Source organism: Primulina eburnea, chromosome 3, assembly GCF_022965805.1.
Source record: "Primulina eburnea isolate SZY01 chromosome 3, ASM2296580v1, whole genome shotgun sequence".
NCBI lineage: Eukaryota > Viridiplantae > Streptophyta > Magnoliopsida > Lamiales > Gesneriaceae > Primulina > Primulina eburnea.
In genome coordinates, this window is record NC_133103.1 from 32,691,361 (window position 1) to 32,763,449 (window position 72,089).

The following is a 72,089-nucleotide window of genomic DNA, read 5'->3' on the forward strand; positions in this document are numbered from 1 at the left end:
ATTGATGGTGTATGATATGTGATATTATGCATGAAAGATGATCAAAAGCCCAAGCCCAATTTGCTAGGTGTATGCTAGGATATTTGTGTTGTATGATTGTAATAATTATCAATTTAAAGTGGGCTTGGTTTATGGCCCGTTCCCACCCCATGAGATGTATCCCTATGTGCCATGGATATTTAATTGTAAATATTAGAATAGTGGAAGATCAAGATTGGAAGATGGTGGCCTTGGTGATTATGAAGATCGAAGACATGTAATATTGGATGCTAATGTAATAATGTAGTTGCATTTGCATCCCGTGCATTTACCCTAGGATTGGACCTAGGCCTGTGTTTAGCTCACACGGGCCATTAGTATTGGGGCAATTGATCATCCTTGTACTGTTTTCTATTTATAATATATGCATGATATGTTATAAATAATGAGTATGTGCGTTATTATTATGATAATAACAAAGTTGCATGAATCCGGCAAACATAAAATCAAACATGGCGAGCTTTTTAAAATAAATTTAATGATGAGACCTTTCAAAATTAAAAAACCCTCATTTTGAATAAGATTCAAAATTAATATCAAGTCCGAAAAGGGGAATTATAAATTTGTTTATAATTTCCTTGTCTTCCATCGACAATGGATGCATGATGAACGCTACCCGTACTCGGGGCTCGGCTCATATTATTGGGGGAGCCTTGGGTACCGGAAAGCTGTGACATCCATTGACATAGTGATGTGAACTACGTGGAACTCCCATGATTTCGGCTCATATTATTGAGGGAACTCATGGCGACCGTCCATTAAGGTTCAATATCGATGGGTTAGGCTTGACACGTGAAGATGAACGACGTCATATTATTGGGTCCTAATCAAACGTGAGACAAAAGTATACGTAGAGGGTTGCATAGCGATGCAATTGGAAACTACCTTTTAGGAATTGTGATTAGCCGATATTATTCGGGATCCCAATTCGCTAATTGGACCTTACGTACCTACTGAGGAAAGTGTTTCCCGTTTTCACTAGAGGGTAGTGAAAATGTCAAAACAGTGGGAGCGATAATTTATAAAGTAAAAGTCCAAACTTTATATCTTATTAAATATTTTAAAATAGTCATTAACATTTATCTGTTTTACTTTTCAGTACAAATCTTTGACAATGTCATCAATTCGCAACCCGTTTTCCGTTATTCTCGAAAAACACATCTTAACCGGACCAAACTATCTCACTTGGCTAAGAAATTTAAAGATTGTCCTAAACTCGGAGAAAATCGCGTATACACTGACTGAGGCGCCCCCTGCTGAGGCTCCTATTGGCTGCACTCCTGAGGAATTGCAGACCCACAAGGAATGGTGTGACCATGACTTGAAGGCCAAGTGTTATATGCAGGCTTCGATGAACGATGAACTGCAAAGGCGATTCGAGGATGCTAAGAATGCTGCTGACATTCATATGCACCTCAAGGAGCTCTTCGGTGAGCAAACTCGGCCTTTGAGGCATGCCACAGTAAAGGAGCTCATCACTTTACGCATGCGAGATGGGACTTCGGTCCATGAGCATGGCCTAAAGTTGATTGGGCTCGTGGACAAGCTTGTTGGCATGGATTTGATCTTGCCATCGGAGTTGACCACGGATGTGCTGTTGCCGTCGCTTCCTAGCTCTTTCGATCCTTTTGTCGTGAACTTCAATATGAACAAGCTCGAGCCCAGCCTTGAAGAGTTTGTGAACATGCTTGTGACCTTTGAGTCCACAATCAAAAAGGAGAAGTCGGTTCTTTATGTGGGCTCTTCATCTGGCACGAAGACCGGTCCACCTGGGAAGGGAAAGAAGCGTTCTTTCAAGCGCCCCAAGAAGAGCGAGCCCTTGAAGAGGCAGACTCCGAGTCCCATAGTGGCAGCCGCGCCAGCCAAGGCTGAGAAGACAGTTGACATCTGTCATCACTGCAAGAAGCCTGGACATTGGAGGCGTAACTGCAGGGAATATCTTGCACAGAAGGGTTCTGGCAAAGGAATGTTCTTTATTGAAGTAAATATCTCGATTAACTCTACTTCTTGGGTGTTGGATACCGGCTGTGGCTCACATCTCTGTAATGATTTGCAGGTGATGGGAAGAAGTAGAAGGCTCCGAGAGGGTGAGACCTTCTTGAGAATGGGCAATGGAGCAAGAGTTGCTGCCAAGGCCATAGGAGATGTTTGTTTAATTTTGAACAATGATTTTAAGTTTGTATTAAGAGATGTTTTGTTCGTACCAGACTTGATTAAAAACATTATTTCCATTCCTATGCTTGATATTGATGGATTTTCTTGTTTATTTGGCAAAGGTGTTTGCAATATTTACAAGAATGAATGTTTAGTTGGTACCGGTGAACTTGAAAACAATCTCTACACCTTAAAATTAAAAGATATTCCACTTAACAATGTCCAAACGATAACAACAACAAATAAGCGCAAAAAAGATACTCTTAATTCGACACAATTATGGCATGCTCGATTAGGTCATATTTCCCTAAGAAGGATGAACAAGCTAGTGGGAGTTGGCATGTTTGATATGTCTGATATTAATGTTCTCACGACTTGTGAATCCTGTCTAAAAGGAAAGATGACCAAAATTCCCTTTAAGGGCCATGCGGAGCGAGCCAAAGGATTATTGGATTCGATCCATACCGATGTGTGCGGTCCGCTTAGCATCACCACTAAGCATGGACATGCCTACTTCATCACCTTTACCGATGACTTTTCGAGGTATGGGTATGTGTATTTGATGAAATACAAGTCTGAAGCCTTTGAAAGGTTCAAAGAATTCAGAAGTGAAGTAGAGAAGCAATTGGGACGAAGCATCAAGACACTTCGATCGGATCGAGGTGGTGAGTACTTGAGTGCCGAGTTCCAAGAGTATCTTAGGGAGAATGGGATTCTCTCGCAATGGACTCCGCCCGCTACACCGCAGTTGAATGGTGTTTCGGAGCGTCGTAACCGAACTTTGATGGACATGGTTCGGTCTATGATGGGGTTCACAGAGTTGCCGCCATCGTTTTGGGGATATGCGCTTGAAACAGCGGCACTGTTGTTGAACAATGTCCATACAAAGGCAGTTGACAAGACTCCATATGAGATATGGATGGGTAAGCCTCCCAAGTATTCTTATCTTAGAATATGGGGGTGTCCTGCTTATGTGAAGCAGACAGTGGGAGATAAATTGGATAGTCGATCCATTTTATGCTACTTTGTGGGATATCCAAGGAATTCAGTTGGATATTACTTCTATCATCCCCAAGAAACAAAGGTGTTTGTTTCTAGGAACGCAACCTTTTTGGAAAAGGAATTTCTATTGGATAGAAAAGGCGAGATGATAGAACTCGAAGAGGTTCGAAAGACACCCACAGTTGTAGAACCCACACCCGAGAAGCCAAGTGAGGAGATACAAGCTCCTAGAAGATCCGAGAGGATCTCGAGACCACCTATGAGGTATGGTCTGCTTCTTGAAGAGGGCCATGATGAGCCTAATCTTGGATGTGATCCAAGGACCTTCAAGGAAGCGTTATCGGATGCCGATTCATCCAAGTGGCTTGAAGCAATGGAATCTGAGATGAGTTCCATGCATTCGAACCAAGTGTGGAATCTTGTGGATCCACCTGAGGGAACTGTTCCCATAGGGTGTAAATGGATTTACAAGAGGAAACTTGGGGCGGATGGGAAGGTATTGACCTTCAAGGCGCGATTGGTAGCAAAAGGGTATACTCAAAGGCAAGGTGTTGACTATGAGGAAACCTTTTCTCCAGTTGCGATGTTCAAGTCAATTAGGATATTGCTAGCCATAGCTGCATGGTATGACTATGAGATATGGCAGATGGATGTGAAGACAGCCTTCCTTAATGGGGATATTAAGGAAGAGATTTACATGTCTCAACCTGAGGGGTTTACATCTATTGGAAGTGAGCATATGGTATGCAAACTTCAAAGATCTATTTATGGTCTTAAGCAGGCATCGAGGAGTTGGAACCTCAGATTCGATAGTACAATCAAAGAGTTTGGTTTTACTAAGAATCCTGAGGAACCCTGTGTGTATAAAAAGGTCAGTGGGAGTGCTGTGACATTCCTTGTTCTTTATGTTGATGACATTTTACTCATTGGGAATGATGTAGGAATGTTGCAATCAACAAAGATATGGTTAGCAAGTAAGTTCTCAATGCAGGACTTGGGTGAAGCATCTTTTGTATTGGGAATACAGATCTATAGAGATAGATCAAGAAGATTGCTTGGTCTCACCCAGTCCACATACATTGATACCATCGTGAAGCGGTTCTCGATGGATGAGTCCAAGAGAGGACATCTACCAATGTGTCATGGCGTGTCCCTATCCAAGTCTATGTCTCCCAAGACTAATGCAGAGATAGCAGCGATGACACGAATTCCGTATGCTTCGGCTATTGGTAGTATCATGTACGGGATGATATCTACACGTCCTGACGTGGCATTTGCACTAAGTGTAGTGAGTAGATATCAATCCAACCCTGGTCTTCTACACTGGAAAGCTGTGAAAGACATCCTCAAGTATTTGAGAAGGACCAATAAATTGTTCTTGGTCTATGGGGGTGGAGAACTGAAATTGGAAGGCTATACCGACTCTAGCTTCCAAAGCGATGTTGATGACTCGAAGTCAACCTCCGGATTCATATTCATGCTCAATGGTGGTGCTGTCTCTTGGAAGAGTTCCAAGCAAGACAGTACTGCGGATTCCACCACTGAGGCAGAATACACTGCTGCATCGGCTGCAGCAAAGGAGGCTGTTTGGATTAGGAATTTCGTCCAAGAGTTGGGCGTCATTCCAAATGGAGTTGCTCCTATCCCGGTGATGTGCGACAACACGGAAGCCATAGCTCAGGCGAAGGAGCCAAGGTCTCATCAGAAGTCCAAACATGTATTGAGAAAGTACCACATCCTCAGAGAGATCGTGGAACGAGGAGAAGTGTCGATCGACAAAGCCGGCTCCGCAGATAATGTTGCTGATCCACTAACTAAGCCTTTACCAGGACCATCATTCGAGAAGCATCGCGAATCAATGGGTCTAAAGTATATGGGTAGTTGGCTCTAGTGCAAGTGGAAGATTGTTAGAGTAGGTGCACGTCGAGCCAAGTGTTGGCCGACTGTTCACGATGAAACTCTTTGTATAAACGATCTTTATTTTAATAATATTTGAATTTATTAATTTGGCGCATCTTTATCTTTATACCCATGCGAGTTGCATAGATAAAGTCCTTGAATATACATATAGTAGAAAGAATATGAGATGCTCATATGATGAGTATCATGAAACTCATATTTGTAATACTGTATATTCTGAACGGTTCCTAGTCGATTCAGCCGCCACTAAGAAGGATATAGGCCGCTCGAGTTAGAGACTAGTATCTGCGATGTGAGTACCATGTTTCATTGGTAGGGGACATTGTGATGTCCGAGCATGCAGATAGGTGCTCCTGGTAGAGTGCACTGAACAACCCTCTATAAAGGACTTTCCAAGTGGTTCTCACTTATCGAGTGGAAACGTCCTAGTTTATGGTTGTACACCATTAGTCCTTATGACCCGGGACAACATTGAGACTCTATGTGCTAGCGTTTCACTTTGACTTGTTTACCGACTCTTGTGGGGTCATCAGGTGGCAAGGTTGGGAGTTACGGCGAAACATATAGGAGTCGATGCATTGTAGCCGGGGATTCACCGCTTACCTACGGGTATGGATATCCTATGTGTTTATCATGTATGTGTGGGTTGAAATCTCTGATCAGAGTATGGTGGTAATTATGAAAGGGGTTTCATAGATTACACCATCGATGCAACCACAACATGACACATAGTATCGATTCATTTACATCTCTCGATAAACCAATGGTTGTCGAATCGGTCGGGATATATGAGCTGAAGGGACCGTACTGTACGCTAACCATAATTGAATGGTTCTTGCAGGCACTATCATGTGATACCTAGGGAATCACGTAAGCGATGCTGCTAGGCGTTTAACGTGATTGGTTGGGTACTATCAGACTTGAGTTCTGACGTTCTTACTATCAAGGAGTTGATAAGTAAGAATGGGGCAATTGGGGTACGCTCGTATAAGGACATGTTTAGTCCGAATCACATGGAGATGTGAACCCACGGCTAGTTGTATCAATGTACCATTGAGGGCCACACAAGTATTAGCTTTGTAAATCCCGATGACAAGTAAAATAGTTCAATGTGTTGAACGGCTTATAAATGTGTTTATAAGCGTAAAGAAAAATAGAAGTATGACTTCTAAGAGAGAAATATAAATTTTAATTTATGGAAGTGTTTCTAAGATTAAAATTTGGCCAAGTAAATAATGTAGTTGAAAATTGTGATTTTCATAAACATTATTGTGGACTAAATTAAATTAATTCAAGTGTTGAATTAATTAAACACTAGTGGACCTAGTAGAGTCTAAATAATTAAATTAATTCAAGTGTTGAATTAATTAAATAATATTGAGTCTTGTAGAGCTCAATTAAAATAATTATTTAACTAGTGGGACTTGAATAAATTCAAGTGGTATTTAATTAATCTCAAATATGTTTGAGATAATTAAAATATTAGTCCATGGTTTTTAATGTGTTAAAAACCATATTATATACATGACATGCTAGGGTTTGCATGCTTGGGAGGTGAAGAGGTGTGGATTACTTTCTATTAAAAAATTCAAAAGGCATGCAACTTTTGAGAGACAACTTTTTCAACAACCAAGGCTAGTCTCCCACACTCTACACCCCCCACACCTTGGCCGAACACACACTCACAATTCTCTCAATTTTTCTTCTCTCTTTTGTTCTTCAAGTGTTGGAGAAAAAAAATCTTCTCCTTGAAAAATCTTCTTGTTTTTCTAGTGCAAAACAAGAAGGGTTTTACCTTGCTAGTGGTGGGCTTTATTTTGGAGTTGGAGGAGCTTGTAGACTCATCAACCTAGAAGAGCTTAGTTGCTTGTCAACTAAGTTGGAGCCATACATCAACCTCAAGGGGTTGATAGGTAAACCTTCTTAAAACACCCTATGTATGTTTTATGATGTGGTTTTGTAAATATTACACTAAACCTAGGGTGGCCGAAAATTTCTTGTAGAAAATTAAAAATTTTGGCTTCCGTTGCACTTCCGGCCACCGTAACCGGTCCGCTTTCACTAGAAAGCTAGTACTTGTGTGGCCCTCAATGGTTCATTGATACAACTAGCCGTGGGTTCACATCTCCATGTGATTCGGACTAAACATGTCCTTATATAAGCATACCCCAATTGCTCCATTCTTACTTTTCAACTCCTTGATAACAAGAATGTCAGAACTCAAGTCTGATAAGACCCAACCAACCATGTTAAACGCCTAGCAACATCGCTTACATGATTCCCTAGGTATCAAATGATAGTGCCTGCAAGAACCATTCAATTATGGTTAGCGTACAGTACGGTCCCTTCAACTCATATATCCCGACCGATTCGACAACCATTGGTTTATCGAGAGTTGTCAATGAATCGATACTATGTGTCATGTCGTAGTTGCATCGATGGTGTAATCTATGAAACCCCTTTCATAATAACCACCACAATCTGATCAGAGATTTCAACCTACATACACATGAGAACACATAGGATATCCATACCCGAAGGTAAGTGGTGAATCCCCGACTACAATGCATCGACTCCTCTATGTTTCGACAGAACACCCAACCTAGCCACCTGATGACCCCATGAGATTCGGTAAACAAGTCAAAGTGTAATTCTAGCACATAGAGTCTCAATGTTGTCCCGGGTCATAAGGACTAATGGTGTACAACCATAAACCAGGACGTTTCCACTCGATAAGTGAAAACCACTTGGAAAGTCCTTTATAAAGGGTTGTTAAGTGCACTCTACCAGGAGCACTTATCTGCATGCTCGGACATCATAATGTCCCCTACCAATGAAACATGGTACTCACATCGCAGATACTAGTCTCGAGCTCTAGCGGCCTATATCCTTCTTAGTGGCGGCTGAATCGACTAGGAACTGTTTAGAATATACAGTATTCCAAATATGAGTTTCATGATACTCATCATATGAGCATCTCATATTCTTTCTACTATTTGTATATTCAAGGGCTTTATCTATGCAACTATCATGGGTATACAGATAAAGATTTTCCAAAACAATAATTTCAAATATTATTAAAATAAAGACTGCTTATACATAGAGTTTCATTGTGAACACTCGGCCAACACTTGGCTCGACGGGCACCTACTCTAACAATCTCCCACTTGCACTAGAGCCAACTACCTGTATGCTTCAAACCCATTGATTCGCGATGCATCTCGAATAATGGTCCAGGTAAAGGCTTAGCTAGTGGATCAGCAACATTATCTCCGGAGCCGATTATGTCAGAAGACACTTCTTCCTTTTTCCACAATCTCTCCGAGGATGTGGTACTCTCTCAATACATGTTTGGACTTCTGATGAGACCTAGGCTCCTTTGCTTGAGCTAGAGCTCGCATGTTGTCACACAACACCGGGAGAGGAGCAACTCCATTAGGAATGACGTCCAACTCTTAGACGAAATTCCTTATCCAAACAGCATCACTTGTTGCATCTGATGCAGCAATGTATTCGGCCTCTATGCTGGAATCCGCGGTATTGTCTTGCTTGGAACTCTTCCAAGGGACAGCAACATCATTGAGCATGAATACAAAACCAGAGGTTGACTTCGAGTCATCGATATCGCTTTGGAAGCTAGAGTCAGTATAGCCTTCCAATTTCAGTTCTGCACCCCATAGACCAAGAACAATTTATTGGTCCTTATCAACTACTTGTGGATGTCTTTCACAGCTTTCCAATGAGGAAGACCGGGGTTCGATTGATATCTACTCACTACACTTAGTGCGAAAGCCACGTCAGGATGCGTAGATATCATCCCATACATGATGCTACCAATCGTAGATGCATAAGGAATGCTTGTCATTGCCGCTATCTCTGCATCAGTCTTGGGAGACAAAGACTTGGATAGGGACACGCCATGACACATTGGTAGATGTCCTCTCTTGGACTCATCCATCGAGAACCGCTTCACGATGGTATCTGTGGGGACCCGGGCTTTAAATCGATTCGATCTGGGATTAAATGGATCTGTGAGAAAATTTGGGTCAAATTTTTCGCTTTTTAACATTAATTCTAATGTATATAAATAAGCATAAGGTCTTTACTTATTTTACAAACATACAAACATGTCTCGTTCTAATACATCAATCCAACTAGTGTTTAATACAAAATACCAAAATACACGTAGTCCAAGTCTAATAGAAGCCACTAGTCATCATCTGCGCCCGTAGTCACCACGCTATCTTGAACTCATCCTTGTCGTGACCCAGATCCTGCCCCACCTGTTGTTATGCACGCATACAGACATAACAACAGTCGGAAACTCCGGTGAGAACAAATCCCAGTATAAAACATGTATACATGCATATGCATAGTAAAATCATAAAGCACAATCTCATGCATGTTACATAAATCATAGGTTCCATAGTCTATGAAACCAATCTATATAAGCATACAATACAAATCAAATCATGTCTTGACTCAACTCGACTCTACTCTAGGGATCCCAGGGTGAATAAGACGTCACTGTCTGTTACCTACCCTCCCAATCGGGTTAACTGTACGTCTTATTCCTAGACTTCGGTCGTGTCTGTATCGAATGTCTACAATCGGAGGAAGTCTGCTCCTATGCGTCGATACACCGAACGTCTAGTTTTGACAAATCTGTCAATGACTCTCCTATCTCAATGCTTGAATATAAATCTATAGACAAAGCTTGAATTACATCAAGAGATTTGAATATAAATCTATAAACAAATCCAAATCATATTAAAGAGATAAACAATAAATCTAGTATGTGATTTTGTTGGGAAACTCCAATCAAATCTGATTCGAGTCGTATCTTCCCCACAATCACATGAATTAGACCTTTCTTGTCGTGGTCTCGTCGTAGTCGAAGTCTCGAAGACGAATCAGTCAATATCAAATCTGAAATGGAATTGTTGATACACATTCTATCAATCTCTAATCTCAATCAACACATATCCAATTCAATACTTGATCTCGGTACAATTTGACGGCGTAACGACGTACTTTCTCAATACCGTTCAATCCTAAATCTCAACATATATCAATACATCTTAATTCTCAACTCATAATCATCATCATAGGCATATGGTAATACTCAAAATCTGCCTTCTTTAACTCTAAACATGCTGGAAATAGTAGCAATAGCATACAATATCCATTCTTCGATCCGGTTGCGAATAACCGTTACTTAAAATCATAAGAACATGTATCTTCAATCATAACAAGGTTTCCCCAACATCAACAATTCAAAACATGCCGGAATTTAATGAAACTTACATTCCCTTGAAGCTAGTAGCACAAGGATTACAAATCTACGCTCGGATGGAAAATCGGTTGACCGGGTCGTTCAAAACTCACAATCTAAGCTAGGATGCAAGTTTAAAAGAACTCTGAAGCTCTTCTCGTTTTTCACTTCTGAAATGGAAGGGGAAAGAGCCACCACTATATATATCTTGCATGAAAAGGGACAAGTGTTATCATTTTTCAAGTAACATGCATGACCGCGGGTGCGGTAACTCCTTCAGCGCGGGTGCGCTCATGCTTCGGCAATCCAATCATTTTCCAAAATTCAACGACCGCAGGTGCGGTCTCATTCTTACCGCGGGTGCGGTGTTGCTTCGGTAAAATTTGCCAACTTTCTGTCCATGCACCGCGGGTGCGGTCTTGCTTCGAATAACATTTCCTACCCTACTGGACATCGACCGCGGGTGCGGTCCTTCTAGCACCGTGGGTGCGGTGTCCCCTCGGCCTCACCTTCACAAATTTACATTTAATGACCGCAGGTGCACTCCTTCTCTAGGCGCGGGTGCGGTCTAGCATGTACTCAAAACTCTAATTTCTCATGCCACTTTTGATGAATCGGCATCAGATAATGCTTCCTTGAAGGTCCTTGGATCACATCCATGGATAGGCTCATCATGGCCCTCTTCAAGAAGCAGATCATACCTCATAGGTGGTCTCGAGACTCTCTCGGATCTTCTAGGAGCTTGTATCTTCTCTCTTGGCTCTTCGGGTGTGGGTTCTATAATTGTGGGTGTCTCTCGAACCTCTTCGAGTTCTATCATCTCCCCTTTTCTATCCAATAGAAAATCCTTTTCCAAAAAGGTTGCATTCCTAGAAACAAACACCATTGTTTCTTGGGGATGATAGAAATGATATCCAACTGAATTCCTTGGATATCCCACAAAGTAACATAAAATGGATCGACTATCCAATTTATCTCTCACTACCTGCTTCACATAAGCAGGGCTTCCCATATTTTAAGATAAGAATATTTGGGAGGCTTACCCATCCATATCTCATATGGTGTCTGCCTTTGAATGGACATTTAATGGAATATCTTTCAATTTTAAGTTATAGAGATCGTTTTCAAGTTCACCAGTACCAATCAAACATTTATTCATGTAAATGTTGCAAACACCTTTGCAAAATAAACAAGAATATCCATTTTTATCTGCATAGAAATAGAAACAATGTTTTTCACAAAATTAGGTACAAACAAAACATCTCATAAAATTAATTTAAAACTATTGTTCAATAATAAGTAAACATCTTCAACAGCCTTGGCAGCAACTCTTGCTCCATTGCTCATCCTCAAGAAGGTCACACCTTCTGTAAGGCTCGAGAATTATTAGTCCTCATTGACGAATACTCGGAAGATAGGGGAATGAATGATATAAATGATAGAATTTTGCAATGTAAGGCCGAAGCCAGACCGCACCCGCGTTCAGGAGTGGACCGCACCCGCGATGCATAGACAGAAGTTGGCAAATTTTATTCGAAGCAAGACCGCACCCGCGGTACGAACATGACCGCACCCGCGGTCAAAGATTTTTTAGAAATAAAATGAGGCCGAGACATGAGCGCACCCGCGGTGCAGCATGCGAAAACGCCACCTTTGTTTCTTGTCTTGACACTTGGCAGGGTATACATATACTTTGAAATGACACCTCATTGTCATCATTCAGCAGCAAGGGAGAACCGAGAGCAAGCCTTGGTTTCCTTCAAAGCTTCTTCATATTAGAATTGAGATGTTGAAAGATTTAGCCATCCGATTTTAAATCTGACTTCGGTTTCGAACTCCTCTCATCATTTGCTATTCAAGGATGTAAGTATTGTTCACTTTTAGCATGATTTGAAATATGTGTTGGAGAAGTTATGATTTTGTTGAAGATATTGTGTTCTTGATATGTCGAGCATCGTAGAAACGTAAACGGATCGATTTTTAGACACCGTATGTTGTTGTTGCGATTTTCCAGCATGTTATTAAGTTGAGATGGGATATTTTCAGTGTGATAGTTTATTGTGATGAGATTATGAGCTGTGAATATTGACCGTGATGTTATTGAGTTATCGGTATCGAGAATTACGCCGTTATGCCGTCGAACTTATACCGAGATTGATTATTGACTTATTCAAGATTGGTTTGAGTTGCTTGAAATGTCTATTGATAGAGTGCACATTGACTATGCCATTTCAGATTTGTATTGGTTATTGTGAACTCAAGACTCCGACTACGACATCAACTATTCGACAAGAAAGGTATAATTCATGTGGTCATGGGATTGCACAACTCGGTTCAGATTTGATACGAGTTTCCCTAAATCCATACTAGATTGTTATTACATTTGATTATGTAATGTCTTGTTTATTGATTTATATTCAAGTCTTGAGATAGGAGAAATTGGCAGATCGGCCAAAACTAGACGTTTCGGTGTATCGACACATAGTAGTAGATTTTCACTATGTGTAGACCCTCGATACAGAGTTGACCGAAGTCTAGGAATAAGATGTACCGTCACCCCGAGTGGTTGGGTAGGTGACAGACCGTCTTATTCACACCGGGATACCTAGATTAGAGAATCGAGTCAAGAACTAGACGTTGAATACATATTTGTATTCCTTTGCATGTTGTAGATTTTATATCCCTGTGCATTGATATATACTATGCATTGGTGTATGATTTATTACATTGCATGCATACATGTTTTATACTGGGATTTGTTCTCACCAGAGTTATCCGGCTGCTGTCGTGTCTGTATATGTGCATGGCAACAGGTGGGGCAGGATCTGGGTCTCGAGCTAGATGAGAGATTGATGATAGCGTGGAGATCTCGGGCGTTGAAGATTTCTAGTGGTTTCTTACTAGACTTGTATTACTTATGTTGTAGTGGTATTGAAATACTAGTGTATGTTGGTACTAAACAGACTTGTATGTACATGATGTTGTTTAATTTTTATAGAGACAGATTATGTTTTAATTATACATTTGAATTAATGTTAAAAGCAAAATTTTGACCCACGTTTTCGAGCAAAGATCCAATAAATCCCAGAAGAATTGAGTTAGAGCCCGGGTCCCCACAACAGGTGGTATCAGAGCTGTAGGTTCTGTAGACTGAGATAGAATAGAATGAGCGGGGTAGATCGAATCATCTTTCTTGCCTTTGGTGTGCTAGCATGATTTATTGCTTTCCCTATTATATGTTGTATTGTATCAGAGTTGATTTACAGCATATACTTGTCAAGCCTGAATCAGAACCGATTCTCGATCAGAGGTATATGATCAGAGGAGGGCTGAGACAGATGGTATTGATTGTATACTAATCAGTTTGATAATCAGATTTATGCCGCCTAGACGTATACCACAGCCAGAGCAGGGTAGCACATCAGGTGCACAGATGGATGTCACCGCTACGCCGATGGAGACCTTACTGAAGAGGTTTCAGTCTTTCCATCCTCCTACGCTGAAGGGCACAGAGAGTGCAGTAGGGTGCGAGAGCTGGCTTGATGATATTGAGATGTTGTTTGAGTCATTGGCATATACTGATGAGCGACGTGTGAAATTGATAGGGCATCAGCTGCAAGAGGTTGCAATGAGTTCTATCAGCGCTTCTTTCCCGTCTCCTACCGAAAAGATAAAGGAGCTGAATTTGCGAATCTGAGGCAGGGACAGTGGAACATCGAGGAGTATGTTGCTAAATTTTCTGCGTTGCTTCGATTTGCACCGCATGTGGCTGGGAACGACGAGGCAGTGGCTGATCAGTTCATCAACGGGTTGAATCCAAATGTCTTTACTTTGGTGAACACGGGACGGCCTAATACTTTTTCGGAGGCACTGAACCGAGCGAAGGGAGCAGAGGCTGGCTTGATCAGGCAGCGAGGGGCTTCCTACGGTGTTAAGGGGCAGAGACCGCCACAGCCTACGGTTCAGTTTCCACCACCTCCTCCTCGATTTGATAGTGGATCTAGTAGTAGTGGCAAGAGGGAATTTTTGAAGGCTAAGGGCAAGCAATTTAAGAAATCCGGGAGTAGTTCATCGAGCTCAAGTGGATCTCGACAGAGAGGTCAGGGTTCAGATTATAGAGGCGCGTATTGCAGTTCGTGCGGAGGGCGACATGCCACGGAGCAGTGTCAAGGAGTTATGGGACGCTGCAACGTCTGTATGCAACCGGGACACTTTGCCAGAGTATGTCCCCAGAGAGGTGCACAACGATTCCAGAGTACAGGGTCATCAACACCAGTGCCACAGATGGAGAGACAGGCATCCTCTGTACACTCCTTCCAGCCACCATCTGCACAGACCCAGCAGAGACCAGGAGGTAGTCAGACCGTGAGTCAACCTCCCAGACAGCAGGCTAGGGTGTTTGCGCTGACAGAGAAGCAGGGCCAGGAAGCGCCAGATGACGTGATTGCAGGTAACGGTTTCCTTTGCGGTTATCCTGCATATGTGTTGATAGACACAGGTGCATCCCATACATTCATCTCTGAACGTTTTGCATTATTGTATTCTTTGCCTGTCGAGTCAATGTCTACTGTAGTGTCTATCACATCTCCGTTGGGAAGTGGTTTGATATCTGTGACTACTGTTAGACACTGTATGCTTCAGTTTGAGGGGCAAGAGATTGATCTAGATTGTGTAGTACTTGGTTTATCTGATTTTGATTGTATAGTTGGCATAGATATGTTAACCAAGTACAGGGCCACAGTAGATTGTTTCCACAAGATTGTCAGATTCAGACCCGAAATGACAGATGAGTGGAAATTTTATGGAAAGGGTTCCAGATCTGGGATTCCCTTAGTATCTGCTCTGACTATGAGTAGATTGCTTCAGAGAGGAGCAGAAGGCTTTCTTGTATATTCAGTAGATCTACTGAAGTCGAGCCCAACATTAGCAGATCTGCCAGTGGTTTGTGAGCTTGCAGATGTTTTTCCAGATGAGATACCGGGGTTACCTCCAGCGCGACAGGTTGATTTCAGCATAGATCTTATGCCCGGTTCTGTTCCTATCTCGAGAGCTCCGTATAGGATGGCACCGATAGAGCTGAAAGAATTGAAAGCACAGTTGGAAGATCTTCTGTCCAAGGGATATATCAGACCCAGTGTATCTCCTTGGGGTGCTCCGGTGTTCTTCGTTAGAAAGAAAGATGGTTCGATGCGACTATGTATTGATTATAGGCAGTTGAACAAGGCAACAGTGAAGAACAAGTATCCTTTGCCTCGCATCGACGATTTGTTTGATCAGTTACAGGGGTCTTTTGTTTACTCGAAGATTGATTTGAGATCAGGGTATCATCAGCTCAGAGTTAGAGACGTTGATATTCCGAAGACTGCATTCCGAACCAGGTATGGGCACTACGAGTTTATTGTTATGCCTTTCGGTTTGACGAATGCACCAGCGGTATTTATGAGTTTGATGAACCGCATCTTTCAGAGATATTTAGATGATTTTGTAATTGTGTTCATTGATGATATTTTGGTATATTCGAAGAGTCTGACTGAGCATGCAGATCATCTGAGGATTGTATTGCAGACTTTGAGAAAAGAGCAATTATACGCCAAATTGTCCAAGTGCGAATTCTGGCTGAAACAGGTTGTCTTTTTAGGGCACACTATATCTGGAGATGGTATTGCAGTAGATCCGAGTAAAGTTGAGGCTGTGATCAGTTGGCCGAGACCGACTTCTGTGCCAGAGATACGCAGTTTCATGGGTCTAGCCGGGTATTATCGTCGTTTTATCCGAGATTTCTCCAGTATAGCGAAGCCTATCACCCAGTTGACACCAAAGAACATGCCATTTGTGTGGTCCGAAGATTGTGAAGCCAGTTTTGTAGAGTTGAAGAAGAGGCTGACTAGTGCGCCTGTCTTGACGATTCCTTCAGGTACAGGTGAGTTCGTTGTATATTGTGATGCATCTCACAGAGGGTTAGGATGTGTTCTTATGCAGCGAGAGCACGTGATAGCGTATGCCTCTAGACAGCTGAAGCCGCACGAGACCCGTTACCCGATTCATGATCTTGAATTGGCGGCGATTGTCTTTGCCTTGAAGATCTGGCGTCATTATCTGTATGGCGAGAAATTTGAGATCTATTCCGATCATAAGATCCTAAAGTACCTCTTTTCTCAGTTAGAGTTGAACATGAGGCAGCGACGATGGCTTGATCTGCTGAAAGATTTTGATTGCGAGATCAAGTACTATCCAGGGAAGTCGAATGCAGCGGCAGACGCCTTGAGTCGAAAGGTATGTCCTCTTTCCTTGTCGACAGTAGGTGTATCGAATTTAGTAGAGAATTGTTGCTTGTCTGGGTTGATATTTGATATAGAGAGTAGACCGTTGCGACTTTCTGCGATTCAGATTGAGCCAGCTTTGATTTTGAGGGTCAAAGAAGCGCAGAGAACTGATCCGAGCGTTCAGAAATCGATTGATATGGTCAGAGCTGGTCATATATCAGAGTATCAGGTTAGAGATTCTGTTATGTATATGAATAACCGTCTAGTAGTGCCAGATGTTCCCGATTTGAGACGACAGATCATGGCAGAGGCACACTGTAGTTGGTTCAGCATTCATCCTGGTGGCAGGAAGATGTACAATGATCTGAAAACACAATTCTGGTGGAAGCAGATGAAGACAGACATTGCAGAATTTGTGTCTAAGTGCCTGAATTGCCAGCAGGTGAAGGCAGAAAGAAAGAAGCCCGGAGGTTTACGTCAGAGTTTGTCTATTCCTGAATGGAAATGGGATCACATTTCCATGGATTTCGTGACGAAGTTACCTCGATCTTCGCGGGGCTGTGACGCGATTTGGGTTGTGATAGACAGACTAAACAAATCAGCGTGCTTTATTCCGTATAGAATGACCTACCGACACGATCAGATGGCAGAATTGTATGTAGTGACCCGTTCCAGAATCACCTACTAATCAGAACTTAAGCATGCAAAATTAACACTTAAAACTGAATCAGGTAAACAGCGGAAAAACAATAATACAACCCAATCGAATCTGTAAGTACAAAATACTTAAACAACCAGATCGAACTAAATTCCAAGAACAAATACCAACAACTACAGGTCAACCTCTGCCAGCTCCCTGTCCACTCCCTCCTGGACCGTCTAACCTGAGACCTGCCCCATCGAATAGGGTGTCCAAAACAGAGATAAACCGAGGACGTGAGCATAAAACGCTCAGTACCGAAAGCATGAGTATACAAGACTATGACATGCATGTATGCAAAATGTACTGGATACCAGGATCTGGGTATAACGAAATACTGCTCAGACAAATGACGTCAAGGTATGTAGCACTCTGCGCCGTCGCACCAGGAGGTGGCTCCCATACCAAATGAACCTGTGGATATACCGGTGACCTGACCACCGTCGGCCAACGGGGTCCAACCATCCACAACAAATGAGGGCTGAGCACCCTCTCAACAGGCTATCTCAAAGATAATCAGGCTCAACATGATTATGCAAATGCCGCATAATAAACCATGCATCATATGACAGATAATAATGCAACATATAAACATGCAACACATAGTAAAGCATACTCAATCCTGCTATCTCGGATAGTACTTTCGTACCTCAAACCACTAGATCCTAGCAATCAGCCCTAGAATCAAGCCTACAATCCAAGTGATACCATATCACTAAACCACATCTAAAAGCCTTAACTAGACTAATAGATACTCCCAAATCTCAAAGGGAACCCAGAACTATACCTGCGTCCGTAGTCAGCCCACTGATGCCGCTAGCCCCCAACTAGAGCACAGCTCCGCTACAAAACCAGTAGCTCCCCGCTAGTGCCCGAACCTCGGGAAAAGACTAGAAACCCATCAGAAACGACTAAAACGCTCTGGAACTCTCGGAATTGGCGAGTGAAAAGTGAAGCCTCGCGCTTCTATTTATAGACAACGATCGGAAGATCCGATCCACTTCGGAAGATCCGATCCGGTGCACTTCGGAAGATCCGATCCACTTCGGAAGATCCGAACTCTGCATGTCTTCCACGTGTCCAGCCACCTGTCTCGGACGATCCGAACCCCGATCGGACGATCCGAACCCTGACATGACATGACTCGTCTGACTCCGAACAGAACGGTCCATCCGAACCCACTTCGGACGATCCGAACCAACTTCGGACGATCCGAACCCGGTTCGGTCCTTCCGATCCCACCGAAATACAATTAATCCAATAATTAACTCAAATTAGGCATCGGGATACTACATTGTATGTCAGAGAGGTCGTCAGATTGCACGGTGTGCCGAAGTCGATCGTATCAGATCGTGATCCACGATTCACTTCTCACTTCTGGCACAGTTTGCAGCAGGCTTTGGGTACGACTTTACACCTGAGCACTGCTTATCATCCTCAGACAGACGGACAGTCAGAGCGGACTATCCAGACTTTAGAGGACATGCTGAGACCTGTAGTACTAGATTTTGGTACTAGTTGGCAAGATTCATTGCCGTTGTGTGAGTTTTCATACAACAACAGCTATCAGACTAGCATTGAGATGGCACCGTTCGAAACTTTATACGGAAAGAAATGCAGATCTCCGTTGTACTGGAATGATATCTCTGAGGTACCAGAGTTGGGGCCTGATATGATTCGGGAAATGACCGAGAAAGTGAAGATCATTCAGAAACGAATGAAGACAGCACAGGATAGGCAAGCGAAATACGCCAATGTCAGACGCAGACCGTTGGTATTTGAGCAGGGAGACAGAGTATTTTTTAAAATCTCACCTTTCAGAGGCGTTGTCAGATTTGGCAAACGTGGAAAATCGTCTCCTAGATACGTCGGTCCGTAAGAGATTCTTGAGAAGATTGGCGATCGAGCTTACAGACTTGCTCTTCCTCCTTCATTGTCTGGTATACATAACGTTTTTCATGTATCGATGTTACGCAGATATATGCCAGATGTTTCTCATGTCATTTAACCTGATGAAGCCGAGCTTGACCAGACTTTGAGCTACATTGAACGACCGATACAGATTCTTGAACGGAAAGAGAAACAGCTCAGAAACAAGACCATTCCGCTTGTGAAGATTCAGTGGGGTCGTCATAGCATCGAGGAAGCAACTTGGGAGACAGAATCTGATATGAGACAGAGATATCCTCAGTTATTCACATGATGTGAGTCCCTATTTCAGTTTTAGTTATACTGCTTCTGTATATACTTGCATAATTAATTGTTTACGAGTTCGAGGACGAACTCCTCTCTAAGAGGGGGAGGAATGTAAGGCTCGCTAATTATTAGTCCTCATTGACGAATACTCGGAAGATAGGGGAATGCATGATATAAAAGATAGAATTTTGCAATGTAAGGCCGAAGCCAGACCGCACTCGCGTTCAGGAGTGGACCGCACCCGCGGTGCATAGACAGAAGTTGGCAAATTTTATTCGAAGCAAGACCGCACCCGCGGTACGAACATGACCGCACCCGCGGTCAAAGATTTTTTAGAAATAAAATGAGGCCGAGACATGAGCGCACCCGCGGTGCTGCATGCGAAAATGCCACCTTTGTTTCTTGTCTTGACACTTGGCAGGGTATATATATACTTTGAAATGACACCTCATTGTCTTCATTCAGCAGCAAGGGAGAACCGAGAGCAAGCCCTGGTTTCCTTCAAAGCTTCTTCATATTAGAATTGAGATGTTGCAAGATTTAGCCATCCGATTTTAAATCTGACTTCGGTTTCGAACTCCTCTCATCATTTGCTATTCAAGGATGTAAGTATTGTTCACTTTTAGCATGATTTGAAATATATGTGTTGGAGAAGTTATGATTTTGTTGAAGATATTGTGTTCTTGATATGTCGAGCATCGTAGAAACGTAAACGGATCGATTTTTACACACCGTATGCTGTTGTTGCGATTTTCCAGCATGTTATTAAGTTGAGATGGGATATTTTCAGTGTGATAGTGTATTGTGATGAGATTATGAGATGTGAATATTGGCTGTTATGTTATTGAGTTATCGGTATCGAGAATTACGCCGTTATGCCGTCGAACTTATACCGAGATTGATTATTGACTTATTCAAGATTGGTTTGAGTTGCTTGAAATGTATATTGATAGAGTGCACATTGACTATGCCATTTCAGATTTGTATTGGTTATTGTGAACTCAAGACTCCGACTACGACATCAACTATTCGACAAGAAAGGTATAATTCATGTGGTCATGGGATTGCACAACTCGGTTCAGATTTGATACGAGTTTCCCTATATCACATACTAGATTGTTATTACATTTGATTATGTAATGTCTTGTTTATTGGTTTATATTCAAGTCTTGAGATAGGAGATATTGGCAGATCGGCCAAAACTAGACGTTTCGGTGTATCGACGCATAGTAGTAGATTTTCTCTATGTGTAGACCCTCGATACAGAGTTGACCGAAGTCTAGGAATAAGACGTACCGTCACCCCGAGTGGTTGGGTAGGTGACAGATCGTCTTATTTACACCGGGATCCCTAGATTAGAGAATCGAGTCAAGAATTAGACGTTGAATACAGATTTGTATTCCATTACATGTTGTAGATTTTATATTCTTGTGCATTGATATATGCTATGCATTGGTGTATGATTTATTACATTGCATGCATACATGTTTTATACTGGGATTTGTTCTCACTGGAGTTATCCGGCTGTTGTCGTGTCTGTATGTGTGCATGGCAACAGGTGGGGCAGGATCTGGGTCTCGAGCTAGATGAGAGATTGATGATAGCGTGGAGATCTCGGGCGTTGAAGATTTCTAGTGGTTTCCTACTAGACTTGTACTACTTATGTTGTAGTGGTATTGAAATACTAGTGTATGTTGGTACTAAACAGACTTGTATGTACATGATTTTGTTTAATTATTATAGAGACAGATTATGTTTTAATTATACATTTAAATTAATGTTAAAAGCAAAATTTTGACCCACATTTTCGAGCAAAGATCCAATAAATTCCAAAAGAATTGAGTTAGAGCCCGGGTCCCCACACCTTCCCTAAGCTTTCTACTTCTTCCCATCACCTGTAAATCATTACAGAGATGTGAGCCACAACCGGTATCTAATACCAATTACGTAGAGTTAATTGAAATGTTTACTTCAATTTAGAACATACCGTTTCCAGAACTCTTTTGGGCAAGATATTCCCTGCTGTTACGCCTCCAATGTCCAGGCTTCTTGCAGTGATGACATTCATCATCAGTATTGTCAGCCTTAACTGGTCTGGCTGCCTCAACGGGATTCGGAGATTGCCTCATCAAGGGCATGTTCTTCTTGGGACGTTGGAAAGAACGCTTCTTTCCATTCCCATGTGAATCAATCTTCGTACCAGATGAATAACCCACATAAAGAACCAACTTCTCTTTCTTGATGGTTGATTCAAACGTAACAAGCATATTCACCAACTCCTCAAGGGTCGGCTCCATCTTGTTCATGTTGAAGTTCACCACAAAAGGATCAAATGAGCTAGGCATGATAACAGCAACATGTCAGTGGTCAACTCCGAAGGCAATATCAGATCCATACGAACGAGCTTCTCCACGAGCCCAATCAACTTCAGGCCATACTCATGGACCGAGGCCCCATCTCGCATGCGCAAAGTGATCAGCTCGTTGACGGTAGCATGCCTAAGAGGCCGTGTTTGCTCACCAAAGAGCTCCTTGAGATGAAAATGAATGTCAGCAGCTGTTAGAGTAGATGCCCGTCGAGCCAAGTGTTGGCCGAGTGTTCACAATGAAACTCTATGTATAAGCAATCTTTATTTTAGTAATATTTGATATTATTATTTTGGCACATCTTTATCTGCATACCCATGCTAGTTGCATAGATAAAGCCCTTGAATATACAAAAGCTAGAAAGAATATGAGATGCTCATATGATGAGTATCATGAAACTCATATTTGTAATACTGTATATTCTAAACGGTTCCTAGTCGATTCAGCCGCCACTAAGAAGGATATAGGCCGCTCGAGTACGAGACTAGTATCTGCGATGTGAGTACCATGTTTCATTGGTAGGGGACATTGTGATGTCCGAACATGCAGATAGGTGCTCCTTGTTGAGTGCACTGAACAACCCTCCATAAAAGGACTTTCCAAGTGGTTCTCACTTATCGAGTGGAAACGTCCTAGTGACCCGGGACAAATAATTCTTCTCTTTGAAAAATCTTCATATTTTTCTAGTGCAAAATATGAAGGGATCTACCTAGTTGGTGGTGGGCCTAATTTTGAAGAAAGGAGTCCAAGGAGAGCTTGTAGATTTCTTCATGTCATTCAAGAGCTTTGTTGTTTAACAACAAAGTTGGAGCCATACATCAATCCTTGTGATTGATAGGTAAATTTCTCAACACACTATGAATGTCATTTTGTGTTTTATTGTATTTGCTACACAAAATAATGTGGTGGCCGAAAATTGTCTTGTAAAATCGAAAATTTTAAGCTTCCGTTGCGCTTCCGGTCACCGTAACCGATCACCTTTCAAGTTGGTATCCGAGCTATGGTTACGATTTTGTGTAGCAAATACAAGATATTATATTGAGATTGATTTCTAACCGCATGAGAATGAAATTTGCAACAAAAATCAATGCATGACAATGGGGAAATTCGGGCAGCACGGGCTGCCCGAGGGGCTGCCCGTTTCGGGCAGCAAGGGCAGCCCGGGGGGCTGCCCGAACGCCCCTCTTTTAAAATAAAAAAAAATATTTTTGTTGGCCGGAATCCGACGACGGAGCTCCGGCGACGGCGATGACGACTAGGGTTTCCAAAAGTGTTTTGGATAATCAAAGTGTCATGGGCCTTGATGTTGTTGGGCTATTAGATGGCCAACATATTTGTGAATTTTAAATGAGCCAAATGTTTTTGGTGAAAAATAAGTTTTTGGGCCCTTAAGTTTAAAATTACAAAAGTTGCAAATTTTTCTCATGAAATAAATAATCGAAGTTGGACTTTAATTATTTATAGTAAATTGTGATTTACAAGAAATTCGGTTATAAATAAATTAATTTGAAAGTAGACAAAGGTGTTTGTATACTTTGTTAATTTAGTTTATAATCGTGACGGTTAGTGATTGGATCAAGATATATAATATTGGATCAATTAATTATTGTGATAATTAATTGATGGTGTATGATATGTGATATTATGCATGAAGGATGATCAAAAGCCCAAGCCCAATTTGCTAGGTGTATGCTAGGATATTTTGTGTTGAATGATTGTAATAATTATCAATTTATAAAGTGGGCTTGGTTTATGGCCCGTTCCCACCCCATGAGATGTATCCCTATTTGCCATGGATATTTATTTGTAAATATTAGTATAGTGGATGATCAAGATTGGAAGATGGTGGCCATGATGATTATGAAGATCGAAGACATGTAAATATTGGAAGCTTATGTAATAGTTGCATTTCATCCCGTGCATTTCCCTAGGATTGGACCTAGGCCCGTGTTTAGCTCACACGGTCCATTAGTATTGGGGCGATTGATCATCTTTGTTTGTTTACTGTTTATAATATATGCATAATATGTTATAAATAATGAGTATGTGCGTTATTATTATGATAATAACAAAGTTGCATGAATCCGGCAAACATACGATCAAGCATGGCGAGCTTTTAAAATAAAATTAATGATGAGACCTTTCAAAATTAAAAACCCTCATTTTGAATAAGATTCAAAATTAATATCAAGCCCGAAAAGGGGAATTATAAATTTGTTTATAATTTCCATGTCTTCCATCGACAATGGTTGCATGATGAACGCTACCCGTACTCGGGGCTCGGCTCATATTATTGGGGGGGCCCTGGGTGCCGGAAAGCTATGACATCCATTGACATTGTGATGTGAGCTACGTGGAACTCCCATGATTTCGGCTCATATTATTGAGGGAACTCATGGCGACCGTCCATTAAGGTTCAACATCGATGGGTAAGGCTTGACACGTGAAGATGAACGACGTCATATTATTGGGTCCTAATCAAACGTGAGACAAAATTTTACGTAGAGGGTTGCATTGTGATGCAATTGGAAACTACCTTTTAGGAATTGTGATTGGCTGATATTATTCGGGATCATAATTCGCTAATTGGACCTTACGTACCTACTGAGGAAAGGAGTTTCCCGATTTCACTAGAGGGTAGTGAAAGATGTCAAAACAGTGGGAGCAAATATTTATGAAGTAAAAGTCCAAACTTCATATCTTACTAAATATTTTAAAATAGTCACCAACATTTATCTGTTTTCACTTTTCAGTACAAATTGACAATGACTTCGATTCGCAATCCGATATCCATAATACTCGACAAACACATATTAACTGGACCTAATTACCTCACTTGGCTAAGAAACCTGAAAATCGTCTTGAATTCGGAAAGGGTAGCATATACACAGACTGAGTCGCCCCCTGTTGAGGCTCCGACTGACTACAATCCTGAGGAATTGCAGGCTTACAAGGAATGGTGTGACCATGACTTGATAGCCAAGTGTTATATGCTGACTTTTATGAATGATGAGCTGCAGAGGCGTTTTGAGGGTGCAAAGAATGCTGCTGACATTCATAAGCACCTCAAGGAGCTCTTTGGTGAGCAGACTCGACCTCTTAGGCATGCTACCGTCAAAGAGCTGATCACTATGCGCATGCGAAATGGGGCCTCGGTCCATGAGCATGGCCTAAAGATGATTGGGCTTGTGGACAAGCTCGTTGGCATGGATCTGATCTTGCCTTCGGAGTTGACCACCAACGTGTTGCTCTTATCGCTGCCTAGCTCATTTGATCCTTTTGTGGTGAACTTCAACATGAACAAGCTAGAGCCGACCCTTGAGGAGTTGGTGAATATGCTTGTTACGTTTGAATCAACCATCAAGAAAGAGAAGTTGGTTCTTTATGTGGGTTCTTCATCTGGTACGAAGATTGATCCACATGGGAAGGGAAAGAAGAGTTCTTTCCAACGTCCCAAGAAGAACGTGCCCTTGATTAGACAATCTCCGAATCCCGTTGTGGCAGCCACACCAGTTAAGGCTGACAAGACTAGTGATGTTTGTCATCACTGCAAGAAGCCTGGACATTGGAGGCGAAATTGCAAGAATATCTGGCACAGAAGAGTTCTGGAAACGGTATGTTCTAAATTGAAGTAAACATTTCAATTAACTCTACTTCTTGGGTATTAGATACCGGTTATGACTCACATCTCTGTAATGGGTTACAGGTGATGGGAAGAAGTAGGAAGCTTAGGGAAGGTGTGACCTTCTTGAGGATGGGCAATGGAGCAAGAGTTGCTGCCAAGACCTTAAGAAATGTTTACTTATTGTTGAACAATGATTTTAAGTTATTTTTTAAGAGATGTTTTGTTTGTACCTTTTTGGTGAAAAACATTATTTCCATTTCTATTGTGATAAAGATGGATATTCTTGTCTATTTAGCAAAGGTGTTTGCAACATTTACATGAATGAATGTTTGATTGGTACTGGTGAACTTGAAAACGATCTCTATAACTTAAAATTGAAAGATATTCCATTAAATGTCCATTCAAAGGCAGACACCATACGAGATATGGACGGGTAAGCCTCCCAAATATTTGGGTGTTTGTTTCTAGGAATGCAACCTTTTTGGAAAAGGAATTTCTATTGGATAGAAAATGGGAGATGATAGAACTCGAAGAGGTTCGAGAGACACCCACAATTATAGAACCCACACCGAAGAGCCAAGAGAGGAGATACAAGCTCCTAGAAGATCCGAGAGAGTCTCGAGACCACCTATGAGGTATGGTCTGCTTCTTGAAGAGGGCCATGATGAGCCTAACCATGGATGTGATCCAAGGACCTTCAAGGAAGCATTATCTGATGCCGATTCATCCAAGTGACTTGGAGCGATGGAACCTATGAGGTATGGTCTGCTTCTTGAAGAGGGCCATGATGAGCCTAACCATGGATGTGATCCAAGGACCTTCAAGGAAGCATTATCTGATGCTGATTCATCCAAGTGACTTGAAGCGATGGAATCTGAGATGAATTCCATGCATTCGAACCAAGTGTGGAATCTCGTGGATCCACCTGAGGGAACGGTTCCCATAGGTACTTGGGGCGGATGGGAAGGTATTGACTTTCAAGACGCGACTGGTGGCAAAAAGGATGTATTCAAAGACAAGGAGTTGACTTTGAGGAAACCTTTTCCCCAGTCGCAATGTTCAAGTCTATAAGGAAATTGTTAGCCATAGTTGCATAGTATGACTATGAGATATGGCAGATGGATGTTAAGACAGCCTTTCTTAATGTGGATATTAAGGAAGAGATTTACATGTCTCAACCTGAAGGGTTTACATCTATTGGAAGTGAGCATATGGTATGCAAACTTCATAGATCTATTTATGGTCTAAAGCAGGCATCTAGGAGTTGGAACCTTAGATTCGCTAGTACAATCAAAGAGTTTGATTTACTAAGAATCCTGAGGAACCCTGTGTGTATAAGAAGGTCAGTGGGAGTGTTGTGACATTCCTGGTGCTTTATGTTGATAACATTCTACTCATTGGGAATGATGTAGGAATGTTGCAATCAACTAAGATATGGTTAGCGAGTAAGTTCTCGATGCAGGACTTGGGTGAAGCATCTTTTGTATTGGGATACAGATCTATAGAGATAGATCGAAAAGATTGCTTGGTCTCACCCAGTCCACATACATTGATACCATCGTGAAGCAGTTCTCGATGGATAAGTCCAAGAGAGGACACCTACCAATGTGTCGTGGCGTGTCCCTATCCAAGTCTATGTCTCCCAAGACTGATGCAGAGATAGCGGCGATGACAGGCATTTCTTATGCATCTACGATTGGTAGCATCATGTATGAGATGATATCTACACGTCCTGACGTGGTTTTAGCACTAAGTGTAGTGAGTAGATATCAATCGAACCCTGGTCTTCCACACCTGAAAGTTGTGAAAGACATCCTCAAGTATTTGAGAAGGACCAATAAATTGTTCTTGGTGTATGGGGGTGGAGAACTGAAATTGGAAGGCTATACCGACTCTAGCTTCCAAAGCGATATCGATGACTCGAAGTCAACCTCTAGGTTTGTATTCATGCTCAATGGTGCTGCTGTCACTTGGAAGAGTTCCAAGCAAGACAATACTGCGGATTCCAGCACAGAGGCCGAATACATTTCTGCATCAGATGCAGCAAGGGAGGCTGTTTGGATAAGGAATTTCGTCTAAGAGTTGGACGTCATTCCTAATGGAGTTGCTCCTATCCCGGTGTTGTGTGACAACACGGGAGCTTTAGCTCAAGCAAAGGAGCCAAGGTCTCATCAGAAGTCCAAACAAGTATTGAGAAAGTACCACATCCTCGGAGAGATTGTGGAAAGAGAAGTGTCTATCGACAAAGTCGGCTCCGGAGACAATGTTGTTGATCCACTAGCTAAGCCTTTGCCTGAACCATTATTCGAGATGCATCGCGAATCAATGGGTTTGAAGCATATGGGTAGTTGGCTCTAGTGCAAGTGGGAGATTGTTAGAGTAGGTGCCCGTCGAGCCAAGTGTTGGCCGAGTGTTCACAATGAAACTCTATGTATAAGCAATCTTTATTTTAGTAATATTTGATATTATTATTTTGGCACATCTTTATCTGTATACCCATGCTAGTTGCATAGATAAAGCCCTTGAATATACAAAAGGTAGAAAGAATATGAGAAGTATGACTTCTATGAGAGAAATGTAAATTTTAATTTATGGAAGTGTTCCTAAATTAAAAGTTGGCCAATTGAATAATGTATTTGAAAATTGTGATTTTCATAAACATTATTATGGACTAAATTAAATTAATTCAAGTGTTGAATTAATTAAACACTAGTGGACTTAGTAGACTCCAAATAATTAAATTAATTCAAGTGTTGAATTAATTAAATTATATTGAGTCTTGTAGAGCTCAATTTAAATTAATTATTTAACTAGTGGGACTTGGGTAAATTCAAGTAATGTTTAATTAGCCTCAAATATGTTTACGATAATTAAATTTAGTCCATTGTTTTTAATTTGTTAAAAACCATATAATATGCATGCATGGGAGGTGAAAGGTTGAGAGACTACTTTTTGAGTTTTCAAGGCATGGCATGCAAAAAAAAGTGATTTCTACTTTTTCCACTACCAAGACAAGTCTCCCTCCCCCTCATTGCAATCTACAATGGCCGAAATTCCTCTTGCCTTTTCTCTCCAAGTTTTTCTCTCATTTTCTTCTTCAAGTGTTGAGGAATGAATAATTCTTCTCTTTGAAAAATCTTCATATTTTTCTAGTGCAAAATATGAAGGGATCTACCTAGTTGGTGGTGGGCCTAATTTTGAAGAAAGGAGTCCAAGGAGAGCTTGTAGATTTCTTCATGCCATTCAAGAACTTTGTTGTTTAACAACAAAGTTGGAGCCATACATCAATCCTTGTGATTGATAGGTAAATTTCTCAACACACTATGAATGTTATTTTGTGTTTTATTGTATTTGCTGCACAAAATAATGTGATGGCCGAAAATTGTCTTGTAAAATCGAAAATTTTATGCTTCCGTTGCGCTTCCGGTCACCGTAACCGATCTCCTTTCAGCAGCACTCTTTGCATCCTCAAAACGCCTCTGCAGCTCATCATTCAAAGAAGTCATCATATAACACCTGGCTATCAAGTCATGGTCACACCATTTCTTGTAAGCCTGCAATTCCTCAGGAGTGCATTCAGTCGGAGCCTCAACAGGAGGCGAATCAGTCATTATCATTCATAGAAGTCAGCATATAACACCTGGCTATCAAGTCATGGTCACACCATTTCTTGTAAGCCTGCAATTCCTCAGGAGTGCAGTCAGTCGGAGCCTCAACAGGGGGCGACTCAGTCAGTGTATATGCTACCCTTTCCGAATTCAAGACAAATTTTAGGTTTCTTAGCCAAGTGAGGTAATTAGGTCCAGTTAATATGTGTTTGTCGAGTATTACGGATATCGGATTGCGAATCGAAGACATTGTCAATTTGTACTGAAAAGTAAAAACAGATAAATGTTGATGACTATTTTAAAATATTTAGTAAGATATGAAGTTTGGACTTTTACTTCATAAATATTTTCTCCCACTGTTTTGACATCTTTCACTACCCTCTAGTGAAAACGGGAAACTCCTTTCCTCAGTAGGTACGTAAGGTCCAATTAGCGAATTATGATCCCGAATAATATCAGCCAATCACAATTCCTAAAAGGTAGTTTCCAATTGCATCACAATGCAACCCTCTACGTAAACTTTTGTCTCACGTTTGATTTGGACCCAATAATAAGACGTCGTTCATCTTCACGTTTCAAGCCTTACCCATCGATGTTGAACCATAATGGACGGTCGCCATGAGTTCCCTCAATAATATGAGCCGAAATCATGGGAGTTCCACGTAGTTCACATCACCATGTCAATGGATGTCACAGCTTTCTGGCACCCAAAGCTCCCCCAATAATATGAGCTGAGCCCCGAGTACGGGTAGCGTTCATCATGCACCCATTGTCGATGGAAGACTTGGAAATTATAAACAAATTTATAATTCCCCTTTTCAGGCTTGATATTAATTTTGAATCTTATTCAAAATGAGGATTTTAAATTTTGAAAGGTCTCATCATTAATTTTATTTAAAAGCTCGCCATGTTTGATCTTATGTTTGCCGGATTCATGCAACTTTGTTATTATCATAATAATAACGCACATACTCATTATTTATAACATATCATGCATATATTATAAACAGTAAACAAAAGAAGGATGATCAATCGCCCCAATACTAATGGCCCGTGTGAGCTAAACACGGGCCTAGGTCCAATCCTAGGGTAATGCAAGGGATGCAAATGCAACTATTACATTAGCTTCCAATATTTACATGTCACGTCCCGATACCGGGGTGAGTTGACATCCGGCGTTGTTTTACAATTATTCAATCGTAAATCAACAAGCCTCGTAGTACAGTGTACAACCAAACCAGTCTTTTTCATAAAACATACATTGTCTTTACAACGTAATCAATTTAACAAACGAGTGCGGAAGCGAACAGCGTAAAAATAAAAGATAGCCAAATTCCAAAGTATGTCTTGATCAACTGAAACATTGTTACCATCCCCAGAAATGCATTTGCTCTTCTTCTTCAACTTGTTTTTCATTCTTATCTGGGAGTGAGAGGTGTAAGGGTGAGTATTTTGTGAAATACTCAGCAAGTGGAGGCCGATCGATCATAATAACACAAGGATATACATATATAGATCTTTAACAATTCGAAATTTTCCGTGTCTCAACAAATGTCGGAACAATAAAATGATAGATACGACATAACTTATATATATTTATGTAAATATTAAATGAATTTCATGTCACAATAATTATCCATAACAAAATCAATACATGATATTAACAATGAGCAAACATAACTTAGCATATGCAAATAGACATAAATTATTCGTATTGCACTGTTATTTCATCTTATTATCCATGGTGTTACTGATCAGTCCCCTATATGTAATTCCTCTAAGGGGTGAGGCCATATATCGGTTATTATTACCCACCGCATCAGGGCCATAAACTTGTCATATCTTATCATGTTTTAGGAAAATTTTCCTTTTTACCATTTCTAACTTGAATCATAACAGTGCTTTTAAACATAATTCTTAAAATATACCAATTTGGTGTTTAAGAATATATATTAGAATATAACATGAAACAAAGACAACATAATTTTGAAACGAAAAGAACATGCACTTAAAATTGATTTAAACATGCTTAACAATTTATCGAAACGAAATATTCATATATCAAATCGAAAGAATATATCATGTCGATCGAATTTTCGAAAACATACTTAAATACTTTAAAACATAATCCCACTTACAGAAAGGTGCTCCTAAATTATGGAAGAAACAAGCTGGAATTTATCGTCCGAAAATCCGTAAATTAGCTAAACTCGTTTCAAATCCGAGCAGTTTTCTTGCCGAAGGGTTTCACAAAATTTGACCGTATGGATGAGGCTGAAATTTTGATATGATGTTTAAAACATATGAAAGTGTAATATGAACGGTGAAGATCGGATTCTGAGGTCGGGAGTGATGGAACGAATTTTCAGAAGTATAACAAAATTATTGCTTCTAAATTTCACTTCAAGAAAGGTTGATGGTTTCAAACTTCAAGCTTGCTCTAGATGGAGAGGTTTTGGTGTGATTTCTTTCAAACTCAATACATCTATTTATAGGCAAGATTTGAAAATAATTTCCACAATTTGATGCATATTTTAATATATTTTATTTATTTTAGTCAATTTTGGCACATTTGATTTTCAATATTTTGCACTCATGTTTTGTCAATGTTTTGCACTCATGTTTTTCAATGTTTTGCACTTCATGTTTTTCAATGTTTTGCACTTCATAATACATAATAAATATAATACTAATACTAATAATTAATAATAATAAATCATATTCTTACATTCCTCCCTCCTTATTGGAAGTTTCGTCCCTGAAACTTGAGTTTTCTAGATTTTCGAACAGATAGGGATATTGCTCGAACATCTTCTCTTTTAGTTCCCAAGTAGCTTCTCTTTCGGTATGATTAGACCACTGTATCTTAACATAGGAAATGTTGCGTCGCCTTAATACTAGTTCTTTGGTGTCCAAAATTCGAATTGGAACTTCTTCATATCTTAATTTTTCATTCAGATTATTTTCCATCAGGAGCGGTCCAGTTTCAAGAACATGACTTGGATCTGAGATGTATTTCCTCAATTGTGAAACATGAAATACATTATGAATTCTTGACATATCTGGTGGCAATGCTAGTCTGTATGCCAGTGTTCCGATTTTTTCTAAAATTTCAAAAGGTCCTATGTATCGAGGATGTAATTTCCCAGCTTTATTGAATCAAACAACTCCTTTCATGGGAGAAACTTTTACGTAAGCTTTTTCTCCAACGGTGAACTCCACTGGTCTCCTCTTTAGATCAGCCCAACTTTTCTGTCGATCTTGAGCAATTTTGAGTCTTTCTTTAATGATTGTTACTTTGTCCACGGTTTCTTGGAGAAGTTCAGGTCCAGTTATGGATTTCTCTCCTACCTCATCCCAGTATAGAGGTGATCGACATTTTCGGCCATACAGAGCTTCGTATGGAGCCATTCCAATACTGCTATGATAACTGTTATTGTAAGCAAACTCAATTAAAGGTAGATATTCACTCCAATTACCACTGAATTCTAAAGCACATGCTCGTAGCATATCTTCAAGGGTTTGTATTGTTCTCTCTGTTTGGCCATCCGTTTGAGGGTGATAAGCTGTGCTGAGAGTAACCTTAGTCCCCATAGCTTGTTGAAAACTCTTCCAGAACCGAGATACAAATCTTGGATCTCTATTAGACAGAATGCTTACCGGAACTCCATGTAATAGCACAATATTGTCCATGTATATGGTAGCCAATTTTTCCAGATTATAATTCATGCGAACAGGTAGAAAATGTGCAGATTTTGTGAGTCTATCTACGATTACCCATATTCCATTATGACTTTGCCTAGACTTGGGTAAACCTACTACAAAATGAATGGAAATATGTTCCCATTTCCATTCTGGAATTTCCAAGGGTTGAAGAAGTCCTCCAGGCTGTTGATGTTCAGCTTTAACTTGTTGACAGACCTGGCATCTAGAGATGTATTCTGCTACATCCTTCTTCATTCCGCTCCACCAAAAATTTTTCTTTAAATCTCTGTACATCTTTGTACTGCCGGGGTGGACCGAAAATTTTGATTTATGTGCTTCAAACATTACTTCCTGTCGAAGATTCTCTATGTTTGGTACACACAATCGTCCTTTCATCCATAAAACTCCCTTCTGGTCTATATGAAGATCTTGTGACTTCTTTTCTTTGACTTGTTCTTTAAACTTTGTCAAAATAGGATCTTGATTCTGTCTTAACTTGATTGTTTCTTGAAGGCATGGTTGTGCAGAAAGTGAAGCTAGGATCACTTTACCCATGTTTTTCCTACTTGACATGTTAGACATCATAGAATCGAATTCAGATTAAGAAACGGACTGATTATGGAATTGTTATGAATTTTTACGGTATATTGATTTATACCAGACAGATTTGAATTGTGATTGGATTACAGATTGTATTGAATATGGGTTATGGATTGTAACTATTATCTGGTGATATGGTATTGACGGGGATACTGAGTTTGTACAATTATGCCGTTGATTTTGAATTAAATCAAGATTGATCAGATTGATATTGATTTGAAAGGTATATTGACATGAGATTATTGATATTGTCATTGCCAGACAGACTGTTAATTCAGGACTTCGACTGAGCCAGAAACCGACGAAAGAAAGGTATAAGTCAATGTGGTATTGGGAGATCGACTTGAGTCGGTTAGACTTGAGTTTCCCTAAATCACATACTTTACTTTATTGCATTGATATTGTATTGATTTGATTGATATACTTGTTCTCTTGATTATAGATAGCAGGTATTAGACGAGTAGTCTTATGACAGAAGTGCCTGATAGTGGTGGGATCACCACGGGCAAATTGCACGATGTTATGAGATATTGTGTTGGCGGAGGTGCCATAGTCTGCTACTGTATAATTGGCTATCGATGTGGATAGAATTATCGCTCATTCTATTACTGGTGATCAGTATTGTATTGATGTGGATAGAATTATAACTTCTTCTATTACTGTTGATCGATGTTATATCGATGTGGATAGAATCAGAGTTTCTTCTATTACTGGTGATCGATACTATACTGATGTGGATAGAATCAGAGCTTCTCTATTACTGGTGATCGATACTATATCGACGTGGATAGAACTGGAGTCTTTTCTATTACTGTTGGTCGATATGGAATGCCAATGTCTGGAAACCGGGATCCCTAGACTAGGATTGAGTCTAGTCTGAAACGTGGAGTCACGTATATGTCGACAGTCTATGATTGATTATGTTTCAGAGTTTGATACATATATCTGTTACCTGATTACATGCTTTATATTTGTTTATATGATTACATGTTTCGTTGATTTATACTGGGATTATATTCTCACCGAAATTATCCGGCTGTTGTCTTGTCTGTATGTGTACTTGGCAACAGGTGGGACAGGTTCAGGGTCGAGAAAATGAGGAGAGATTGAGTTAGAGTGGAGACTTCGGACTTTGATTTGAGATAGGGTTTGGACACTTGATATTAGTTGTTAAACTCTAGTTTGAATAAATGTTTATGATACAGGACTTGTATTTTATATACTGATATGTATATATGTCTTGATTTCACTACGTTCCGCATTTTAAAAAGAAAAATTTTTATACCCTGTTTTATAATCGATTAATTAGTCCCAATGATGATTAAGAACTTGATTAGCGTTCGGGTCCCCACAACAGGTGGTATCAGAGCGATAGATCCTTGAGATTGAGATAGGAGCTAGTGAGCGGGGTAGAATGTGTTTTCTTTCCTGCTTTTGATTGCTAGCATGATTTACTGCTTTATAATGCATGTTTATCTGTTTATCTGATTTGATTTGAAAACATGTATTATTGAGAACGAATCAGAGCCGATTCTGGATCAGCAGTAAGATGATCGGAGGAGGACTGAAATAGAACTTTGGTTTGGGGTTGCTAATCCTTTTGATTTCATATATGCCTCCGAGAAGAGTACCAGAACAAGGGAGTACATCGAATCCTCCCATGGATGTGACTCCTACACCGATGGAGAAACTGTTGAAAAGATTTCAGTCTTTTCATCCACCGACTTTGAAAGGTATGGAGAATTCCGTGGAATGTGAAAGTTGGTTGGACGATATTGAATCGATGTTTGAATCGTTGGAATATACGGAGGACAAGAGGGTGAAACTGATAGGACATCAACTGCATGACGTTGCAAAACATTGGTGGATTACGACTAGACGGGCATTGGAACAACGAGGTACGGCCATTACCTGGAATGTGTTTAAGTCTGAATTTTATCTACGGTTCTTTCCAGTATCTTATAGGAAGGACAAGGGAGCCGAATTTGCAAACTTGAAACAAGGCCAGTTAAACATTGAGGACTATGTGGCTAAATTCTCTACGTTGCTCCGATTTGCTCCTCATGTGGCTGAACATGATGAGACCGTTGCGGATCAGTTCATAAATGGCCTAAATCCTGAAATTTTTACCTTGGTGAATACCGGAAGGCCAAACAATTTCACCGATGCCTTGAACAGAGCCAAGGGAGCCGAAGCAGGTCTGATGAGACAGAGAGAGGCCTCGTTTGTGCCTTCAGCACCGAGATCACAGCTGCCTCCACCAGCTCCCCGATTTGAGAGTGGCAGTGTTAGTGGAAAGAAAGACTTCCTGAAAGCTAAGGGGAAGAAATTCAAGAAAGCTGGAAGTAGCCCATCCAGTTCGAGTGGCTCTAGACAGACTGGTCAGGGCCAGAGTTACACGGGACCCTACAGTAGCACTTGTGGAGGGAAGCATTCCACCGAGCAGTGCCGAGGAGTGTTCGGAAACTGCCGCATTTGTAAGCAGCATGGACACTTTGCCCGAGTATGTCCACAGCGTGATGCCCAGGGATTCCAGGCCGTTGAGTCATCTGGATCAGTGGCTCAGACAGGAAGACGATCTTCTGCCGTTCATTCCTTTTAGCCAGCACCGTCTACTCAGTCACAGCAGAGGCCGGGAGAGAGCCATACAGCGAGCCAGCCTCCTCGACAGCAGGCCCGACTATTCGCTTTGACTGAGGAGCAGGCACAGGATGCACCTGATGATGTCATGGCAGGTAACTGTTTTATTTCTGGTTATCCTGCATATGTGCTGATTGACACTGGTGCATCGCATACTTTTATTTCTGAGAGGTTTGCAATGAGTCATGCGTTACCTATTGAGTCATTGTCTGCGGTAGTGTCTGTCTCTTCTCCGTTAGGGACAGGTTTGATGTCAGTGAAATCTGTTAAATCTTGTATACTGCAGTACGATGGGCATACGATTGAGTTAGACTGTATTGTGCTTAGTTTATCTGATTTTGATTGTATTGTCGGTATCGATATGTTGACCAAGTACCGAGCTACAGTCGATTGTTTCCACAAGATAGTTCGATTCAGAAATGAGATGGCTGAGGAGTGGAAATTTTATGGTAAGGGTTCTCGTGCCAGAATTCCTTTGATATCTGCAATGAATATGACTCGATTATTGCAGAAGGGAGCGGATGGATTCCTGGTATATTCAGTTGACTTACTGAAATCGAGCCCATCATTGACGGATTTGCCAGTGGTGTGTGAGTTTGCTGATGTCTTTCCAAATGAGATTCCTGGATTGCCTCCGATTCGAGAGATAGACTTCAGCATTGAGTTAATGCCAGGAACAGTTCCGATTTCGAGAGCTCCATACAGGATGGCACCGATCGAATTGAAAGAATTTAAAGAACAGTTGGAGGATTTACTGGCCAAGGGGTACATTAGACCGAGTGTGTCTCCTTGGGGTGCTCCAGTACTGTTCGTGAGAAAGAAAGACGGGTCGATGAGACTTTGTATCGACTACAGGCAACTGAACAAGACAACGGTAAAGAATAAATATCCATTGCCTCGTATTGATGATTTATTTGATCAGTTGCAGGGTTCTTCGGTGTACTCCAAGATCGACTTGAGATCTGGATACCATCAATTGAGAGTCAGGGACTCTGATATCTCTAAGACAGCATTCAGAACTAGGTATGGACACTATGAGTTTATTGTCATGCCTTTTGGTTTGACGAATGCACCGGCGGTATTTATGGGATTGATGAACCGCGTCTTTCAGAAATATTTGGATGATTTTGTTACCATATTCATTGATGATATATTGATTTATTCAAAGAATATGATTGAGCATGCTAATCATCTGAGGACTGTGTTGAGCATGTTGAGGGCAGAGAAACTGTATGCTAAATTGTCGAAATGCGAGTTCTGGTTGAAACAGGTGGTATTTCTTGGACATATCATATCCGGAGACGGGATATCAGTTGATCCCAGTAAGGTTGAGGCAGTGATTTCGTGGCCAAGACCGACATCTGTACCAGATATACGCAGCTTTATGGGTTTGGCAGGATATTATCGCCGATTCATTAAAGATTTTTCGAGTATTGCCAAACCGATTACACAGTTGACTCAGAAGAATGCTCCATTTGTGTGGACAGAAGACTGTGAATCCAGTTTTCTTGAGTTGAAAAAGAGACTGACCAGTGCGCCTGTGTTGACGATTCCTTCAGGCACTGGTGGATTTATCGTTTATTGTGATGCATCTCACCGAGGATTGGGTTGTGTATTGATGCAGCAGGGGCATGTGATTGCTTATGCCTCGAGACAGCTGAAACCCCATGAATCTCGTTATCCAATTCATGATCTTGAATTGGCAGCCATAGTCTTTGCTTTGAAGATATGGCGACATTACCTCTACGGTGAGAAATTCGAAATCTATTCAGATCACAAAAGCTTGAAATATCTGTTTTCGCAATCAGAGCTGAATATGAGACAGCGGAGATGGCTGGATTTACTGAAAGACTTTGATTGTGAAATCAAGTACTATCCAGGGAAATCCAACGCAGCAGCAGATGCGCTGAGTCGAAAGGTATGTGCACTATCCTTATCGACAATGGGTGTATCAAATTTGATAGAAGACTGTTGTTTGTTTGGATTAGCTTTTGGAACAGATCATCAGCCTCTGAGATTATATACGATTCAAGCTGAACCGGCATTGATATTGAAAATCAAAGAGGCACAGAAAAGGGATCAGAACATACAGAATTCGATTTCAATGGTCAGAGCTGGTCATAAATCGGAGTATCGAGTTTGTGACGGTATTTTGTAAGTGAATAATCGTCTGGTTGTGCCGAATGTCTCGGATTTAAGACAGAAAATATTAACAGAAGCGCACAACAGTCGTTTTAGCATTCATCCTGGTGGCAGGAAAATGTATAACGTTTTAAAGGCACAGTATTGGTGGAAACAAATGAAATCAGATATCACTGAATTTGTAGCCAAGTGTCTAAATTGCCAACAGGTGAAAGCTGAGAGAAAGAAGCCAGGAGGATTGTTGCAGAGTTTGTCCATTCCTGAATGGAAATGGGATCACATTTCCATGGACTTTGTGACACAGTTACCACGTTCCTCCCGAGGTTGTGATGCGATTTGGGTCGTGATTGATCGATTGACCAAATCTGCATGTTTTATTCCATACAAAATGACGTACAGATATGACCAAATGGCGGATATTTACGTCAAGGAAGTGGTAAGACTGCACGGAGTGCCAAAGTCGATTGTTTCAGACCGTGATCCTCGGTTTACTTCGCACTTCTGGCAGAGATTGCAGCAAGCTCTAGGTACAAAGTTACATCTAAGTACCGCATATCATCCACAGACTGACGGACAGTCAGAACGGACGATTCAGACATTGGAAGATATGCTGAGAGCTGTAGTACTTGATTTTAGTACTAACTGGCAAGATGCATTGCCTCTTTGTGAATTTTCGTACAACAACAGCTATCAAACGAGTATTGAGATGGCGCCTTTTGAAGCATTGTACGGAAAGAGATGCAGATCCCCTCTGTACTGGGATGATATCTCTGAAGTTCCTGAGACTGGACCTGATATGATCAGAGATATGACTGAAAAAGTTAAATTGATTCAGAAGAAAATGAAGGCAGCTCAAGACCGACAAGCCAAATATGCCAACCTCAGACGACGACCGTTGGTATTTGAGACTGGAGACCGAGTATTTTTGAAGATTTCTCCTTTCAGAGGTGTTGTCAGATTTGGCAAGAAAGGGAAATTGTCTCCAAGATACGTTGGTCCATATGAGATTCTCGACAAGATAGGAGATCGTGCCTATCGACTCGCATTGCCGCCTTCATTGTCTGGGATACATGATGTCTTTCATGTATCGATGCTGCGGAAATATCTCCCTGATGATTCTCACGTGATTCAGCCAGACGAGACCGAGCTAGATGAGACATTGAGTTATGTCGAAAAACCGATCCAGATTATCGATCGTAAAGAAAAACAGCTCAGAACAAAGACGATTCCTCTTGTGAAAGTTCAATGGACTCGTCATGGCGTGGAAGAAGCACTTGGGAGACTGAATCTGATATGAGACAGGAATTCCCAGCACTGTTCCACTGATGTAAAGTTCTATTACATTTTTGTATATACTCCTTATTGATATGATAGATTGCTTGTGATTTCGAGGACGAAATCATATCTTAGGGGGGAGAAATGTAATGCCCGAGAATTAATCACTGTAATTAATAAGGATTGATTTATAATGTCATGTGATTATGAAAAGATCAATCGGAATACCGAGAAGCACATTTCAAATTAGAATTATGAAATGTACATTGTGAGCAGCACCGCACCCGCGGCTTAGGAAGCACCGCACCCGCGGTGCATGGACAGTAAGTTGGCCAAGATTTCGTGGCTACACCGCACCCGCGGTGCTGTAGAGACCGCACCCGCGGTACAGCAACGACCGCACCCGCGGTGCGACGTGTTGCGAGAAAAATGTTGCCACCTCGAGAATGCATGCACGGTTATATATAATGGTTATCCCTTCGAAAATCAAAACATAAATCGAGAGAAGGGTCTGAAGAAGAAAGGAGAAAATCCTTACGCCTTCTGCGAGAAATCCGTCCGTCTGATTTTGATTCCGACTTCGGTATCGAGTTCCTATCGACGTAGGCTATAACTTGACGTAAGTTTTGCTACGTTTTGACATGTTTTGAAATTATGCCATTGTCAGAATTGAATGGAATTCATATATGATGTTCTTGACATGTTAGACATCATAGAATCGAAGTCAGATTAAGAAACGGACTGATTATGGAATTGTTATGAATTTTTAGGGTATATTGATTTATACCAGAAAGATTTGAATTGTGATTGGATTACAGATTGTATTGAATATGGGTTATGGATTGTAACTGTTATCTGGTGATATGGTATTGACGGGGATATTGGGTTTGTACCGTTATGCCGTTGATTTTGAATTAAATCAAGATTGATATTGATTTGAAAGGTATATTGACATGAGATTATTGATATTGTCATTGCCAGACAGACTGTGAATTCAGGACTTCGACTGAGCCAGAAACCGACGAAAGAAAGGTATAAGTCAATGTGGTATTGGGAGATCGACTTGAGTCGGTTAGACTTGAGTTTCCCTAAATCACATACTTTACTTTATTGCATTGATATTGTATTGATTTGATTGATATACTTGTTCTCTTGATTATAGATAGCAGGTATTAGACGAGTAGTCTTATGACAGAAGTGTCTGATAGTGGTGGGATCACCACGGGCACATTGCACGATGTCATGAGATATTGTGTTGGCGGAGGTGCCATAGTCTGCTACTGGATAATTGGCTATCGATGTGGATAGAATTATAGCTCATTCTATTACTGGTGATCAGTATTGTATTGATGTGGATAGAATTATAACTTCTTCTATTACTGTTGATCGATGTTATATCGATGTGGATAGAATCGGAGTTTCTTCTATTACTGGTGATCGATACTATACTGATGTGGATAGAATCAGAGCTTCTCTATTACTGGTGATCGATACTATATCGACGTGGATAGAACTGGAGTCTTTTCTATTACTGTTGGTCGATATGGAATGCCAATGTCTGGAAACCGGGATCCCTAGACTAGGATTGAGTCTAGTCTGAAACGTGGAGTCACGTATATGTCGACAGTCTATGACCGATTATGTTTCAGAGTTTGATACATATATCTGTTACCTGATTACATGCTTTATATTTGTTTATATGATTGCATGTTTCGTTGATTTATACTGGGATTATATTCTCACCGGAATTATCCGGCTGTTGTCTTGTCTGTATGTGTACTTGACAACAGGTGGGACAGGTTCAGGGTCGAGAAGATGAGGAGAGATCGAGTTAGAGTGGAGACTTCGGACTTTGATTTGAGATAGGGTTTGGACACTTGATATTAGTTGTTAAACTCTAGTTTGAATAAATGTTTATGATACAGGACTTGTATTTTATATACTGATATGTATATATGTCTTGATTTCACTACGTTCCGTATTTTAAAAAGAAAAATTTTTAGACCCTGTTTTATAATCGATTAATTAGTCCCAATGGTGATTAAGAACTTGATTAGCGTCCGGGTCCCCACAGCCGGTGACAAGGCGAATCAGCCAATGACTAAACGACTCAGTAGTCAATACATGCAGTGGCTTTAAATCAATAGACAACAAACATCACTCTCATCAATTACAAATATCTAAGTATGTGATTTAGGGAGACTCTAGTCAAACCTCACTCGAGTTGTGCAATCCCTACTCAACATTAATTTATACCTTTCTTTCTGATACTCTGACTCTGTCGAAGTCTCGAGCCCCAAGCCTGTCAATACAAAATCTGACAATAACGATATCGAGGGTACGGTATCAATACACTACTCAATCAATACTGGATATAATCAGAATTCAATCAAATTCGGTTTCAAAGGCATAGCATTATAATCTCAATATATCCAGCAATACCATATCAGTCAGATATCAATTCTAACGTCTTACGCTCGATAATGACTCAATCTTGATATCAATTCTTACTCAACTCAACTCTAAAAATCATAACAATTTCATATGGTTTCTATTTCTCAATCCAGTTTCAATTATACGATGTCTAACATGCCAAGAACATCATATATGAATCATATCAGATTTTGACTATACCATAATTTCAAAACATATCAAAACGTAGCAAAACTTATGTCCAGTTGTAGTCTACGTTGATATGAACACAGTACTGCAGTCGGATTCAAAATCGGACGTACGGATTTCTCACAAAAGGAGTAAGGATTTTTCAATTCTTTTCCCGAACCTTTTCTCGATTTCTTCTCGTTCTTCTCTCTGAAGAATTGCAAGGTATGTATATATATATATATATACACGTACATGCAAGAGGATGAGTGGCTCATCCCACATATTACATGTCTCGCGCATATGCGCGACATCATCGGCGCATATGCGCGAGACTTACTGGTCTCGTCGCTCAGCACTCACGCATATGCGCGCATCCAACCGGCGCATATGCGCCCAACTCTCTGGACGTATCGCGCATGTGCGCGCTTTACGTCGCGCATGTGCGCGCAGAGTTCGATCTTGGCTCCTTGGCTTCCGCACAGCTCGCGCATATGCACGCCTACTCTTCGCGCATATGCGCGAGACCTTCGGTCTTCGCCCAAAACTCGGTTTTCTTCCGTCTTTTCGGTCTAATCATATCCGTCTATAATTGCATCTTAATTATCCATAATTCATGGTAGATTACAATAATCGAAATCTCGGGCCTTACATTTCTCCGCCTCTAAGATCTGAGTTCGTCCTCGAACTTGCAAGTAATCAATTCAGATATATCAGAAGAAATGTATACAGAGTTTAAATCAGAAACTCATCTCAATGAATCAGTTCTGAAATTTCAATCTCATATCAAATTCTATTTTTTTAAAAATAGCTCTGATAAAGTAAATCTCGCAATACTGGCTATACAACATCCGTATATACCCAACCACAGCTCATAACAAATCAACATTAACATTTCTTATAAAATCTGATAACTCCAATCAAGGTTATGTTCAATCTCCAATTTCAAATAGCAACAGTCATCATCCGATGTTGACATATTCAGTCTATTTATTCTGAGCTGTCTTTATTCTCTTCTGAATTAGCTTTAATTTTTCAATCATATCTCTGATCATGTCAGGTCCGATCTCAGGAACCTCAGAGATATGATTTCAATAAAGAGGGAATCTGCACTTCTTAACGTACAACGTCTCCAGTAGTGTCATTCCCATATTCATCTGATATCTGTTGTGGTATAAAAACTCACCACATGGCAATAAATTCTGCCAATTAGTGTTAAACCAAGCACTAAAACTCTAAGCATATGTTCTGAAATCCGGATAATCCACTCTGACTGTCCGTCAGGTAGTGAATACTATTCAGTATCCAGATATAATCTAGTATCCAACTCTTACTGTACATTCTGTCAAAGGTGCAAAATCAACCAAAATCACGGTCTAATATAATCAACTCTCAACACTTCGTGTAATCTAATCACTTTTCTGGCAGAATCTCCGTAATATATCATATTTGTACATCTTCATGTACAGGTCAGCACCCGCAGACTGGATCAGTCTGTCATTTCTAACTCAATCAACACTCAATTCCGAAAGGAATGCAGTAACTTCATCACGATATCCCTGGGAATGTAATCTCATTTCTATTCAGGAACCGATAAGTCATCTAACCAATCTCTTGGTTTCTTTCTTTCTGTCTTTATCTGTCTGTAATTCAGACATTTCAGTCCAAACTCTACCATATCTAATCTCATCTGTTTCTATCAAAACATTTTCTGTTATCAGGATGCCTACTGAATCAAGTATTGCACCCTCCTGACAATTTCTGTCATTTCAAATTCGAAATATCGGGCACAAACAAGTCAGTTATTAACATACAATACAGTAATACTTACCTAATATTCTGATCGACCCCCGGGTTCTGACTATCGATATTGAGTTCTAAACATTCTACTCAACTTTTTGAACTGCTAACGTTTCAAAATCAGCTCTGGTTCGGACTGTACAATAAAATCTTCATTGTCTACTATCTGTCTCAACACGTATTCAGAGTAACATCAATATTCAATCCGATTCAAAACATCACTCATCGGTACTGATCGGTTAAACTCATAAAACCGCAAATATCTGAAACTGATATCCACCTCGGCCAACTAATTACGGTTTAATTCTGTTAAAATCAACAAATATATCATATTCAGATATAACACATCCCGAATGCAATCTGTCTCAATCAAGATTCGAAATTTCAACAATTTCAAATATCAGTTCAAGACTAAAATCAATTTCTCTAATTAGAATCATATCTGAAGTCTTATCGGGGAAAACATCAATAACTTTCTTATCATTGGTAAATCAGCCAATGATAGACTCAACTTCAGTAAATCAACTGAATACATAAGGAGTCTCTCTGCTCCTTTCTGTAATAATCGAGTCATAGCTAGTACGAATATCAAAGGAATTCTCAATCTAGAATTCTTATCGTACAATAATCATCCCTTGGCCATCTCAGGTCCGATTCTCACCATCTTCTAGAACTATTCTATGTTAACTCTGTACTTGGTCAGCATATCACTATCAGTAATGCAGTCCCAAAATCAGAGAACACTAGTACAATACCATCTATCACACGATCTAACTCGATCTCATTCTCATCCTACTGTAGTATTCAATATTTTATAGAATTCACTACTATAGAAACTCTCCCCAACCGTTAACGAAATACACTACAGTAGATAAAGACTCAACAAGCAATGCATGACTCAATGCAAGTCGTTCAAAAATAAATGTATAGGAAGCATCCGTATTTATCAATACAAAAGCAGGATAACTACATCAAGAACAGTTACCTGCAACATCATCATCTGGTGCTTCCTGGGCCTGCTCCTCGGTCAAAGAAAATACTCTGGCCTGCTGTCTAGGAGGCTGGCCAACTGTTTGGCTTCCTCCTGGCCTCTCCTGTGACTGAGATGGTGCTGGCTGAAATGAATGAACAGCAGCTGATCGTCTACTCCACTGTGCCGCTGATCCAGATGATTCGGCTCCCTGGGATCTTTGGGAACCCTTCTGTGGACACACTCTGGCAAAATGTCCCTGTTGTTTGCAGAAATGGCAACTACCATGTACTCCTTGGCATTGTTCAGTGGAATGTCTCCCTCCACAAATTCCGCAGTAAGTCCCGATATAACTCTGTTTGGAACCACTAGAGCTAGAAGAATTGCCGCCAGACTTCTTAAATTTCTTTCCTATAACTTTCATAAAATCTTTCTTTCCACCACTGCTACTGTCACTCTCGAATCGGGGAGGTGGTTGCAGTGGTCTCGGTGCGGGAGGAACATTTGCAGCTCCTCTCTGCCTTATCTGGCCCGCTTCAGCGCCCTTTGCTCTATTCATGGCATCCGCAAAGTTATTTGGTCGCCCTGTGTTCACCAATGTAAAAATATCGGGATTCAAGCCATTTATGAACTGATCAGCAACGGCTTCGTCATTTTCAGCCACATGTGGAGCAAACTTCAACAAGGTAGAGAACTTGGTCACATATTCTTCAATATTCAGCTGACCTTGTCTCAAATTGGCAAACTCCGCCCCCTTGTCTTTCATGTACGACACTGGGAAAAATCTTTGATAAAACTCAGTTTTAAATACATCCCAAGTAATAGTCGTACCTCGATGCTCCAAGGCCCTCTTCATCGTAACCCACCAGCTCTTTGCAATGTCCTGCAACTGGTGTCCTATCAACAGAACTCGTCGTTCATCTGTATATTCCAACGAATCAAACAACATTTCTATGTCATTCAACCAACTCTCACAGTCAACCGAAGTCTCTGTTCCTTTCAGGGTTGGCGGTTTGAATGACTGAAATCTTTTCAATAATTTTTCCATAGGAGTGGCGGTAACATCCAGTGGAGGATTCGAAGTGCTACCTTGTTCAGGTACTCTTCTCGGAGGCATATCTGATAATCAGTGGATTAGTAACCCCAATCCAATAAACCTGTTTCACTTCAGTTCCCTCCTCCGATCATCTTACTGCTGATCGAGAGTCGGTTCAAATTCGTTCCCAATAATACATATTACACAATCAAATCACATAAGTCAAGTAAAATGTATTATATACAGCAGTACAGCATGCTAGCAATTACAAGCAAGGAAAGAAAACTCAATCTACCCCGCTCACTAGCTTCTATCTCAGTCTCAAGAACCTACAGTTCTAATACCTACTGCTCTGATACCACCTGTTGTAGGGACCCGAACTTAATTCAATTCTTAATCAATTGCTGGGAATTATTAAATCAGTTAAAATAAATAGGGTCTAAATTTTTTTTTAAAACACAAGAGTACGCAGCATATGAAATCAGACTTATCTCATTTACAAGATCACTAATCAGATCTAAGTACATGTCCTGTACAACAAGTCATCATAATAACTATTGTTTCTTCACTACATCTCAGGTGATATAACAGATATACTCCTAAGTCCGGATCTCCAACAGATATACTCCTAAGTCCGGATCTCCACGCTAACTGTCTTCTCTCATCCTCTTCTTGACCCTGATCCAGCCCCACCTGTTGTCATGCACACATACAAAACAAGACAACAGCCGGATAACTCCGGTGAGAATTACATCCCAGTATAAACAATGTAAACATGCAATCATATAAAAGCATATACAAAAGCATATAAGAAATATTCATAACATGTATCAACTCAGAAACATAAATCAATATCAAACAATGAATCACACTCAGACTCAGACTCGACTCAAATAACGTGTCGTCTCATGTGGGGACCCGGACGCTAATCATCTTCTTAATCGTCGTTAGGATTTAATTATCAGTTCTGATAAACAGGGTCTAAAAATTTTTCTTTTTAAAATGTAAATGCGGAAGGTAATGGAATCTAAATAATAAACATCTCAGTATAAAATACATTTCAGTATAAAAGTACAATACTGTACAATCTAAGTCTAAGGTTCAGTTACTAAGTTCAAGTAATAAACCAAATATACAGTAAGTCCGGAATCGCCACGCTAACTCTTTTTCTCTCCTCATCCTCTTGACCCCGATCCAGTCCCACCTATTGTCATGCACACATACAAAACAAGACAACAGCCGGATAACTCCGGTGAGAATAAATCCCAGTATAAAACATGGTAAGCATGTATATAAACAATCTAAATCATAAAACATGCTATCATGAACATATTCAAAGTAATAGATTTCATAATCTATGAAATCAAATCACAATAAGCATGCAACTCCTTTCAGATAGACATGCAATTTAAATCAATTCATATAAACATGCTATCATACTGAAAGCAATAAACATGGGTTTCATATTCTATGAAACCACATCTCTAAACACATGCAGTTCTAGTCAAATCATGTCTAGACTCGACTCAACTATAACTCTAGGGATCCCGGTGTGAATAAGACGTCAATGGCTGTCACCTACCCTCCCACTCGGGGTGACTGTACGTCTTATTCCTAGACTTTGGTCTGAGCTGTATCAACGACTGCAATAGGAGTCAGGGCTGCTCCTAAGCTGAGATACACCGAACATCTAGATATGTGACAATGGCTGTCAACGACTCTCCTATCTCAAATGCAATGTATAACAATCTGTAAACAAAGCATGCTCATTTCCAAAAGATTTGAATATAAAATTTATAAATAAATCATAATCATATCAGAAGACAAACAATAATCAAGTATGTGATTTTATTGGGAAACTCAAATGAGATCTGATTTGAGTTGTATCTTCCCAGATATCACATGAATTATACCTTTGTCGTCCCTATCTGACGAAGACGATGATCTGTATTCAACTCTGTCCATATCAATCTGAAATGACAATATTGAATACGCTGTATCAGTAAATAACTCAATACACAATCTGTTCTGTTCAATACTCAAATCAGTATACAATCTGATCAATATCTGAACAAGATACAATCTAATTCATGTCATCGACATTACAATACAATCTAAGTAATTACTGAGTCTGATCAATCTCAATCAATACTGAATCTGATCAATATAACTCAACTGATGTTTCGACGGCATAACAATACAATCTGAATAACCCCGTCAAACTAAACATCACAAATATAATACTGGAACTCATAATCTGTATCCATACAATTCATAATCTGAATACTAACACAATTCTGATATAGAATCTCAGTCAATATCTTTCACAAATCATAACAATTACGTAACCAGTCTGTTCTTTAATTCAATTCTACAATGTCTACGATAGTAGAAACGCCATATCTGATTCATATTCAGTTCTGACAATATCTCAAATTCAAAACATGTCTAAACGTAACAAAAGTTACGTCCTTGTGTAGCTCGTAGCTAGAGGAACTCAGAACTGAAGTCGGATTTGAATTCTGATAGACGGATCTTTAACAATCGCAAATCTAAAAGGCGTAAGGATTTTTCTCTCAACAGCTCGGCCCTTTTTCTGAAATTCTGAGGAATTATACGTGTAATTCAGCTATATATATAATGCATGCAAATCTGTAAACGTGTCTTATTTTTCAAGCAACACGCATGACCGCGGGTGCGGTCTGTGCAGCAGCGCGGGTGCGCTCATGCTTCGGCATGCTTATCATTTTCCTAAAATCTTCGACCGCGGGTGCGCTACATACAAGACCGCGGGTGCGGTGTCACTACCGCAGGTGCGGTCCTTCTCGCACCGCGGTTGCGGTCCTGCTTTGCATAAATTTGCCAACTTTCTATCCATGCACCGCGGGTGCGGTCTTGGTTGCACCGCGGGTGCGGTGTAGCTTCGGCCTCACTTTCAAAATTTCATAATTGCATGACCGCGGGTGCAGTCCTGTTCTGGGCGCGGGTGCGGTCCTGCAAACCCTATTTTCTCATGTCTTTTCTTCCCTCATTGCATGTCATGCATTCTCATATCTTCCGAGTCTCACGTTAATGAAGACTAATAATCTTGGTTTATCAATTCTATACTTCTTGGGCATTACATTTCTCCCCCTCTTATATCTGAGTTCGTCCTCGAACTCACAACAATCAATTCAAAGATATCAGAAGAAATGTATCACAGAGTTTAAACTAAACTCCCATATCTAATTCCAGTCTGGAATAAGAATTCGTTAAGTGTCATGTCATAACACTTCTTCAATTCTTCTGACAGAATCAGTCTCGCATTACTGGCTATACACGTCCGTATAAACCAATCTACAGCTCATCACCTATCAGTACCATCTGCTGTTATCAAATCTGTTTCTTCCCAAACAAAGGCATCTACCATCTTTAGCTTCAAATACCAATCGTCATCATCCGACATTGGGTTCTTAAATCTGTCCATTCTGAACTATCTTCATCTTCCTTTGAATTTTCTTCAAAAGAAATCTGTAGTACTCATCGTATACTGTCTTGTCTATAACTATCTCCTTACCTATCTGATAAGCTCATAGCTATTGTCACACAATGATAATAAATCATATTAATTAGTGCTAACATCCAGCACCAAAGCTGTATCCAAGTCTTCCAATATCTGGATAACATATTCTAACTGCCTGTCAATCTGTGAAACGATCTAAGAAAGAGTTCATGATATATTCTGTCACGAATATAAACTCAAGCAAAATCACAATCTGACATAATCTACTATGACATTCCGATCTTTCTGACCACTTTTCTGACATCGATCTGTGTCATTTGTCATGTTTGTACATTATCTGGTACAAACTGATAGATATAGATTGAACAATCTGTCAATCTTAATCATATCATATTTCACAATCTGTAGAAAATGGCAGTAATTTCATTACGGATGCTATAGAAATGTACTCCCATTTCTATTTAAAACTATACAATTCTGTAATAAATCTTCTAATTTCTATTTTTCTGTCTTTTCTGTTAGCAATTCAGACGTATCAGTACAATTTCTGCCAACATTTCAATACAATTCTGTTATAACTGATCTCATCTGTCTATATCACAACTATCTGTTCGAATAAAATACATTCTCAATCATCAGACTGAACACTGAATCCATGACTGTAAGCTTCTGACAATATCTGTTCTTTCTGGTTCGAACTATTTGATATACACAAATCAGTCAATAATATAAATTAAAGAGGAAATACTTACCTGATATTCGTCTCTGACTATCGATATCAAGTTCTGCTGTACAATTCTGACACATTCTGAGATCACAAGATAAGCAATCTCATACAAAACACAGAATCACATATCTGTTACTCTGTTCTAATTATTACAATCAAGTTCTGAACATTCTGATCATATTCTGAACTGTTGTAACTCTCGAAATCAACTCTGATTCGGTTGAAACTGTATATACTCCCTCTAGTTCACCCTAATCTGTAGCATATACGGATTCAAACACAGTAATATCAAATTAGAAACGAAATATCAATATCCTATACAGATCTAGTGAGTTCAATGAACTCATAAAACAAGGATTTCTGATAAATATTTTCATGTCATTCTGATCAACTGGTATATCTCATCTGCAAATAAAATATGCTCCCAAAACAATATAAGATGTCTCAAATACTGATTTAGAGCAATATCAATACTCAAGCAGATATAAAACAATAGTTGAACAAAATAATTTGTCAAATCAGACAAAATATATCTCTGACAATTCTGACATTTCTGAACTTTCTAGTCTTTCTGATATCAGTATCTTATCAGTCACTGATCGAAATCTCAACGGTATCGAAATCAATCTGTATACTAACTTCAGATAACGCATACTCTGAATACAATCTGTTTCAAGCAGGATTCTTATCTGAACAATTTCTGTATACAATCATTACAGTTCTCGGAATATTCAATACAATCTTCAAATATTCTATTCAGTCAATCAGATGCTGCAAATATATCAAAATTTCATAGATATAATGAGCATAGAATTCATCAGAATATCTCTGAATATACTGACACGTGCCACAGAGTATCACAAAATCAGATGTACTCTTGGTCGCTACTCTTCTACTGATCTTTCAATTTATTCTGTATCATTCTGTACATTTAATATCATTCTGTACTGAATTCTAACATACAATCAATGTCTGATCTCAATTCAATTCTGAACTCTATCTTTCTAATATAATACACAAATCTGAAATCTTATCTGGCTAATGTCTGCCAACTCATACATCATTGACATATCTGTCAATGTTAGGCTCGATTTCAGTAGGTCTACTGAATACATAGGGATGCAATCTGCTCCTTTCTGTATTAATCGAGTCATATACAATACAGATATCAAAGGAATTCTAAATCTAGAATCCTTATCGTGGTATCTCCACTGATCAGTCATCTCTAATCTGACTCTTACCATTTCTGGAAAAATTCTCCAATATGTCTATACTTGTTCAGCATATACATATCAATAATGCGTTCAAATCAGGAACAGAAGTACATCATAAGCTATTTCTATTTCATTCTCATCTTACTGTAGTATACAATATATACAGAAATCTCTGATATCAACACTTCCTCAACAAGCAAGGACATCAATACTACAGTACATACAAACTCAACAAATACAACATATCTCCATGCAACTCAGTCAAAGATATTCTTAACAAATGCATTAGTATATATCAATACACATGCAATAGAATCATAAAGAATAGTACCTGTTGTGAATTCTAGATCTGTGTTTTCAACTGAACTCTGTTCCCTACAATCTTCGGGAACGCTTCTGGGGACAGACTTTAGCAAAGTGTCCCGGCTGTCCACAAATATTGCATCTACCAGTCACTCCCTGGCATTGCTCGGTGGGATGTCTCCCTCCGCAAGTCCTGCAATATACTCCAGTATAACTCGGGCTAGAACCACTTGAGCTAGAGGAACCACTTCCCAACTTCTTGAATGCCTTCTTTCGAGCTTTCAGCAAATCTTGCTTCCCACTCGTACTGCCGTGATCATATCGAAGAGGGGATTGCTGTGTCTGAAGTGGCTTCACACACAACCTTGTCAATTGTCTAATCAGACTCATCTCCGCTCTCTTTGCTCTACTCAAGATATCAGCAAAATGATAAGGTCGTTGCAAATTCATAAATGCAACTACCTCCGAATTCAACCCTCTGATGAACTGATTCACTACAGTTTCATCATTTCCAGCTAAATGAGGAGCAAAATGCAGTAGAGTAGAGAATTTAGCAATATATTGGTCAATATTCAGCTGCCCTTGGCTCAAATTCTCAAACTCTAATTTCTTGTCCTCTCGGTACGAAGCTGAGAAAAATCTTCGATAGAATTCAGTTCTGAATATTTCCCACGACATCACTGTACCTCTCTGTGCCCACATTCTTCTACTGGTAATCCACCAACTCCTGGCGGCTTCTCGTAATTGATAAGGCACCATTTTAACTCTCTGTTCATTTGTACAATCAAGTAAATCGAACAGTATTTCTATATCATCAAACCAGTTCTGACAATCTTCAGATGTCTCGGTACCCCTCAGAACCGGCGGCTGTAATAACTGAAACGCTTTCATCTTTTCTTCTAGCTGAGTTTCTGATGCATCTATCTATTCAGACGAAGTACTACCCCTTTCTGGAAATCTCCGAGGCGGTATATCTGAATATCAAACAAATCAATGTACAATCTGTATAATCTGTCTCAGCCCTCCTCTGATCATATACCTCTGATTCAGACTCGGTTCTGATCCAGGCTTAGTAATTACATATTGCAATCAACTCAGATACAAACAACATGTAATAGGGAAAACAGTAAATCATGCTAGCACCCATAATGTAATTCAACATTATAATAAATCTCATGCTAGCAATCACATGCAAGGAAGAAAATTCAATCTACCCCGCTCATTCTCTACTATCTCAGTCTAAAAGATCTATCAATTCTGACTATCTCAATCTAAAGGATCTATAGCTCTGATACCACCTGTTGTGGGGACCCGGACGCTAATCATCTTCTTAATCGTCATTGAGATTTAATTATCAGTTCTGATAAACAGGGTCTAAAAATTTTTCTTTTTAAAATGTAAATGCGGAAGGTAATGGAATCTAAATAATATACATCTCAGTATAAAATACATTTCAGTATAAAAGTACAATACTGTACAATCTAAGTCTAAGGTTCAGTTACTAAGTTCAAGTAATAAACCAAATCTACAGTAAGTCCGGAATCACCACGCTAACTCTTCTTCTCTCCTCATCCTCTTGACCCCGATCCAATCCCACCTGTTGTCATGCACACATACAAAACAAGACAACAGCCGGATAACTCCGGTGAGAATAAATCCCAGTATAAAACATGGTAAGCATGTATATAAACAATCTAAATCATAAAACATGCTATCATGAACATATTCAAAGTAATAGATTTCATAATCTATGAAATCAAATCACAATAAGCATGCAACTCCTTTCAGATAGACATGCAATTTAAATCAAATCATATAAACATGCTATCATACTGAAAGCAATAAACATGGGTTTCATATTCTATGAAACCACATCTCTAAACACATGCAGTTCTAGTCAAATCATGTCTAGACTCGACTCAACTATAACTCTAGGGAACCCGGTGTGAATAAGACGTCAATGGCTGTCACCTACCCTCCCACTTGGGGTGACTGTACGTCTTATTCCTAGACTTTGGTCTGAGCTGTATCAACGACTGCAATAGGAGTCAGGGCTGCTCCTAAGCTGAGATACACCGAACATCTAGATATGTGACAATGGCTGTCAATGACTCTCCTATCTCAAATGCAATGTATAACAATCTGTAAACAAAGCATGCTCATTTCCAAAAGATTTGAATATAAAGTCTATAAACAAATCATAATCATATCAGAAGACAAACAATAATCAAGTATGTGATTTTATTGGGAAACTCAAATGAGATCTGATTTGAGTTGTATCTTCCCATATATCACATGAATTATACATTTGTCGTCCCTATCTGACGAAGACGATGATCTGTATTCAACTCTGTCCATATCAATCTGAAATGACAATATTGAATACGCTGTATCAGTAAATAACTCAATACACAATCTGTTCTGATCAATACTCAAATCAGTATACAATCTGATCAATATCTGAACAAGATACAATCTAATTCATGTCATCGACATTACAATACAATCTGAGTAATTACTGAGTCTGATCAATCTCAATCAATACTGAATCTGATCAATATAACTCAACTGATGTTTCGACGGCATAACAATACAATCTGAATAACCCCGTCAAACTAAACATCACAAATATAATACTGGAACTCATAATCTGTATCCGTACAATTCATAATCTGAATACTAACACAATTCTGATATAGAATCTCGGTCAATATCTTTCACAAATCATAACAATTACATAACCAGTCTGTTCTTTAATCTGAATTCAAATCTATAATGTCTACGATAGTAGAAACGCCATATCTGATTCATATTCAGTTCTGACAATATCTCAAATTCAAAACATGTCTAAACGTAACAAAACTTATGTCCTTGTGTAGCTCGTAGCTAGAGGAACTCAGAACTGAAGTCGGATTTGAATTCTGATAGACGGATCTTTCACAATCTCAAATCTAAAAGGCGTAAGGATTTTTCTCTCAACAGCTCGGCCCTTTTTCTGAAATTCTGAGGAATTATACGTGTAATTCAGCTATATATATAATGCATGCAAATCTGGAAACGTGTCTTATTTTTCAAGCAACACGCATGACCACGGGTGCGGTCTGTGCAGCAGGGCGGGTGCGCTCATGCTTTAGCATGCTTATCATTTTCCTAAAATCTTCGACCGCGGGTACGCTACATACAAGACCGCGGGTGCGGTGTCACTACCGCAGGTGCGGTCCTTCTCGCACCGCGGGTGTGGTCCTGCTTCGCATAAATTTGCCAACTTTCTGTCCATGCACCGCGGGTGCGATCTTGGTTGCACCGCGGGTGCGGTGTAGCTTCGGCCTCACTTTCAAAATTTCATAATTGCATGACCGCGGGTGCAGTCCTGTTCTGGGCGCGGGTGCGGTCTTGCAATCCCTATTTTCTCATGTCTTTTCTTCCCTCATTGCATGTCATGCATTCTCATATCTTCCGAGTCTCACGTTAATGAAGACTAATAATCTTGGTTTATCAATTCTATACTTCTTGGGCATTACATCTCAGACTCGACTCAACTCTAACCTAGGGATCCCGATGTCTGAAAATTGATAATTATATTGAATCTCAATCGATAGGAATGAATCAATTCATACCCGGCATCGATATAATTTATATATCCAGTGTCTGGGCGAAACAGCCGCAGAATTGACGAATCAGTCAAGAATTAAGTGAATCAGCCAATAACTAGACGAATCAGCCAGTAATTAAGCGAATCAGCCAAAATTTAGACGAATCAGTCAATAACTAGACGAATCAGCCAATAACCAGACGAATCAGCCGGTGACAAGGCGAATCAGCCAATGACTAAACGACTCAGTAGTCAATACATGCAGTGGCTATAAATCAATAGACAACAAACATCACTCTCATCAATTACAAATATCTAAGTATGTGATTTAGGGAGACTCTAGTCAAACCTCACTCGAGTTGTGCAATCCCAACTCAACATTAATTTATACCTTTTTTTCTGATACTCTGACTCTGTCGAAGTCTCGAACCCCAAGCCTGTCAATACTCAATCTGACAATAACGATATCGAGGGTACGGTCAATACACCACTCAATCAATACTGGATATAATCAGAATTCAATCAAATTCTGTTTCAAAGACATAGCATCATAATCTCAATATATCCAGCAATACCATATCAGTCAGATATCAATTCTAACTTCTTATACTCGATAATTACTCAATCTTGATATCAATTCTTACTCAACTCAACTCTAAAAATCATAACAATTTCATATGGTATATGTTTCTCAATCCATTTTCAATTATACGATGTCTAACATGCCAAGAACATCATATATGAATCATATCAGATTCTGACTATACCATAATTTCAAAACATATCAAAACGTAGCAAAACTTACGTCCAGTTGTAGTCTACGTCGATATGAACATATCAAAACGTAGCAAAAGTTGCTTTTCAATTCTTTTCCCGAACCTTTTCTCGATTTCTTCTCGTTCTTCCCTCTGAAGAATTGCAAGGTATGTATATATATATATATATATATATATATATATATATATATATATATATATATATATATATATATATACACACACGTACCTGCAAGAGGACGAGTGGCTCATCCCACATATTACACGTCTCGCGCATATGCGCGACATCATCGGCGCATATGCGCGAGACCTACTGGTCTCGTCGCTCAGCACTCGCGCATATGCGCGCATCCAACCGACGCATATGCGCCCAACTCTCTGGACGAATCGCGCATGTGTGCGCTTTACGTCGCGCATGTGCGCGCAGAGTTCGATCTTGGCTCCTTGGCTTCCGCACAGCTCGCGCATATGCGCGCCTACTCTTCGCGCATATGCGCGAGACATTCGGTCTTCGCCCAAAACTCGGTTTTCTTCCGTTTTTTCGGTCTAATCATATCCGTCTATAATTGCATCTTAATTATCCATAATTCATGGTAGATTACAATAATCGAAATCTCGGGCCTTACAGCTCGGTGGCATGTCTACCTCCACAAGAAGTGCAATACACACCTGTATACTCTGTACTCTGGCCAGGACCTCTCTGTCGTGACCCGCTGGAGCTCGACGAACTGCTCCCTGATCTCTTGAACTGTTTACCCTTCGATTTCAAATGATCTTTTCTTCCACTGCTGCTACCACCGCTCTCAAATCGAGGAGGGGGTTGAACTGAGGGTAGTGGCGGTCTAGGAGTCGGAGCGACATAGGGAATACTTTGTTGCCTAAGTAGTCCAGCTTCCGCTCCCTTGGCACGATTCAACGCATCAGTAAAGTTTTTGGGCCTACCAGTATTCACCAAAGTAAAGATTTCTGGATTCAAACCATTTATAAACTGATCCGCAACAGCCTCTTCATTCTCGGCAACATGAGGAGCAAATCTAAGCAATGACGAAAACTTGGCAACATACTCTTCGATGTTCAGTTGTCCCTGCCTCAAATTGGCGAACTCGGCACCCTTGTCTTTTCGGCATGACACCGGAAAGAATCGCTGATAGAACTCAGTCTTGAACACCTTCCTAGTAATCTGTGTGCCATGGTGCTCCAATGCTCTCTTCATAGTAATCCACCAATTCTTTGCTACATCTTGCAATTGGTGCCCGACTAATTTCACTCGTCGGTCATCAGTGTACTCAAGGGATTCAAATAGCATCTCGATGTCATCGAGCCAGCTTTCACAATCAATAGCATTCTCAGGACCTTTCAATGTCGGAGGTCAGAAAGACTGAAACCGTTTAAGCAAAGTCTCCATTGGTGTAGCAGTCACGTCCATTGGATCATTGGATGTACTACCCTGTTCTTGTGCCCGACCTACTACTGGCTGTGGTACTTGTCGAGGCGGCATATCTGAATATCAAACAAATTAATACACAATCTATATAATATGTCTCAGCCCTCCTCTGATCATATACATCTGATCCAGAATCGGTTCTGATTCAGTATTTGCGAATACATGTTGTAAATCAATTCAGATAACAACACAACATGTAATAGGAAAAACAATAAATCATGCTAGCACAACAAAAGCAAGGAAGACAACTCAATCTACCCCGCTCATCCTATTCTACCTTAGTCTAAAGGATCTATCGCTCTGATACCACCTGTTGTGGGGACCCGGGCTCTAACTCAATTCTTTTTGGGATTAATTGGATCTTTGCTAGAAAATGTGGGTCATAAAAAAAAAATTCTTTTAACATTATAAACTATTGTATATAAATCATACACAATACACAAAAGGTTGACATATTATTAAAACTCCAAATAACATTTACATGTCCAACCACAATTATTCTACTAGTGTCTAGAAAACTAATACATGTCTAGTATTAAACTACTAGTCCTTCTTCTTGGCCCGTGATCTCCACGCTATCTCGTCCTCTCACCTCTGTCTCGACCCAGATCATGTTCCACATGTCGTTATGCACACATACAGACACAACAACAGCCGGAAACTCCGGTGAGAACAAATCCCAGTATAAAACATGTATACATGCATGTCATATAATTTCATAATAAATCATAACACATGTTTCAGTAATTATGACACATTAGTAAATACAGATAAAACAATCATGCACATAATCAATAGCAATACGTCTCATAATCTAGGAAACTTAATTCATATTATTCAAACTCATATCTTGACTCGACTCGTATCTAATTCTAGGGATCCCGGTGTGAATAATATGTAACAGGTCTCCCACCTACTCTCCCAATCGAGGTGGCTTTACATCTAATTCCTAGACTTCGGTCCTGACTGTATCGAATATCTACAATCGGAGTGATTCTGATCCGAAGCGTCGACACCACCGAACATCTAGTTATTTGGAGAATCTACCAAATGACTCACCTATCTTATAGGCTTGATTATGAATCTATAAACAAAGCATAAGCATTCAAAATATAAACAACAATCTAGTATGTGATTTTTTTGGGAAACTCAAATTGAATCTCATTTGAGTTGTGTCTTCCCAAATCAAACATGAATCATACCTTCCTTGTCGTTCGTAGAAGTCGAAGTTTCGTATTCTTGATATCGAATCTGTCAAACCCAATCTGAAATGACATATATACAATGCACCATATCAACTTCTAACTCAAAATAATATATGTGAAGTGCAATACTCAATCACGAGATAATTTTTGACGGCATAACGGCGTCAACTCGATGTCCCCGTCAACTCGACAATAATCCAATCTCAACGATGCATAACCAATACCATAACATCACAATTCTAATCCCAGCATGTCAAAATCTATTCAATTCAAATCAATATATGCTGAAATTCATAACAAACACATACGGTACCATTTTTTTCGATCCGGTTTCAATTATACGCTCTCCGATATCACAAGAACACATAATAACAATCAAACTCTGATTTTCCCAAACATCTCAACTCCAAACATGCTGAAAAGTGATAATACTTACATCCTTTGGTAGCTTGAAGCAAGAGAAGCACAAATATGGATTCGGATTCAAGATCGGGTCGTTAGATTTTGCACAATCACTTTTCTACTATGACATGAAGCTTAAAAACATTCTTCCTTGGAGCTCTCGGTGGTTTCTTTTCTGAAGAAGTGCTGAAGAGATGTCAAGATACATGTTAAATAGTGTCTAAGACATGTGTCATGTAAGGCTCGAGAATTATCCACTGGCATTGATGTTAGACTTGTAAAGGTAAGAATGCATGACATTAAAATCAGAATTGTGAGGTTTGGGCCGAAGCCACACCGCACCCGCGGTACAGGAAGGACCGCACCCGCGGTGCATTGACAGAAAATTGGTGAATTTGTGCGAAGCAAGACCGCACCCACGGTGCTAACAAGACCGCACCCGCGGTGGTGAGACCGCACCCGCGGTCATGCAGGTACCGCACCCGCGGTCTCAGAATTTTGGCAAATGGACGGGCTACCGAAAGCATAGCGTACCCGCGCTCTTGAGCCACCGCACCCACGGTGTTGCATGCAAAAATGCCACCTTCGTTTCTTGGCTTGACACATGGCATATATATATATATAGGAAGCTGCTGAATCATGTTATTTCTCATTTTTCCAGAGCAAGAACCGAGAGAAGCAATTATTCTTCAAGTTTCTTCAAGCTTCAAGGCAAGATTGTCCAAAATTTAGCCAACCGATTTTAGATTCGACTTCGATTTCGAACTACTCTTATCATTGGCTATTCAAGGATGTAAGTTTTATTATATTCCAGCATGTCTCGAAATATTCATGTTGGGGAAACTCCGATTTGAGTGAGAATATGTGTTCATGATATGTTGAGGGTACTATATTCGTTATCAGATCGAATTTCGGACATAGTATGCTATTGTTTCGATTTCCAGCATGTATTATGGGGAGATTATGCAGATTTCAGTGTATGTATTGTTGTGTTGATGATATTGGGAGTTGATTTGGAGTTAGCATGTTATTATTGAGTTATCGGTATCACGAGACTACGCCGTTATGCCGTTCAACTGTATCGAAATCAAGTATTGTTTGTATATGAGTTGTTTGAGTTGGTTGTGTTCTATATTGATAGAAGGTATATCTACATTGCCATTTCAGATTTGAAGTGACAGGTTTGACATTTGATTCGAGATCTCGACAGACAGTGCGACAAGAAAGGTATAATTCATGTGGTCACGGGATTGCACAACTCGATTCAGATTTGATACGAGTTTCCCTAAATCACATACTAGATTGTTATTACATTTGATTATGTAATGTCTTGTTTATTGATTTATATTCGAGTCCTGAGATAGGAGATATTGGCAGATTGGCCAAAACTAGATGTTTCGGTATATCGACGCATAGGAGTAGATTTACTCTATGTGCAGACCCTCGATACAGAGTTGACCGAAGTCTAGGAATAAGACGTACCGTCGCCCCGAGTGGTTGGGTAGGTGACAGACCGTCTTATTCACACCGGGATCCCTAGATTAGAAATGAGTCGAGTCAAGATTTAAATGTTGAATACAGATTTGTATTCTTCTACATGTTTAGATTTGCATTAATGTTACTTGATATATGCTATGCTCTTGTACATGATTATTACATTGCATGCATCCATGTTTTATACTGGGATATGTTCTCACCGGAGTTATCCGGCTGTTGTCGTGTCTGTATGTGTGCATGGCAACAGGTGGGGCAGGATCTGGGTCACGAGCTAGATGAGAGGTTGATGATAGCGTGGAGATCTCGAGCATGGAAGATTTCTAGTGGTTTCTATTTAGACTTGTATCACCTATGTTTGTAGTTGGTATGTAAACACTAGTGTATGGTTGTACTAGACAGACATGTATGTACATTATGTTGTTTATTTCTTATAAAGACAATGTTATGCTGTGACTATACATCTGAATTAATGTTAAAAGCAAATTTTTGACCCACATTTTCGAACAAAGATCCAATTAAATCCCAAAAGAATTGAGTTAGAGCCCGGGTCCCCACAACAGGTGGTATCAGAGCTGTAGGTTCTGTAGACTGAGATAGAATAAAATGAGCGGGGTAGATCGAGTCAACTTCCTTGCTTTTGATGTGATAGCATGATTTACTGCTTTCCCTATTGTATGTTGTTGTATTATCTGAATTGATTTACTGTAGTGACCCGTTCCAGAATCATCTACTAATCAAGAACTAAGCATGCAATTAACTTAATTAATAATAATCAGAGATAAAGGCGGAAAACTGTCACCAAAAGATAGTTAAACAACCCAATCGAAAATCCAGGACAACTAAAATATATTCGGTACAACCATATCGAATAGAATAGTACTGCAAACTAAACCAACCAGCTACTCACTGTCCTCCTCCTGCTCTTCCTGAGCCATCCAACCTGAGGCCTGCCCCGTGGGAATGGGGTGTTCAAGATAAACAAAACCGAGGACGTGAGCGATAAGAACGCCCAGTACAAAAGCATGAGTATACAAACCTATATGAAATGCACATGCTATGATATGATACCAGGGTAGGTCAAGAAACAGGAGTAACAAAGGATCTCAATATGCTCAGTCTAGAGGCGCCAAGTGGATAGTGCCGCGCGGTACTCCTCTGGGTCACTGCATCCACTACAAGAACAGACGTGGACCAAAAATGTCCCGGATCACCGAAGCCCTCCCGACCCGTCGGCCACTGTGTACTCTCGGTGTCCATGCGTCCACAAGACAAGACAGGGCTGAGCGGCCCCACAAGATATAGCTTATCTCGAAAGAGATACAGCTCAACAGTAAAGACTATCTCGAAGGAGATACGGCTCAACATGAAATGCAGCATGCATCATAAAGCGTGACATAATAGCATGCATCATATGACATATATCAATGCACCACATAATCATGCAACACATATAAGAATGTATACTCGACCAGGATATCTCGGATAGTACTTTCGTACCTCTATCACAGCAAGCCTAGCCTTACGCAACACCGCTAATCAGGTCTAGAACAAGCCTACGCATCAAAAGCATACCCAATGAACAATACTACCATGCTCGACTAGCAAAACCAGTACTCTCCAGTACTACCAAAGGTTTAGGGTTTACCTTCGTCCGTCGACAGCCCTTTGATGTCGATTGCCTCGTAACTCAGGCGTCGCTACGCTACCAATCCTGGCAGTTCTTGGCTATCGCTCGACCGACAACTAACCCTAGAAACCTTCCAAACCTCTCAAATATGAGACATAACTCAAGAATTTGCAATGCAAAATGAGGAAATCCGAGCACTATTTATAGGCTATGTTCGGATCCACCGAACCCACTTCGGAACGTCCGAACTCCCACGTGTCCATCGGCTCTTGACACCTCATGATCGGATCCACCGAACTTACACTTCGGATCATCCGAACTCTTCGGTGCTACCGAACCATCTTCGGTCCGTCCGATCATGACCACGGTCAAAATTACACATTAAACCTTCTTAATCACCATTAATCCGTTAATTACCCAATTTGGAATTCGGGCTACTACATTCTCCCCCCCTTAAAAGATTTCGTCCTCGAAATCAGGCTTAGAGGATGAACAAAACGAAATAACAACATCGTTATTACACCTCAATTGTTGTTGAATACAACTGATATTTCGATTACAACTGAAAACACAAACATATACAAAGCACAACTCAAAAGAGCTCTGGATGCTCTGAACGCTTACGACTCTCTAACTCCCAAGTGGCTTCTTCAGTGCCTCTGCGCTGCCACTGAACTAAAACAAGAGGAATTATCTTATTTCGCAACACCTTGTCTTTGCGATCGAGAACCTGAACTGGTCGCTCCACGTAAGACAAATCTGAATTTAGTTGAACTTCAGAGGGATGCAAAATGTGAGACTCATCTGCTACGTATCGTCTCAACAAAGATACGTGGAACACATCATGAATACTTGATAGGTACGGCGGCAATGCAAGTCTGTAAGCCAAATCTCCCACGCTTTCCAATATTTCAAATGGACCAATAAATCTCGGAGACAGCTTACCCTTGAGACCAAATCTCAAAATCCTACGAAAAGGCGAAACTCGGAGAAACACTTTCTCACCTGGCCGAAAATAAAGAGGTCGCCGCTTGGTGTTCGCATAACTAGCCTGTCGATCCTGAGCGATTTTAATCCGTTTCTTGATTACTGCAACTTTATCAATAGCCTGCTGGACTAACTCCGGTCCCTCAACATGTCGTTCCCCAACTTCGTCCCAGAATAATGGAGTACGACAACGTCGCCCATACAACGCCTCAAATGGTGCCATACCAATACTACGATGATAGCTGTTGTTGTACGCGAACTCAATCAAAGGCAAATGATCCTGCCAAGCGGTTCCGAAATCCATCACACAAGCTCGCATCATATCCTCAAGTGTACGGATAGTCCTCTCCGTCTGACCGTCGGTCTCTGGATGATAAGCTGTACTCAAACTTAGTGAAGTGCCCAATGCTGACTGGAAACTACCCCAAAATCGTGAGGTAAAACGAAGATCTTTGTCACTAACAATACTGACTGGCACTCCATGCAGACGTAAAATCTCTTGAATATACAAGCGAGCCATACGATCGAAAGTGAAATCACGGTTATATGGCAGAAAATGAGCAGACTTGGTGAGTCGATCCACCACTACCCAAATAGCATCACTATTCCTCGAAGACAATGGTAAGTGAGTAATGAAATCCATCGCGATATGCTCCCACTTCCATTCAGGAATAGGTAAGTTCAGCAATAATCCTCCCGGTCGACGGTGCTCTGCCTTAACCTGCTGACAAACAAGACACTTGGAAACAAACTGATAAACGCTGCGCTTCATCCCTTTCCACCAAAATCGTGTCCTCAAATCTTTATACATCTTATTGCTTCCCGGATGGACACTCAACTTGCTTCGATGGGCATGAGATAAGATCTCTTCCCTCAAAGTATCATCCTCTGGTACTACCACCCGATTAGACAAACACAGAAGACCATTAGACTGATAATGGAAATTGCTATCTCCACCAACCAACCGAGCTAATCTCTGAGTCTTGAGATCAGACATCTGTGCATCTCGAATCCGAGCGAACAAAGCTGGCTCAGATAAAATGGTAGCAACACGAATGCTCTCCATACCTTTCCGATGTTTGAAATTAAATCCCAACGAACAACAATCCTGGATAGTACTAATCATAGCACTGGTCTGAAGTGCAGAGGCTCTCACCTTGCGACTAAGAGCATCGGCTGTGAGATTCGCAGAACCTGGATGGTACTTGATCTCGCAGTCATAATCTTTAAGTAGATCCATCCAACGACGTTGTCTCATGTTCAACTCAGCCTGAGTGAACAGTTACTTCAGACTCTTATGATCAGTAAAAATTTCAAACTTAACCCCGTACAAATAATGACGCCAGATCTTTAGCGCAAACACAATAGCAGCTAATTCTAGATCATGAATAGGGTACTTCTCCTCGTGAGGTTTTAACTGCCTGGATGCGTAAGCGATCACATGACCATTCTGCGTCAACACACACCCTAAGCCTTGAAAAGAGGCATCGGTGTAAACACTGAACCCATCAGATCCTGACGGTAACGCCAAAACAGGTGCAGAAGTCAGAAGTCGACGAAGCTCTCTGAAACTATCTTCGCACTCAGATGACCACTCAAATGGGACATCCTTCCGAGTAAGTTGCGTCAATGGTCTAGCTACCTGGGAGAAATTCACGATGAAGCGACGATAATACCCCGCCAGACCTAGAAAACTACGAATCTCGGCCACCGTCGTCGGACGTGACCAATTCAGCACTGCCTCAATCTTGCTAGGATCCACAGAAATTCCTTCCTTGGAAATCACATGACCAAGGAATACTACTCGATCAATCCAAAACTCGCACTTACTCAGCTTAGCATACAATTGCTTCTCGCGAAGAATCTGCAACACAATCCTCAAGTGCTGGGCATGCTCCTCCACACTGTGAGAATAAATCAAGATATCGTCGATGAACACCACAACAAACTGATCTAGAAAATCCCGAAAGACTCGGTTCATCAGATCCATGAACACTGCTGGCGCATTTGTCAATCCGAATGGCATAACTAGAAACTCGTAATGCCCATATCGAGTACGAAATGCAGTCTTGGAAATATCATCATCTCTGACTCTCATCTGATGATAACCCGATCGCAAGTCAATCTTGGAGTAAACAGAGGTACCCTGAAGCTGATCGAACAAGTCATCTATACGAGGTAATGGATACTTGTTTTTGATCGTCACACGATTCAGCTGGCGATAATCAATACACAATCGCATCGATCCATCCTTTTTCTTGACAAACAAGACTGGAGCTCCCCAAGGTGAAACACTCGGGCGAATATAACCTTTATCAAGAAGATCCTGCAATTGCTGCTTCAATTCTCTCATCTCTGACGGAGCAAGACGATAGGGGGAACGAGAAATCGGTGCAGTCCCTGGCATTAACTCAATGCCAAATTCCACCTCTCTAACCGGAGGAAAACCAGGAATCTCATCTGGAAAAACATCAGGAAATTCACAAACCACTGGAATATCATCTATACCAACACTACCTGTGGAGGAATCAATCGCATAGATGAGGTAGCCTTCCCCGCCCGCCTCTAAAGCACGACAGGCTTTCAGAGCAGATACCACTGGCATCGGAGGTCGCGCTCCCTCACCATAGAAAAACCAACTAGAGCTCTCAGTCGTACGAAACTGAACAAGCTTCTGGTAACAATCCACGGTAGCTCGGTAGGTAGTCAAAAGGTCTATACCTAGAATACAATCAAAATCTTCCATCTCCAGGATCATAAGATTCGCAATCAATTCGTTACCCTCAAAATCTAAGGGACAACCCATCACTAGACGCTTAGCTAACACCGAATGACCCATCGGGGTAGAAACGGAAAGAATGACGTCTAGAGAAACATACGGTAACTTATGACGCTTAACAAATCGTGCAGAGATGAATGAATGTGATGCTCCGGTATCAATAAGAACAAAAGAAGGAATACCGCATAAACGAAAAGTACCTGCTATGACTCTCTCTGTCTCATCTGCAGCCTGATCCTGGTTCAGCGCAAAAACCTGACCTTGGGCACGAGGTCGAAGATTTGAACTACCCATTGCCTGACCCTGCCTCCTCTGCTGAACAGTCGTCTGAGATCCGGAACCAGATCCTGCTCCACCTCGCAACTGAGGACAATTCTTCTTGATATGACCCATCTCTCCGCACTGAAAACAAGCTCCCGCGGCTGATCGGCATTGCTCCGATGGATGGTTCTTCCCACAATGCACACAAGAAACCTTCTTCTTACCAAAGCGAAAAACACCGCTAGACCGTGATCCAGATCCAGAAGAAGAAGAACCTGACTTCTTGAAAGACTGAGATCGAGGGCTCAAAGTGCTCGGAGGTCTATAAGAAAGAATAGCCCTACCACGCTGGAGACTGATCTCTGCCTGGCGACACCGGTTCACTAACCCATCATAAGAAGTAGGATTATCACAGACAGTGACTCGATCAAAAATCTCCTGGTTAAGACCCTGAAGGAAATGGTCATACTTGGCCTCAGAACTGCCACTGATATGAGGAGCAAAGGGTAACAACTCGAAGAACTTCTGCTGATATTCATCAACAGACATACTACCCTGCTTAAGATTCAGGAGTTCAATCGTCTTTGCCTGGCGAAGGGCTGGAGGAAAGTATAGCTGCATGAAAGCCGCACGGAAATCGGCCCAAGTCACCCTACCCTGGGACTGAACTATCGGCGCAGAAGTCGATCGCCACCACTTACGCGCACGGCCCTCGAGAAGAAAACTAAGGGTCTCTATCTTCTGCTCCTCGGTGCACTGGAATGCACGGAAACAGCTCTCCATGCGCTCTAACCAATCCTCAGCATCATCGGGAGTCTCACCGCCGACTAAAGGCTTAGGCCCCATCTGAATGAAACGGTGCAAATCAAAACGCCTAGGACCATCCCGATGATGACGATGTTCACGATGACGCCTACGATCGTCCTGGTCACCCCAACGACCTACACTTCCCTGACTACTCTCATCACCAAAGTGGTCAGCCATCGCTACAAGACAGAATGGGGAAAAATGGTAAAATGGTCAACGAAAATCCCAAAACAGAAATCTATATCCCAAAATCGTAAGCATGCTCTGATACCATAAATGTAGTGACCCGTTCCAGAATCATCTACTAATCAAGAACTAAGCATGCAATTAACTTAATTAATAATAATCAGAGATAAAGGCGGAAAACTGTCACCAAAAGATAGTTAAACAACCCAATCGAAAATCCAGGACAACTAAAATATATTCGGTACAACCATATCGAATAGAATAGTACTGAAAACTAAACCAACCAGCTACTCACTGTCCTCCTCCTGCTCTTCCTGAGCCATCCAACCTGAGGCCTGCCCCGTGGGAATGGGGTGTCCAAGATAAACAAAACCGAGGACGTGAGCGATAAGAACGCCCAGTACAAAAGCATGAGTATACAAACCTATATGAAATGCACATGCTATGATATGATACCAGGGTAGGTCAAGAAACAGGAGTAACAAAGGATCTCAATATGCTCAGTCTAGAGGCGCCAAGTGGATAGTGCCGCGCGGTACTCCTCTGGGTCACTGCATCCACTACAAGAACAGACGTGGACCAAAAATGTCCCGGATCACCGAAGCCCTCCCGACCCGTCGGCCACTGTGTACTCTCGGTGTCCATGCGTCCACAAGACAAGACAGGGCTGAGCGGCCCCACAAGATATAGCTTATCTCGAAAGAGATACAGCTCAACAGTAAAGGCTATCTCGAAGGAGATACGGCTCAACATGAAATGCAGCATGCATCATAAAGCGTGACATAATAGCATGCATCATATGACATATATCAATGCACCACATAATCATGCAACACATATAAGAATGTATACTCGACCAGGATATCTCGGATAGTACTTTCGTACCTCTATCACAGCAAGCCTAGCCTTACGCAACACCGCTAATCAGGTCTAGAACAAGCCTACGCATCAAAAGCATACCCAATGAACAATACTACCATGCTCGACTAGCAAAACCAGTACTCTCCAGTACTACCAAAGGTTTATGGTTTACCTTCGTCCGTCGACAGCCCTTTGATGTCGATTGCCTCGTAACTCAGGCGTCGCTACGCTACCAATCCTGGCAGTTCTTGGCTATCGCTCGACCGACAACTAACCCTAGAAACCTTCCAAACCTCTCAAATATGAGACATAACTCAAGAATTTGCAATGCAAAATGAGGAAATCCGAGCACTATTTATAGGCTATGTTCGGATCCACCAAACCCACTTCGGAACGTCCGAACTCCCACGTGTCCATCGGCTCTTGACACCTCATGATCGGATCCACCGAACTTACACTTCGGATCATCCGAACTCTTCGGTGCTACCGAACCATCTTCGGTCCGTCCGATCATGACCACGGTCAAAATTACACATTAAACCTTCTTAATCACCATTAATCCGTTAATTACCCAATTTGGAATTCGGGCTACTACATTTACAGCATGTCAAGCCTGAAACAGAACCGATTCTCGATCAGAGGTTATGATCAGAGGAGGGCTGAGACAGATGATATTGATTGTATACTAATCAGTTTGATAATCAGATTTATGCCGCCTAGACGTATACCACAGCCAGAGCAGGGTAGCACATCAGGTGCACAGATGGATGTTACTGCTACGCCGATGGAGACCTTATTGAAAAGATTTTAGTCTTTCCATCCGCCTACCTTGAAGGGCACAGAGAGTGCAATAGAGTGCGAGAGCTGGCTTGATGATATCGAGATGTTGTTTGAGTCTTTGGCATATACTGATGAGCGACGTGTGAAATTGATAGGGCATCAGATGCAAGAGGTTGCCAAGAGCTGGTGGTTGACTACGAAGAGAGCCTTGGAGCACCGAGGCATTGACATTACGTGGAAAGTCTTCAAAGATGAGTTCTATCAGCGTTTTTTTCCCCGTTTCCTACCGAAAAGATAAAGGAGCTGAATTTGCGAATTTAAGGCAGGGACAGTGGAACATCGAGGAGTATGTTGCTAAATTTTCTGCGTTGCTTCGATTTTCACCGCATGTGGCTGGGAACGACGAGGCAGTGGCCGATCAGTTCATCAACGGGCTGAACCCCGATGTCTTTACGTTGGTGAACACGGGACGACCTAATACTTTTTCAGAGGCACTGAACAGAGCTAAGGGAGCAGAGGCTGGCTTGATCAGGCAGCGAGGCGCTTCTTACGGTGTTCAGGGGCAGAGACCGCCACAGTCCACGACCGTACAGTTTCCACCACCTCCTCCTCGGTTTGACAGTGGAGTTAGTGGTAGTAGCAAGAAGGAATTTTTGAAGGCTAAGGGCAAGCAGTTTAAGAAGTCCGGGAGTAGTTCATCGAGTTCGAGTGGATCAAGACAGAGAGGTCAGGGTTCGGATTACAGTGGCGTATACTGTAGTTCATGCGGAGGGCGACATGCCACGGAGCAGTGTCAAGGAGTTCTGGGACGCTGCAACATCTGTAGGCAACAGGGACACTTCGCCAGAGTTTGTCCCCAGAGAGGTGCACCACGATTCCAGAGTGCAGGGTCGTCAGCACCAGTGCCACCGATGGAGAGACAGGCATCCTCTGTACACTCCTTCCAGCCACCATCTACACAGACCCAGCAGAGACCAGGAGGTAGTCAGACAGTGAGTCAACCTCCTCGACAGCAGGCTAGGGTGTTTGCCCTGACAGAGGAGCAGGCGCAGGAGGCGCCAGATGACGTCATTGCATGTAACTGTTTTCTTTGCGGTTATCCTGCATATGTGTTGATAGACACAAGGGCATCTCATACATTCATATCTGAACATTTTGCATTGAGACATTCATTGCCTGTTGAGTCTTTGTCTACGGTAGTGTCTATAGCTTCTCCGTTGGGAAGTGGTTTGATATCTGTGACTACTGTTAGACACTGTATGCTTCAGTTTGAAGGGCATGAGATTGATCTTGATTGTGTCGTACTTGGTTTAGCTGATTTTGATTGTATAGTTGGTATAGACATGTTGACCAAGTACAGGGCCACGGTAGATTGTTTCCACAAGATTGTCAGATTCAGACCCGACATGACAGATGAGTGGAAATTCTACGGCAAGGGTTCCAGATCTCGGATTCCCTTAGTATCTGCTCTGACTATGAGTAGATTGCTTCAGAGAGGAGCAGAGGGTTTTCTCGTATATTCAGTAGATTTACTGAAGTCGAGCCCAGCATTGGCAGATCTGCCAGTGGTTTGCGAGTTTGCAGATGTATTCCCAGATGAGATTCCACGGTTACCTCCAGCTCGAGAGGTTGATTTCAGCATAGATCTTATGCCCGGTTCTGTTCCTATTTCGAGAGCTCCGTACAGGATGGCACCGATAGAACTGAAAGAGCTGAAAGCACAGTTGGAAGATCTTCTGTCCAAGGGATATATCAGACCCAGTGTATCTCCTTGGGGTGCTCCGGTGCTATTCGTTCGAAAGAAAGATGGTTCGATGCGACTGTGTATTGATTATAGGGAGTTGAACAAGGCAACAGTGAAGAACAAGTATCCTCTGCCTCGCATTGACGATTTGTTTGATCAGTTACAGGGATCTTCGGTATACTCGAAGATTGATTTGAGATCAGGGTATCATCAGCTCAGAGTTAGAGACGTTGATATTCCGAAGACTGCATTCCGAACCAGGTATGGGCACTACGAGTTTATCGTTATGCCTTTTGGTTTAACGAATGCACCAGCGGTATTTATGAGTTTGATGAACCGCATTTTTCAGAGATATTTCGATGATTTTGTGATTGTGTTCATTGATGATATTTTGGTGTATTCGAAGAGTCTGACTGAACATGCAGATCATCTGAGAATTGTACTGAAGACTTTGAGAAAAGAGCAGTTGTATGCTAAACTGTCCAAGTGCGAATTTTGGCTGAGACAGGTTGTCTTCTTGGGGCATATTATATCTGGAGAGGGTATTGCGGTTGATCCGAGTAAAGTTGGGGCTGTGATCAGTTGGCCGAGACCGATTTCTGTGCCGGAGATACGCAGTTTCATGGGTCTAGCCGGGTATTATCGTCGTTTTATCCGAGATTTCTCCAGTATAGCGAAGCCTATCACCCAGTTGACACGGAAGAACATGCCATTTGTGTGGTCCGAAGATTGTGAAGCCAGTTTTGTAGAGTTGAAAAAGAGGCTGACTAGTGCACCTGTCTTGACGATTCCTTCAGGTACAGGTGAGTTTGTTGTATACTGTGACGCATCTCACAGAGGGTTAGGATGTGTTCTTATGCAGCGAGGGCACGTGATAGCGTACGCCTCTAGACAGCTGAAGCCACACGAGACTCGTTACCCGATTCATGATCTTGAATTGGCGGCGATTGTCTTTGCACTCAAGATCTGGCGCCATTATCTGTATGGCGAGAAATTTGAGATCTATTCCGATCATAAGAGCTTGAAGTATCTCTTTTCTCAGTCAGAGTTGAACATGAGGCAGCGACGATGGCTTGATCTACTGAAAGATTTTGATTGCGAAATCAAGTACCATCCAGGGAAGTCGAATGCAGCGGCAGACGCCTTAAGTCGAAAGGTATGTGCTCTTTCCTTGTCGACCGTAGGTGTATCGAATTTAGTAGAGGATTGTTGTTTGTCTGGATTGACATTTGATATAGAGAATAGACCGTTGCGACTTGCTGCGATTCAGATTGAGCCAGATCTGATTTTGAGGATCAAAGAAGCGCAGAGAACCAATCCGAGCGTTCAGAAATCGATTGATATGGTCAGAGCTGGTCATATATCAGAGTATCAGGTTAGAGATTCTGTTCTGTATGTGAATAACCGTCTAGTAGTGCCAGAGATTTCAGATTTGAGACGACAGATCATGTCAGAGGCACATTGTAGTCGGTTCAGCA